Source organism: Ammospiza caudacuta, chromosome 26, assembly GCF_027887145.1.
Source record: "Ammospiza caudacuta isolate bAmmCau1 chromosome 26, bAmmCau1.pri, whole genome shotgun sequence".
Lineage (NCBI taxonomy): Eukaryota > Metazoa > Chordata > Aves > Passeriformes > Passerellidae > Ammospiza > Ammospiza caudacuta.
The window spans coordinates 2635032-2705665 of NC_080618.1; the positions used below are offsets into that span (position 1 = coordinate 2635032).

The window sequence follows — 70634 nt, forward strand, 5'->3', positions numbered from 1 at the left end:
CTCCTTGCCTCTCTAAATGTTTGCCTGGAGTCTGTCTTCACTGCATTCCTTGCCTGTAAAAGCAAAGGTGCTGGTGGCAGGATTTGAAACAAAGAGCAAAGAAAGAAGAGAGAGACTCGTTTCTCTCAGTGCTCAGCTAAAAAGGATAGGAGTGCAGCCAGAATGCTCTTTGCTTCTGAGCACATGCGCTGCAGCAGGAGTCATCCTGGCTGGTTGGCAGGGGACAGCCTACAACAGCAGGTGCTGTTGCTCTTTCAAAAGCTGACGTGCCTTTCCTCAGAAAGGTCCTGCTCTGCAAGTGTTGGAGCAGCAAGCTCTTCCTCTCAGTGGCCATGACTGTTGTGCCATTACTCCCCATTCCCCTGGAGAGGGAATCTTTTAGATTCTTTGTTTCCCTTCTTATGTGATGAAATCACACCACTCATTTTTGCCCTTCTGTTTCTGTTTTCTCGCTCAGTGCCTGCAAGGACTGGATTTTCTTCATGCAAACGATGTGATCCATCGAGACGTGAAGAGTGACAACATCCTTCTCAGAACGGACGGTTCTGTCAAACTGGGTCAGTATATTCTTGGTCAGGTGCAGCGTTCCAGGGATGTGGGTGTGGGGCTGCTTGGCGTGACTGCCAGCTCCCCAAAAATGGTGCTGGTGGGCGTGCAGGGACCCCTGCTGCGAGCTGAGGGCACAGTTGCAACGTGCACAGAGGTAGAAGGAGCCACAAGCAGTCAAGAGTGGCCTTGCTCTGTGTGGGTCCCTTCCAGAGGGAGGGAGTTACGAGTCTAAAGTTTCCAAAGAACAAAAGCCACTGCTAGAGACAGTGTAAAACATGGGGGGATTTTTAAAGTCGCCAATGCCAGGAGATTCAACAGAGCAATTTCAAACTTCTACCGGGGAATTCTTTTGCTTGCTTTCCTAATTGCACAGAATTCAGATAAAACCAGTATTTTGTTTTCTCCTCAGCTGATTTTGGCCTCGCTACTCAGCTCAGCCCTGAGCAGAGCAGACGGTGCTCGGTAACCGGGACTCCTTGGTGGATGGCGCCTGAAGTGGTGACAGGTCAACCATATGGCCCCAAAGTGGACATATGGTCTTTTGGAATTGTGGGAATTGAAATGATAGAACAAGAACCTCCTTACTTGGGCGAAAGTTCTGGCACGGTAAGGAGCAAATACTCACTGATCCCACTGTCTTTCTCACCTGTCCCATGTCCTGTGTGCCACTGGACAAAATCCCATTGCCATCTGCTGCAACTACTTCCACCAAGGTCCCCTCCTACAAATGTCCCTGCAACACATCAGCATCTGCTGTACTTTTGCTTGCATCAGTGGGGGAACTCAAGCCTTACCACCTGCAAACAAACTCCAAACAAACTCCATTCTCACTCAACACTTTCCTTCTGATTAGTGGTTCCAGTTCTTTTGTCTGTGTAGATGGCCTTAATAACAGGGGAAAAGCATCTTAAAAGTGTTGTTATCTTTCCAGAAATGAAGGAAGGAAACCCAAACCCAACAAAGTTTCTAAAACCGTGGTCTTTAGAGATGAACCTAACCCTGTGTGCAGTTTCTTCTCACTGGAAAACATGGGCATGAGGGTGTAATGCACAGAGTCTCTTCTGCTTCTTGTGCAGTGCTGCTGAAACACTCAGTGACCGTGTTTCTCTCCTAGCCCAAGCAACATTCTGCACGTCACCAAGCCAGAGCCTGGTGATGTGGAGAGCCTGCCAAAACCTCCTGTTTGTTTCCTGGCACTTTCTGGCATGGGCCTACCATTAATGCATTGACTTGAGCAGCCAAATGACTAGAGGGTGTCCATAGGGATGGAACCTCTCCTTCTTCTGACCTAGACAATTTTTCTTTGGCTGCAAAAATGGGAAGCTGAAATTTTCAGACTGCTGAGAGACAGAGCTGCAAGTGGCTCCTGTGTGCCCAAGCAGGCATTTTCATCCCAATACATTTGTGCAGGCATCTTAATGTGTCTGTGTTGAAGAGGAGATTGTAAATGTTTGTTTCCCTACCTGGGTATTAACTGATGGATTTCCTTTCTTTTCTTCCAATTCCCATTGTTTTCAAGAACAGCACAAAAAGCTTGATGAGTTTTGTTCTAGGGCACGTGCGCTTAAAGGACCAACAAGCACTGCAGAGATGCCTTTCATGTACTAACCCTTGAAATTAGTTAGTATAGCAAAGTCCCTCTTCCAAAAACCATCTCAAGCTGGCATGAATCCTCAGAGAAGCAAATGTCCTTTTGCTGATGTAGTTCCCACTAACTAGGTCAGGCAATGAAATCAGCTGCCAAGGCAAGATCTGCAGGATGGTGGAAAAGCTGTGGCTGCATCGGGGTTTGGGTTTTTGGTTGGTAAAGGAAAGTCATCTCTGGGTCTGTGCCAGGGCAGAAACTGCCACTGAAGAACAGAGGTTAAACAAAGGGATCTGGGAGAGCCTTAGAGATGTGAAAGCAGGAGGTGGAGCCTGGTGTCTCCTTTCTCTCCAGGCTACATACCTGATAGCCACGGTAGGGACTCCACAGCTGCGGCAGCCCAAGCTCCTCTCGGCTTTGCTGCGTGACTTCCTGAGCTGCTGCCTGCAGACAGACGAGGAGCAGCGCTGGTCTGCCAAGGAGCTCCTGCAGGTAAAATGTGAAGGGGCTGCAGGTGAAACAGGCTCTGAGGGATGGGCTCCTCCTCCACTCAAGCCCAAGGCAGCAGATGAGCCCCCTTCCTCCTCACCTCCACTCTTGCTGCTCTTCAAATGAAAATGGTGAGGTATCCTAGACTGGGCTGGGCTGGCAGGGCCCTGTAAATGTCCTCTGGTGCAAGTGTCCTGCAATGAGCAGGGACATCTTTAAAGAGATCGGGTTGCTCAGAGCCCGTTGCCACCGGAGCCGGAATGGTTGCAGGGATGGGGCACCTACAAGCTCTTGGGGCAAGCTGTGTCAGGGTGGCACCATGCTCTGAGTACACAAGTTCTTCCTTAGACCTACTCTCATTAGATGCCCTTAGTGTTTAAAAATAGTTGTCCATATCCTATTGTAACTGGCCCTGTTAAAAAAGATGTCCCGCACTTTCTTCAAAGCCACTGTGAAGTTTTGGAAAATGGCAATAAAGTCTCCCCGGGGCCTGTTCTTCACAAAACTGAATAACTCCAGCTCCCTCTGCATTTCCTGTGAGGAGAGGTGCTCTGTCCTCTGACTGTGTCTGTTGCCCTCTTTTGTGATTTTGTGGAGTGTTCAGCTTTATCTAAGGGCAAAATAATTGAAGTAGAGCAATGCAGGTTACAGAGACATGAAATGGTGGTGGAGGAACCCAAGGAAGCCAGTCCCAGCCTAGGGGTCAGAGATTTGGCTGTGGGCAGGAGGGGCTGTGGGGGACTCACTGTGAGCCTCTGAGGGGCCCTGGTTGGTGGCCCCCAGCCCACCCTCAGAGGTTTCTGCCATGCAAACAGGGACAGCTGGGAGGGACTTGTCCCAGCCCCATCTGCTGCCTGGCGCGCTCAAGCAGACGGGAACTGTGCCAGGGTTACTGGCAGGTTGTGTGGCAGAGAGGGAACTGCAGGGCCCAGTGCCACTGGGCTGGCCCTGCTGGGAAGGAAGGTGCCATCCAGCACACGAGGGGCAGGGCATGGAAAGGCAGACACTGCTTTCTGTCCCTGTGGGAATCAGCACAGTGCCTGTCTTTCAAAGACAGGGACCTATGTGAGTCATTGGAGTTTCCTGAAAGGAAGAAAACCCAGGGACAGAAAGCGCCATTTCTAGAGCGCTGGCAGGGCAAAAATCCCAGCATGATGAAGACATCACAATAAACAGATGAGTGGGATTCTGGGCCAGGTTTGCCTGTGATGGCAAGGTCTTGCACATTGGGGATGGCTGGGGAGCAGATGGTCCCATTGCTCCTCTTTCTGGGTCTTTCCAGGAACTTGATGTATCCTGATTGAGTCCCTGAAGCAATGAGCTTGGAAAGTAATGGTTCACTGTTCTTTGTTTTGGTTTTTTTTTTTTTTTTTTCCGGTGGACAGCATCCATTTGTAACTTCAGCCAAGCCACCATTCATCCTGGCACAAGTCATCAACTCAGTGAAGAAGACGAATAACCCTAACCCTAAACTCTAAACCTAAAACCTAACCCTAACCTTAAATGCTAACCCAAACCCTAACCCTATCCCTATCTCTATCCCTTACCCTTTCCCTTACCCTTTCCCTATCCCCAAACCTAAGCCTAAGCCAAAGCCTAAACCTAAACCCAAACCTGATCCTAAGTCTAAGCCTAAGCCTAAGACTAAGCCTAAGCCTAAGCCTAAACCTAACCCTAACCCTAGGAGACGAGAACATAGCAATTATGTCAAGATGTTATCTCTGTTACCAATTTAGAGTAGGATTGTAGAGTAGGGTTGCTAAAGAGATTTGTAGCATAGAATTATAGATTAGAGTTGTAATTAATAAAGTTTCTGAAACATCAACTCACTTGGAAGATTCTCCTCCTTCTGACCCCTTCAGAAAATTCAACATTTCCTTCTGAATTACCAATTGTTTTTTATTGGTACTAAGTCACACATATGGCTTTTTTTGTATGGTTTCATAAGTGAGGAGGGCTCTTCTTCATTCATCCTCTCCAGACCGCACTGCCTTTGGAATATGACCCACTGGCTGGTTATGGCACAGCTGTGGTATTTCTAGTTGAGGCAGAAAGGGCAATGGCATTTGAAGGCAAAACCAAAGGAAGAATGAGGCAGCCCAAACATCTTGTGCAGATGCAGGCCTTCAGCTGTGACTGGAGAGCAATGGGGTTCCTGCCACTTGGATTTGTATCCCTAAATGCAATAATCTCTTTGGCTGGAGGAGAGCCTTGCTCAAGTGAGAAAGCAGAAAGATCAGAGAGGGTGCTCGGGAAGGTCTCCTGTGGCGCAGAGCTGTCAGCGCCTGTGAGGTGAGAGCGGGCCCGGCCTTGCCCGGGCTGGAGCCCCAGCAGAGCCCCGGCAGAGGCCGGAGCAGCCTGAGCCCCGGCAGAGGCAGGCTGGAAGGAGGCCCTTGGAGCTGCAAGAGGCAGCAGCCGGGCCCTGGGTGCCTCTTGCTGGGAGCGGGCGAATCCTCCGCTCTCAGAGCCCAGGTGGCAGCTGGCTGCTGCCGAGGGGAAGCGCAGCCGTGCTGGGCACAGCCCGGCCTGGGGGCCATGGCCGTCTGGAGCGTGCCCAGGAGCAGAGAAAGGCCAAGGGCAGCCGCGGGCCGCTGGGCTGCCTGAGGATTCCTCCTCTTCTGCCGGCTGCCCTGCGACTCCTGGCAAAGGCCAGCAGTGTGTGCAGCACTCTGGGCACCGGGGCAGGGAGCCGGGCTGCTCGGCAGGCTGGAGCACAGGGCAGCTCCTTCAGGCCCGGCACTTGTGCCAGGCAAGCGAGGCCAGCGTGAGGCAGGGACAGCTTGGCAGGGCCCATCTGCAGGAGCCAGCGCCTCACGCAGCTCTGGGAGGAAGCGCCTGCAACCCTGCAGTTCTGCACTGAGCCAGAGCAAAGGTGTGAGATGCAGAGTGTTTGGCAGAAATATTCAGGCCCAGCAGGCCAGCCTGCTTTGTGCTCTGTGGTGCACAGCAAGCGCTGTGCAATGCAGCTCTGAGCTGCTGGGAGAGAGGCAGTCGGGGATGTGCCTGAGGTGAGTCAAGGGCTTAGCTGAAAATGTAATGAGGAAAATTGAAAAGTGCAGATGGGTCGAGGGCCCAGCTGGGAAGAGAATTGGGATAGTAGAAGACTGCATATTTTAGTTAAGATTTTAAAATGAGGTAAGAAGCTAAGTTAGTAATACAGGTAGCAGAAATCATGTGCCTTAGTTAAAGAGTACCAAATATATTAGGAACATAAAGCTAGGAGTGACAGGGATAGAGGAAGCAATTGTGAAGAAGCTGAGACCATAGAAAGACCTTGCCTTAATAATTGAACAGTTAGGAGAGGCTTGGACCATGAGCAGCAGGTCAAAAGGTCTTGCCAACTGGCCATGGGAGGAGAGTTCACCATGAGGAAGACTGCTTTCTTCCTCCCATACAACCACTCCCTCATTTCAAAATCCCACCAATCCACTTAAGGGAATACAATTGCGCAGCTGTAATAGATATTCAGCTGATAAAAATGCGAAGCAGGCAGGTAATAATTATGTATTATGGGTCCTTAGAAACCTAATGCAAAACCTTTTCTGTAGAAATAGAGAGCAGGAGTCTGCAACTCCTTGCACGTGTCTTTGGAAACTAGTTCACATGTGACCAGGGCTGCAATAAATACCCTTCTTTTCTACTATAATTAGTTGAAGAGTCATCTGTCCGTGCTTCAAGGGTTATGCTGGAGTAGTGAACTGATTAGGATGGGAGCAGAAGAGTTTCAGCAGGCAATTTTTGGAAGAGATGGAAGCCTCCTGTGACTGAAGGGAAAGTCATTTGGAATGGAGAAATGACCCCAAAGTCCATCCAATTGTATCTTTGTGTCTGAATTGAAATCAGAATGATTATAGATAGCTTCATGCAATTTGTCTACAAATTTATCAAAGTCTTCATTCTTTCTTTGACAAATCTGTGTAAAAGACATAGTGTGTAACTTATCTGGAAGTGCAAGAAATGCATTACATGCTAGTTGTTGGCTCATCTGTAAGACTTGATCAATGCTCCTAGCCTGGGCAGTGGCAGTAGCCCCGGGCCCTTTGCCAAGTAACTGTTGTGCTGTTAAACCATACAGAGGATCACCCTGCACTCTAGCTCTTGCAGCTTCTTGAGCACACTTTTCCTCCCAGCTTTTATGAAACATCACCTGCTGATGGGGTGGCATTCTAAGTCTTATTAGGGTATGCACATCAGCTGGAATTAATGCGTTAGATGGAAAAATATACTGCAGAAGTGACTGTGCAAGTTGGCATTTTCAACCAAATTGTGAAAATGCAGCTCTCATATTTTCTAAAATCTTCCAATTGAAAGATTTTCAAACTCTACTTGCAGCATTAGTTACTACAGGAAAAGCTTCTACATCATTGGAGAGAAAAGTCCCTTCTACAATAGCTTCTGGACTAACTTTTTTCTACTTTAGTTGCTTAGCTGCTTCTATTTCAGGGTCACATTCCAGCTCTAATTCCACATTCTTTACAGCGTGAGAGGGAGGATTTTGTTTAACCGGCTCAAATGCTGGCTCAGAGACAGAATGGAGGAGTTTTTGCAAGAGAGTGGCCATATTCAGACGATGCACAATCCAGCCTGCTTGTAATAATGGACAATGAACACGTTCACAAAGAATGAATTATGGACATATTCAGAATTGGGCTCGGTATGTCCTCGAAAAAGACACAAGAAGAAGAGTCATCGGGACTCAGCACGTTTGTCAGCAAGCTTGGGAAAGTGAGCCATGGATAGGCCAGACAACCTCAGCAAGATGTGTAAAAAATTAGATGATCCAATGAGCATTCTATTTTAGATGCATGAACACCTAGGATTAACCAATCATGTATTAGGTAGAGACGCGTGGACAGCAGAGATTTATTTTAAACATACTCTTTTAAAGGATAATAAATTTGGCTTCACTAGATCATATTGGTTATGGTGTGAGGTACCAGAACCTCCGCACCCCACAGCCTGTTCCCGCAGGAGGCTCTGGTGAGCCCCTTGCAGGACGCTCTGCCATGCACGCAGCCCTCCTCCTGCCTGCCCAGAACGCTCCTGGGACAGCAGGACACAAGCTGGCCGGCTCTGGGCTCAACACAGCCCAAACAGAGGGGCAGGAAGACGCAGCGGCTGTTTTGCAGCCCTGCCCAAGAGAGGTGGGAAGGGTCTCCTCCCTCTGGTCTCACTTGGTTGCGTTTCTGACTGAGCCTGAGACAGGGGCTGCCATTCCTCATTGTGGGGAGACCAGAGTTGCCAGAACCACACCGAGCCTGCAGGCACTGACTGACAGCGCTGCAGCCACTGCGACGGTCGCGCCTCCCAGTCTCAGCCCCTCCCTGCTGCTGCTGCTGCTCCATTTGCTTTTAGGCACACCCAGAGCTCCCTGTTAGGCCATGACGGTCTCTGCTTCTGCCCTCTTCCTGTCCCTGTGTAGGGATGGAGCACTGCTGTTCTTTCAGGAATCTCTTTGTGAAACCTTCCGGCATTGCAAGCTCCTTTGCCCTCAGTGGATGCTTGCCATGGAATCCTGCACAGCTGGGTTCACAGCATACTTGAGCTGGCTCTTCTAAAACCCAGGGTCCTTGCTCCCTTCAGCATGCTCAGCACGACCTTTAACTCCACGGTGCTGTGCAGCTGGAGCAGCAGGACAGGCACCTTTGCAGCCTGAGCTGTCCTTGTTCCTCTCTGTCCGTGCACGGAGGAGAACGGCAGCAGGGCGCTGCGCGTCCCCGGGCTCAGGTTTTGCGCTGCTTCAGCTCCACAGAGACGTGAGTAAAGTGAAAAACCCAAACAGTTTATTAAGGGAAAACAAAGCAAAGGGATGAGCTGGGAGGCAGAAAAGGGGAGGGCTGCAGGGAGGGAGCTGCCAACAGGGAGAGAGATGGCAGGAGCTCCTGGAGCTTCGCACAGGCTCAGCTGTGAGCAGCCAGAGCTGTGCCTGGAGCTCCAGCTGGTCCATCCTGCTTTGCAGGCGGTCCCATCTTCAATGGGCACTGTAAATCGCCGATGGACGCTGGTACATCTGATCCGTCAGACAAAGTCCTGAAGATCTTCTTTCAAAGGTCATCTGAAGCAGTTTGCTCATGCACGATGGACTCTCCTCTTCTTTCAGGGCTTGAAGAGCTGGAAGAGAGAGGAACAGAGCCAAGGTAGAGGCCAGATTGAGGGAATCCAAGGAAAGCCTCCTGCCGGGGCCATCCCAGCCGGCTGCAGTGGCCCGGGCGCGGCTCTCACTGTAGCCGGGGCAGCAGCCAGGCTGGGGGCGGGGAGGGGCGCCGGGCTGCTGGCTCACCGATGAACCTGACGGCCGCCTCTCGCAGGGGCCTCTGTGGGCTCTGCAGGTGCGGCAGGGCCCAGCGCAGGTGCTCAGCCGCTCGGCTCTCATCCTGCAGCAGCTGCGGGGAGCACCGACACAGAAGGCTCGGTGTGGGCTCTGCCCCTCGGCCGGGCGCTCCCTGCGCCCAGCACTGGCCGGGCCGGCCCGCACGGCCCAGGGCAGGGAGCAACGTGGGGGGAGCAGGCTGGCGGGCCTGGCTGCGGCACTGGGCAGGGCCACAGCTGCCAGGCCCCCACACCGAGCTCCGGGGGCAGGGCTCGGGCTCCCGGGCTGTCCTTACCAGGCTCTCAGCGAACTTAATCCGCCGCGCCTTCGTCAACAGCTCTTCAAGGTCTCTCCTCCTCAGGAAGCGTGCCGCACAAAGCAGGGCTTGGAAAGAGGCCTGGAGAGCGGCAGAGAGCTGCAGGTGGTACCAGAGCCCAGGGCACAGGACCTGTGTCCTTGCGCCACGGCTAGGGGAGGCTGGAGCCTGCCAGACACCAGGGCAGGAGGCGGCTGAGCCGCCTGCCAGGGATGCGGCAGCATCGCACAAAACCTCACCTCGGCCACGTGCAGGTTCTCATCGTGCCAGTGCAAGAATAGGGGGAGCAGGCTCTGGTTCACAATTGTTGTGAGAAACTCTTCCCCCTCTTCCACTACCAGCTCCATCACCTTGCAGAAGAGCTGAATGGAGAGCAGCTGCACGTGGCTGTTGTCCTGGAAGGAAAGGAAAAGTCCTAAGCACCAACTGCTCTGGGCCCATTGGGGCAACGGCTCGGAACTGCACAGAGCACAAAGTTTCCAGGCAATGTCCAGTGCCCTTGGTTGGGGGCACAGAGCCTTACAGAGCACAGTTCTCAAAGTGTGGCAGGAGGGACTCAGCCAGCTTCAGGGCGGTGACGCTGGGTAGCAGGAGGTCTTTGTCCTGGAGCATAAATGTGAGCACACAGAGGCTCATCTGGACAACCTCTGCATCTGGATCAGCCAGGTGCTGCACCAGGTGTTGATACAGGCCGCGTATTCCTTCTCCCTGTGTGTAAGACCAGGCTGTGCTGTGAAGCTGTGAACGGCCACAGCACCAACAGCTGCTTGGGGCACTGGGGCAGCTGAAGCAGGAGGCAGGAGAGCTGGGAGCAGCTGCCTCTGCTGCCAAAGCCCAGCCAAGACCAGAGGTCTGCGTTGCCCAGCCCCACACTGCCTGAAGCGTGGCTTCAGCCACTGCCCCGTTCTCACCAGCGAGAGCTCCTTGCTGAGCACCACGAGGCCTCTGAGTGCCAGGCGCAGCCTGTCCCTGCACTGGCTGGGCAGGTGCCAGGATACCACCAGCAGGGCACTGGGACCGTGTTTGCTCAGGTCCAGACACTCCAGGAGGTGGGTGTCAGGCACAGGAGGGCAGTGCCAGAGGAGTCAGCTGGCAGGAGCCCGGAGCCGCACCAGGGTCAAGCACAGGCAGCAGCACAGGGCGCGGGCACCGTCCCAGGCGGCTGCAGCTACGAGAGGCCAGAGAGCTGGGAGGCGGCTCAGCCAAGCAGCGCTGGCCATCAGGCTCACCTCCACAAAGAAGGCCAGGGCAGGCAGATGCCAGCAGGGCTGCTTCCCGACGAGCAGGCTGAGCAGGTCTGAGGCCACGTGGTCACACAAGGGGCTCAAGCCACAGCGCATCTCCCTGCCAGGGGAAAAAGGCACCAAGGCCCTGAGCCGGGCGGGCAGACCTCTCCCAGGCAGGGTCTCACAGAGGTCTGATCTTTCCCCAGCACTCTGCAAGGGCATATGGCCCCTTGGGAGGCAGCTGCTTCTGGGCATCCTCCTCTCCCAGCCTTTCCCAGTCTGCTCGGCCCTCCCTCGCTGACAAGGCCCTCTCGCTTACAGCCCCGCGGACTGTGTGGGGCACTCTGGGCAGGGGGCACAAATGCTGGCGGTGGTGGCATGAGTAGGGGATCCCCCCTTGGCCAGCAGACCCGCTGCATAGTGCTGGGTGTCAGCACAGAGCAGGGTGCCCCAGAGCTGCTTGTGCTCCAGAGCCAGCAGATTCTTGCCAAAGCCCAGTCGGGAGAGCAGAGTCCTCATGGTCTGCACTGCAAACCAGCGTGCCGAGCAAAGGCCAGGTCACTCTGGGAGCGCTGGCCCTGGCCGCAAGGGCGTGGGAAGGACAGGGCGACTGGCACCTGTGGGGTAGGCAGGGAAGGCTGTGCTCCTCCCGGCACGCTCTCCAGAATCTCCAGGTTTCAACGTCCCCTGGCATCTGCTCTGTGGCAGTGACAATTTGCAAGAACAGAGCCACAAACAGTTGGGGAGAATGAAATAGAATGGCGGAGTGCCGCTCTTACATGGGGGCAATCCTCCACAGCACCAGAGTTGCCTGCAAGAGTCAAAGCAGCCCTTTGGCAAGACAAGCAGCACTTGCCTACCCCAAGGTAGTGATCAGTGCCAAGGTGTCCATGAGGCAGAGCCCGAGGGGAGACGCAGGGGGAGCACGCAGCCTGCTGCCCTTGAGCCTGCCCCTAGGCCAGCTCTCAGCCCAGGCTGGGGAGAGCAGGGAGAGCTGCTAGAGAGGTGACCGAGAGGGCGAGCAAAGGAAAGCTCCAGAAACTCACAGCCAGGGCAAGGACGGCCTCGTTGTCCCCGCAAGGGAAGCTGCCCTAGGGCGGCTGCTCCTCCATGGCAGAGAGCAGCGCTGGAAGCACCTCCTGGGCGGACACTCCGGACGTGCCCATGGCTCTCCACATCAGCGCGGCCGCTCTGTGGGACCAGAGCTGTGCATCAGCACCGTGCCCTGTTCAGCTGTGTGGGGCCGGGGGACAGAGCCCCGGTGCGCTGAGGGGCAGGGAGGGAGCATGTCAGAGGCTCAGGAAACAGAGGGGCCCAAGGCTCCTGCAGCCCTCTGCCTGTCTGGCAGAGCCCACTGGACAGGGCAAGGGGCCCTAGGAGCCGGTGAGCTCTTGAGGCACTTATGCTCCGTACCTGACACACGTTGGGGCACAGCATAGGAGGCTCAAAACCACTTGAGCAGGGTGTTCCTCCGTCAGGCTCAGAATCTCCATTTGCAGCCCGGCGTCCACGGTGACACAGGACACCAGTCTCTGGAGAATGTCCCTGACCGTGGCTTGCACCTGGAGGAGGCAGCGTGGGGAAGACTTGGAGTGCTGTCCAAGGGAGCAACTTGCCCAGCTTCCCCCAAGAAGTGCTGGCCTTCCCACCCCACTGTGATGGCCTCAAAAGCTGATGGGGTCCAGCGGATGTAGCTTGAGGGGCCACATGACCCTGGGAGGCCTTCAGCCCTGGCCCCAGGCTGCTTACCTGCTGTGGAGGAGCAGCACCCTTCTGGAAAACCTCCAGAGTGGGTGCAGGAGTCCCGGTCAGTGTGGACATGGCCTGAGTGTCTAGCCGGCCCTGAGCCTGGGTGTGGATGGTGGCCATGCCTTCAGTGAGGGCCACGCCAGCCTTCTCCCTGCCCTGGGCCCTGTCCTGCTCAGAGGCTGCTGTGAGCTCCGAGGATGCTGAGCTGGCAGCAGGCTCTGCCCGCAGCTGGCCGGGCCTGGAGTCGGGCTGGGCCATGCCCTCGGTGCCGGTGCCGCCGGTCTTTGTGCGGCCAAGGCGCAGGAGCCTCCACAGTGTCTGCAGCAGAAGGAAGGTCTGGAAGAGAGGGACGTTCCATGGCCTGCTCCAAGCGCAGGCCCGGCCGAGCAGTGCCTGCAGGCCCGGCCCAGGTGGGGATGGCTGCAGGTACCTGCGCTGCTCTGCAGAAGAGGCCACGGCTGGATTCCTGCTCTTGAGTCCGGTCCTTGGCTGCATCTGGCAAAGAGCGAGCGCAGCCAGAGCTGAGGGGCTGTGGGAGAGGCTGGAGAACACAGGCCAGCCCTGCGCTGCCCAGGAAGAGAGAGCCCCGGGATGCCCCAGGGGATGGAGCACGGCCATTGTGGGGTATCTGCCCAGCCTCTTTTCTGTCCTGTCCATGGGCATTTCCCCAGGGAGTGGCATGGTTTGGCATGGCATGGCATGGCATGGCATGGCATGGCATGGCATGGCATGGCATGGCGTGGCGTGGGGCCAAGTTGGCTGCAGGCTCCAGCCCTGCAGCCCAGCACTGCCACTCACCCTCCTGCGGTGGATTGAACAGCACCACCTCCTCAGTCTCCTGTGCTGGGGCAGCTCCAGGGCCTTCTTCCTCCTCCTCCTCCTCCAGCCAGAGCAGCTTGGGCACTCTCGGGGCTCTCTGCTCCATGGCTATGCCTGGACTTTTCTGTGCCAGCAAATCACTGGACTTGGGCTGTGCCAGCACCAGGAAGTTTTCAGATCTGGGCACTGGCGCTGCCAGCAAACACCAGATCTGGGTGGTGTCGTTGCCAGCGACAGAAATCTGCCGGATTTGGGCTCTGCTGGCACCAGGAAATTTCCAAATCTGGGCACTGGCGTAGCAAACACAAGATGTGGGCGGTGCCAGAGCCAGTAGCAGAAAGTTGCCGGGTTTTGGATTTCTGTGCCAGGAAATTGCTGCACTTGGGCTGTGCCAGAACAGGGACGTTTCCAGATCTGGGCACTGGCAGTGCCAGCAAACACCAGTGAAATCTTCTAGTCCTAGTCCGGACTGGTGACCAGTGGTTTCCCTGAGAACCGGCTCTGGCCACTTTACAGACAGAGACTGCTTTCATCTGGTGCTCTGGAAACAGAACTTTAATGAAGGCAAACACAACAAACAGGACGGCGTGCACGGTACGGAGAGTGAAGCAGAAAAAAGCATGGGTCCAGCGTCTAGCAGGGATATTTATACATTTATATATGGGGAGGGGTGGGATTGGTGAAGTCCATCCAAAAATCCTTCATTTTTGCCTCACAATTGTCATGAGAAAAAGACCACCGAAAGGTTAAAAAACTGTTGAGCCAGTTGGGAAAGAAAGTCTCATGCTTATTCAGTGTGTTCACAGGTGGTGTTTGCAGAACATGCCATGCTGAACTCAAAGGGGCATGCTGCCCTTTTCTGAACAATGGCTCTCTACCTCCTGACTTGGCTGGACTGATCTCTGGGGTGGCTCCCCCCTCCAAGAGAAGACCCCTCTTGTCTGCCTTCAACCACTGTGACAGACAAACAGAGATGCAAATCCCCTCATCAAGGAACCAAGACAAGACAAGGAACCCCCCTGGCACCCTATTGGCACCCCCATGGTACCCCCTTGGCACCCTCCTTCCAGAGACTGGGACTTTACCCCTTCCCAACTTGGGGAGGGGAGGAAACCTGCCCAGAGTAAACATATCTGCGAGCATTCGGCCATGAAAACAATGGAATAACCTCTCCCCCTCCTCCTGTTCCTATTCTTTTCCCCTCCATGCAAACCTAATTTCAGCCACCCTTCCCCCAACCAAGAACAGTATATTTGGGGTTCACTTTGACTGTTCGTTGAGATCTCCCCAATGCATGCACCAGCGAGTTTTGGCGGCGGGACCCCGAAGACATCACGTTTTGGTAGCTATACCCCTTCCCTAACCTTCTTTCCTCCCTTTTTCCCTTGTCCTACCCTTCTCTTCCCCAGATTCCCTAACCAAACGCATATTCAGCTGTGGTTATCATCAATAAAATTGCAATTTGTTGACTTGTTACTGCAAAACCCCTGTGCCTTTGTTGGTTATTTTTTGCACCAAAAAATCATCCGTCACCCGTTCATTTCGGGCGGACCTTCACAAGGGGTTAAGTTGGGATCTGAGGGAAGGATCCAACAGGAAGGAAGGATTAAGAATATTACAATTTTTGCAGTAAAAAGTAACCAATGGTAGCAAAGAGAACTCAGAACTTGCCAGTGACAATCTGCATAACTGAACGAGGAGATCATGGGCGGGAGCTCCTGCTCACCCCAACTAAAGAGGGTTTTCCCATGGCCTTAAGCTGAGGTCTCCCTCTTCTTTTAAAGCAACCCCAGCACAGCAGATCTGGGTGGTGCCGGCTTTTGGCTTTCTTTGCAGAAATCTGCTGCATTTGGGTTTTGCTGGCACGAGGAAATTGCCAGATCTGGGCACTGGCAGTGCCAGCGCACACGAGATCTGGGTGGGGAATATACAGGCACCAAAAAATTGCCAAATGTGAACTTTCCATGCCAGCAAACTGCTGGAATTATGCTGTGCAGGCATCTGAAAAATTCCGGATGTGGGCACTGGCGGTGTCAGCAAACACAAGATCAGAGTAGTGTAGGCACCAGGTATTTGCCTGGTTTGGGCTTTCTTTGCCAGCAAATTACTGCACTTGGGCTGTGGTGGCACAGGGAAATATCCAGATCTGGGCATGGGCGGTGCCATCAAACACCAGGTCTGGGTGGTGACAGTCTTGGCACCAGGAAATTGCTGCCTTTTGTCTACTTTTTCCAAAAAATTGCTGCACTTGGGCTGTGTTGGAACCGAGAAATGTCCAGATTGGGGTAGGGGCAGTGGCAGCAAACACTAGATCTTGCCGGTGCCGGCAGTGGGAAATTGCCAGATTTTGGCTTTCTTTACCAGAAAATTGCTGGACTTGGCTCTGCCAGAACAAGGGAATTTCCAGATCTGGGCACTGGTGGTGGCAGCAAGCACCAGATCTTGGCAGTGCCAGACCCAGTAATGTTGGAAATGAATTTGTAGAGAATTTTTAAGGCTTGATAGAAGGTTTATATGTTATGTATGCAACTGTCACGATCCATCCTTATGAACGGGTTTCGTGATGGTTCGTGGGTTTATCTCAGAGTGCAAAAAACACCGACACGGTACAGGGGGTTGCAATGATAATCAAATCAAACGTACCATTATTGAATAACCACAACAAAATGCACTGGGGAGGAATTGGGGCAATAAGAAAAAGAGGGAGGAAGAGAAAGGAAGGTACAAAGCTACCAAACGTAGAACGGCGAAGTCCTTCAATGTCCAGCCAATGGAGTTCACCAGGTCACATCTGGGGAGATCTCAGGGTTGCAGTTCATCCAAACTCTTATTATACCCTTTTTTTTTGATGGGGGAAGGGGAAAAACTTGAAACTGAATCAAAGGTAGTCTATTGTATTTTGGGGGAAAAAAGTGGTATTTAGAGAAGGGTACACACAGTCCATGTTCTCAGCAGTGGGCGAGAGCCATTATCTTCTTGGTCCACTGCTCGCACCTGCAACATCCATCTTGCTTTGGTCAGCTTGCCTCCCCCACACACCTCCCCCAGGTTGGGGGCCTCAGTCCCAGTCCTTGGAAAGAGTGTGGGGGGCCTTTTCACTTAGGGATTTCATGTCTCGGTCTTTGATGGAGAGGCTTCTTACATCTCAGTCTGTCTGTCACGGCAGTTGTAAGACAAGTGAGGGGTTTTCTGTGGGGACCACCCAAAACTCAGAAGTCCAGCCAGGCCGAGAGGTGGGACAACTTCCAAGGCTATTGTTGCACAAAGGCAAGGTGCCCCCTTCTTCCTTTCATTGGGTTCAGTGTAGCATACAGCAAACATACCTGTGAACAATAGCTTAGCAATACTGGGAGCTGTGCTCAGGTCTCGGGGCCCTTGGCATGTAACTTTCTCCAACAGGGCCAGAAACCTCAGACACGGGTCTTTTCTTCAGTGGTCCCCAATAACGACCGTGAGGCGGATGAGAGAAACTTCGGACAGAGTCTCACACCTACATTATATGGACGATGTACGAATCTGTGCTTCCACCAAGTCTCACTCAGACGCAGCACTTTCCAAGAGTGTCGCAGCTGTCGAAAGCACGGGGTTTCAGATAGCTCAGGAAAAAATCCAGCTATTGAGCCCATGGAAGCACCTCGGGTTTTTATTCACAGGAAGGACCATTGTGCCTCAATCTCTATCCATCAACGAGCACGCCCACACATTAAGAGACATGCAACAGCTGTGCGGCGTCATCACGTGGATCTGACCTCTCCTGGGCCTCACCACAGAAGAACTGACACCGCTCTTCAACCTTCTACGAGGAGACGGCGACCTGGCTTCCCCACGCTCGTTAACACCAGAAGCCTGTGAGGCTTTGGAGAGAGTCACCAACGCCATCAAACACCGCCAGGCACATCGGACAGACCGGTCCCTTCCCCTCAGCCTCGGTATTTTTGGTAAGTGCCCAAACTCCCATGCATTGCTCTTTCAGTGGGATGATACTGCAAAAAACCCACTCATCATCATCGAGTGGCTTTTTCTGCCGCACCAACCACATAAAACAGTTACCACCACACCAGAACTTGGAGCCCAACTTATTATTAAAGGCCAACATCACCTCTGGACCCTCGCAGCTTGCGATCTGGTGTGCATTTACCTCTTTTATACTTTGGAACAATTGGATTCTCTATTACAAACAAATGAACACCCGCAAATTTCATTAGACAGCTATCCCAGAAAAATTTCCATTCATTATCCTAAACACAGACTTTGTAAAGATTCACTGCATTTGTCCCCAAAATCATATAAAAGTAAAACTCCACTCAAAAATGCTATCACAGAGTTCATTCACGGTTCAGGCAATTCTCACAAGTCAGTGTTCACTGGAGGGACCCGCACACTCAGAAGGAGGAGTCTGATATCTGGGTTGTTGAAGGTTCCCCCCAGACTGCAGAACTTGCTGCAGCAGTGAGGGCATTTTGAACATTCCAACAACCCTTCAATTTAATCACAGATTCTGCATTTGTCACCGGGATAGCAGAGCAGGCAGAGCGTGCCCTGCTCAAGAAAGTCCAAAATAAAAAATTATACAGCTTGCTCTCTGAATTAATTTGGTTCATCTCCCACAGAGAGCAACCTTATCACATCCTGCACGTCCGGTCGCACACAGAGCTGCCAAGATACATCACTGAGGGCAACCGGACAGCAGACTTGTTAGCAATGGCAACAAGTGCCACCCACATTTCCCCTGCTGCACCACATGTCTTTCAACAGGCTTGTCTAAGCCATGCATTCTTCCATAAGAATGCTCCAGCTTTAGTACGTCAATTTAAGATTTCCAGAGACCAAGCCAAGGCAATTGTCTCCACCTGCCCCAATTGCCAATCCCTCGCCCTCCCTTCCATAGGGACAAAATGAAGAAAATTACAATGACAACTAACTTGACCATTCATGTTTCTATCAGTGCTCGAACAGTCGATAACTGATTCACTTGAGGACCAGATGACCACTCCCAGGACACCCCAAAATACCTTAACAGCTGCTGCCACCATCATTGTTTCCGTCTTTCTACCATGGGTTGCAGCTGCCAAGGCCCTCGGTGGGCTTTCTCACCTGGAGTGCTGGCTTAGTAAGCAGACCAACGCTACGTCCGCTGCCTTATCAGACCTTCTAGCGGACGAGGAAACCACCAGACATGCCACCCTTCAGAACAGAGCAGCCATCGCCTTCCTGCTGCTCTCCCATGGCCATGGCTGTGAAGATTTCAAAGGGCTTTGTTGTTTTAACTTGCCATCGAAAAGCACATTGATCCAGGCCAACATCAAACCAATGCAAGAGCAAATGAAGACTCTTCTTACTGAAAAAAAAGTTGTGGACATGATGGACAAAAAGCTCATGCAGTGGAGTGTTCCTGTGTGGTTGGGCCCCATTCTTAAAAGTTTATTGTGGGTTCTTCTTATAGCTGTTATCGTTTCAGCAGCACTGATGTGTTTTAAGAAAACAATTGACAAAACACTGGGAAATGTTTATTTAATAAATAAAAAAGAGGGAGATGTTGGAGACAGCCATGGAGAAGAGGAACCTGGAATGCCATGGGAGGACACCACTGTTTAAGTTAAGGCGAGAGACTGCCACAATTCCCCATGGTTCTTTGCTTGTTAATGCTAATGTGCTGTTGTCAATCGACTGCTGTTCGTCCCCCAGTTCCAGAAAGTTCTGTACTCCCCGTTCCTCCATTGGCTTTCCCTTAGAGACCCCTCCCACTCTGCCCCCCCCATTGGTGCATCCCGTGTCACCCCACCTTAACTCCACCCCTGGCTCCCTTCCCCATTGGATAATTTGTACCCTGACCCCTCCTGCCTTCCTCCAGTTCTATACCCTGGTCCCAACCCTGCTCCTGGCTCTTCACCTCTGGTTCCCTTTGACACATGTTGTGTTCCTGCTTGTTCCTGTTTCCCTCTTCACCCTCACTTCACTGGACCCTTGGATTTTCCCTTAATAAACCCGGCTGGATCTGCTATGTGAGGAGTCCTCTCGTCCCTCTGGTGAGGCTTTGATTGCACCATCCGGGCTCAGGGTCTGCTGGGCTGGGGGAGTTGTCAAAGCAGCCCCAAGTGGAGAGGCTTTCGGTGCTGCAGGCACCTGACAGCACCTGCCTGGGGAGGCTGCTCTGGCCACCCGCAGCAACCAATTCCTTTTCCCAAGCAGCAGCTCCCAGCGTCCTGCTCCGAAGCCCAGAGAGAGGGAGCAGCTGCCCTCAGCCTTGTCCTTTACCGCATCCCAATTCTCATGGAATGTCCCCCCTCGGAGAGAAACTCCCAGAGAAGAGAAGTGCGACCAGATCCCCTCCTCCCCTGAGCTTGATCACTTCTTTTGTTTCTTAAGGATCCATTCCACCAGAGCAGTGGTATTGCACTGACAGCTGGGACACCAGCAGGGGATCACCCCACACTGCCCAGTGTGTGCCGGGCTCAACAAGGTCTGCTTCGCCCCTGATTCCACCAGGCCTCTTCCCTTGGCTGTGGTTTTGCTGGATAGTGGGTCAGGACAGTGAGAATCTCCTTCATCCATTCATTCACTATTTAGGGTCCTGCAGACACTTCCTCAATTTCTCTCCAAGGTGACCTTAGCCTCAATTTCTCTCCAAGGTGTCACAGCTCTTGTCCATCTGGTCAAGAATCCCCTAGGAGGACACTCTGATCTCTCCTCCAAGGGCACAAAGCAGCAAAACCCGCAAGGAAAATCTTCCCCCTTGGGCCCTGCGCCTCCTTGGGTGAGTTCCAGAGCAAACAGTCAGGGCAGTGGCCTGAAATGTTTTTCCACCTGAGTCATAACACTTCTCTGATGGATCCACATTGTGCCTGAGGAAAGAGATGTGCAGAATCCTTCACTAATGCCCTGGAATGTCAAACAGGAATCACGGCTTTGGACAGCTCTCAGGAACCACTTCAATGTGGATTTTACTTCTGGAAAGCCCAAGATGTCAGAACGTCCTCCTGGTGCCTCAGGGCTTGGGTAAACAGGGCTTGTCAGAGATGCTGGCAGGGCACCAACACCCCTCCTCCTCACAGGGCACCTCTGTTACCCCAATTAGCTCCGAGTGGCTGCCTGGGGACAGGTGCCCACTTTCCCATGTCCCTGGGATGGGCACATCCTGCTCAGGGCCAGTGCTGGCCTGGGCCCAGAGCCAGGGCCATGACCCAGGTGCTCTGGGAGGGCTCCGTGGCTGCAGGTGTGACAGGATGAGGGGCAGGGCAGGGCATATTCCCCTCTGGACAGTGCTCTGGGCATGGAGCTTGGTCGGGTTTGGCATCTGCGGAGAAAGGGATATCAGGTGGTGTGGATGTGGGAATTGTCACTGCTGAGCCGTTCCCCAGCCCTCAGCCTTGTCTGTAGGTGATCAGCGTTGCTCAGTGCTCCCCAGTGTCTGCAGTGACTGAGATGCCAATCAGCTACCTGATCACGTGTCCCTTGTTCCCCTTGTTCTCCCACATCTTGGGTTTGGGGCCGGGCTCCGCTCTGGGGTGTCCCCCAGGGAAAGCTCTGGGAGGGGAGAGGCAGCAGGAGATGGGGGATCTGGCACTGGGGGCTGTTGGAGGATGGATTGTGTTGGACTGGGGGTTGTCCCCACAGGGTCCCCAGGTGCCTTTGGCTCCCTGGCTGCCCCCCTTAGCCCCACAGGTGCCTGGGCCCTTCCAGGGGCAGCTGCCCTGTGCAGGAAGCTGGAGGGATGCCGGGCAAGGGGGCTGGATCCGTGCCACAGGTGGGGTGGGATGGGCTCTGTGCCAGGGCTGGGCTTGTGGCCAGGGCTGGGGGCTGTGCCAAGCCGGGCTTTGGCCTGGGGGCTGGCAGGGAGGGTGCAGGGAGGAGTCCCGGCAGGGATAAAGGTGCTCCTCACCTGCTGCAGCCTCAGGCAGCGCTGCCCAGAGCCAGAGGAAGATGAAGGTGGCTGTGCTCAGCGTGGCCCTGCTCTTCTCCATCCTGCTGTGCCCCCCGGCACAGGCCAAGGTGAGGCACCGGCCAAATGCTGTCCCCACATCCTGCCCTTTCTGGCCTCCCTTCGCACCCTTTTGGTCCCTCCTCTGTGTCCCATTCAGGGTCCCCAGGTGCCCTCCCACTGACCATTCCTGAGGCCTTTCCTTCCATGCCCCCCTCAATCCTTTGTCTTTCTTCCTGGCCACTGAAAAGGGGTCCCCCTGTACAATTCCCTGACTCACCCCCCACTCCCACACCATCTCCCAGTACTGTTGGTTTTGTCCCCACCTGTCCTCATTCTTCTGTCCCCACCAAGCCCCTCCCTTGCACTCCCATGTCCCTACACCTCAATTCCTTTCTCCTCCCCTGTACCTCACACCCTGCTCCTTCCACACCCCCAGCCCTGCCCCCCGGGCCCTCAATTGACCCCAGATCAGTGTCTCTGGGTCTCCCCCCACCTCAAACAGATCTCCTTGGAGGCCCTGAATTCCCATCCCTCTGCCTGCACCCTGCTCCCTGCACCTGTGTGTCACTCTAGCCCCACAAGGTCCAGTCCGGACCCAGCCTTTGTTCTCCTTTCCAGGCACTCCTGGAAGGAACCCAAGATGATCTGCGGGAGGTGAGTGGGCTGCTGGCATTGCAGGGCATCCCCTCAGGGAATTGGGGGGCAGTGGTGTCCCTCCATCCTTTGCTGGCACTGGGGACATCCCAGTGACCAGTGAGGTCTCCTGGTCTCTCTGCAGTTGGATTTAGACAATGTCGCGGTCCTGGAGACGCCTCTGGTAGGTACCACAAGTTCTGCCGGTGCCAGACCCTCCCATTGCATGGCCACCACAGCCCAGGCCATCCCAGTCTATCCCAGCACAGCCCAGTGCACCCCTCCTGACAGCCCAGACAATGCCCTGCCCCAGGGCTGCACCCCAGGGAAGCCTTTGCCCAGGGCCCTGCTGCATTCCCATCCCTGTCACCCCAGGACCCCCTGGATGAGCCAGGACGCAGCCCCTGCCCCAGCTGTGGCTCTTGGCCAGGAGCCCAGTGCTTCTGGGCAGCAGCACAGCAGCTCCTGCACCCCATTGCTGCCACAGCCCCTTCCCCAAGGCCCCCCTGCTCTCCCCTGCCTCCCAGTGCAGCCTGGTGCCCCCAGTGTGTCTCTAACGCTGCCCTTGTCCCCAGCCCCCTGTGGCTGAAGAGCTGCGGGCTCTCCTGCGGCAGAAGCGCCTGGCTGCCTCTCTGGATGCCTAGGTGAGCTGTGCCTGCAGGGACAGGGCTGGAGACAAAGCCCAGCCATGGCCCAGTGGGTTCCAGAGGTCACCTTCTGGGGTTGGTCTTTTAGGGTTGGAAGGACCAGTGTCCATTTTCCTCTCCAGTGGCAGGAGGAGATGGTCATCACTGGAGGAAACCCCTGAACTCTTTGAGCCCTGGGCCATTTCCCCTGAAGAATCAATAAACCCTTTGAGCAAAGCTTTGCTCTGTGTCCATGTGTGTTCATGGATCTGGATTTCCTCCTTTCCAGTGGTCCAGGGAAGTCAGGCCAGGTCTGGGCTTTGCTGCTTTTACACAGTCTGTGCCTTCCCCCAGACAAATGGTGTGTTGGGAGTTGTGCAGAGTCCAGAGGGAGTGGGTTGACTGGGGGGGTGGGTGTCCAAGTGGTGAGAAAGGCGGTGGTTCACTGTCAGCATGGTAGGAATGGCCTGGGTTTAAAAGAAAAAGAAATAATTTCAAAGAAACTTTCTTTTACAACTTTTTCTCCCTGTGAAAAATCACCATTTACTTCTCAATATTTTGAAAGGTCTATTAAAAACTTAATAAAACTTACAACAAAAGGACTAAATAAGGAAAAAATTATGGTGCTGGGAGCCTCCCCCACTTCGCGGCTGGTAACCACATGGCTGGCTCATCCACACAATGGCTGCTCTCCCTTTTATATCCTTGCTGTTTCAACAGGCAGCCCTAGCTCCTCCCAAAGGCTGTCTGTTGACTCTTGGTCACTGTCCATTGGTGTAGACTGCTTTCTTGGAACTGGATTGGAGGACAGGTGGTGCTAAGCCCCTTAGGAACAATTTGCCCCTCCCCAGATGCCCGGACTACCAAGATCATCCCGGGATAACAATGCTGGGCGGGGGCGATACATTGCAGTAACATAACTATACATCTGTACAACTTCTCTTAACATACTTATCATGTTCACCCTTTAATTGGGAGAGCCAAACATCTCATTACTCATCTCTAACACTGTGGCGTTCACATTCTCTGAAAAAATCCCTTTGCCCAGGATTTTTCTCCTGGGAAGCTGAGACACCTCAGAGAAAAAGAAAAACAAATCTTATCTCATTTGCTTCTTCTTGTGTTGTGCTGATGTGCAGAATGTGTTTGGAGATTGTTTACCCACAGGTGATTTGTTTGATTGGATTCTGGTGGGAGTTATTTTGACTGATTGGCCAATTATGGCCCAGCTCTGTCGAGACTCTGAAAAGAGTCAGGAGTTTTCATTATTATCTTTTGAACAGTCATTAAGTATCATTTCTGCATTCTTTAGTATAGTATAGTATAGTATTGTAAAATAATAAATTAGCTTTATGAGAACATGGAGTCAAATGCAACATTGCTGCCTTCGTTAGGCATCCCTGCAAATACAATATAACACCCCCAAAATTCTTGATTTACTAAAAAGAATTTAAATGCCAAAAAAAAAAATCTTCATATGTCAAAAGTATGTTGAAATTATTTATTGGTCTTGAAATTTGGTACCCTGGCAGGACGGGGCTGCTGGGTCTACCTGTCTGCAGGGCCCTGCGGGGCTGTGGGGTTTCCTGGGTGAGGGGCCCTACACGGTCGCCTGTAATGCCTGGCCATGGTGGGGTAGAGCCACCACAGTGTCCTGGGAAAGGGCGAGTGGTTCTACCTGGCTCTGGGGTCGTTCTTGGCCGCTGAGTCCATCGGCTCCAGCAGGACTTGGGTGAATTTTGGGGTGGGCCAGGTGGACCAGTTGTCCCCGGCCATCCTGAGAGCTCACCAGGGCTCAGTCATGTTCGCTGACTCCAGTTCCAATACTGAAGGAACCACTGGTGCCGGCAGCGCCCCAAGGAAGCCTCACAGCAGAGCTGGCACAGGGCATTGCCATGGCAGAATGGCAGGGAAATTGTCTTGGCCATGAGCAGCAGAATGGCAAGAAAGCCACTGGTGCAGGAGTTGCCCACCCCAGCAGGTTAAAGGCAGGTTTGCGTGGCATTCCTGCTGTCCTGACAGTGAAATTCTGAGCAGACGGCACAGAGGTGTCTTCTCCACGGGGCTCACAGGTGACACCAAGATGCTGTGCGGGAGCTGAGCCCTGCCTGAGCGCAGACTCTGCCCAGCAGGAGCCCCAGGCTGACACCGCGCTGGAGTCCACAGCTGGCTAAGGGGCACTGCGTGCCATGAGTGAGGAACAGCTTCCCCTGAAACAGGGAGAGCTGAACCTTGGAGCCACCTGCTCCACAGCTGGAATGGTGTCAGCGTCAGGGAGCAGACTAAAGAGGAGAGGGAGGCCTTCGGTGTGAGATTCTGAGGAAGACTCATTCGTCAAAGGGAACAGGCACCAAAGAGCTCCAATCACCCGTGTGCTCAGGGTTTTATACAGCACTAGAACTGTGGGTGGGCACGATCGCTGAGCCAATAGGGAATCAGGGAGGGAGGAGCAAAAGGAGGGGAATATATCTCAGGGACCAATGGGGATAAGGGGGGCGGAGAGGCCAGGTCACATGGGCCAATGGGGCATCATCCATGAGGGGAATTCCTGAGGGGCGGAACCTGCAGGGGAGGGGTTTACAGGAGACTGACAGGGAAGGGTCCAGAACAGGGGCAGAGTTTACAGGGATGGATAGGGAAGGCACTGGAATACAGGGTGGAGATTATAATGATTGAAGGGTAAAAGGGGAGGGATATAACCTGGGAATAATCCAGCTTGGGGAAAGACAGCATACAGGGGGTGAACTGGAACAGGCCATCCAAAAAGCTATGAAATAAAAGGGCACTGCAACAACCAATAAAGAGGGATGCAGGACACATTCTATGGTGCAAAAAGAAAGGATCAATCCTGTGCTATTTTTATACGGTCTTTTTATAGGCCTTATTGTAGGGTTTTTTAAGAACATCCCCTGTCTATCCCCAGTTGGTCAGCAACAAGTTGTTACCCTGTATTGATTGGTCACTCAAACCCCTGGTGTGTATGTGCAGGAAAAGTTGTTTGTGAGAGATAGTCTTCATTTTTCTATCTAAGAGGGAAAAAACAGTTTATACAGGTGGCTGGTGTTTATCACAGTCTTACAGCTCTTTTTCAGGAAAAGTAGGTTGTTTTCCACAGTCCTAGAGCTCTGTCTCAGGAAAAACAAGTTGTTTTTCACTGCTCCACAACTCTGTTCTCACAGAGTTGTCAGCTTTCTCATGGCTTCTGCCTCTTGCTGGGATTTATTAAAAGGCCTTCAAAGGATTCACCTTGAGCAGGTCAAGAGCCCAGCCGAGGCTACACTCAAAATGGATGACTGGTCAGGAGTTTTCACACTTTCATAAGGTTTTGTCCATTTAAATATTGGGCTTAGATGTCCAATTGCAGCCTCAGGTTATGCAGTCCCATCCTCCCGGTTTGCTCTCCTCAATTCGCTGTTGTTTGCACTTTTTGTGCCTGAAGCTGCAACCGTGTCTGGGGCTGGAAAAGGATTGTTTTGTCTGACTACACTGTGAAGAGAACTTGCTAACACTGTGTATGAAGTCCAGAGTTACAGACTAATGCAGTAGAGAATCAGGAAATATGAGAGCTAAAACTCAAGGCATCAGCCTGTTCCATGTTCCCTATATTCCATGGGGATCCACAGCATCAAAATGGCCACTTGTTTCCACGAGGTTCCCTGATGTCACCGTGGTGTCCTTGGACCCACCTGGTCACAACTGACCCATGGTTCCATGAGGTTCCCCAGTGTCACCATAGTCAGTATCAGAGGATGGATGAGATCAATGTCCTGAGACACTGTGGGATGAGCTGTCAATCAGTCACACAGTGGGGACAGTGCTAACCCAGCCCTGATTGCCTGAGTGATCAGAAATCCCACCTGGGGGGAGGCCCAGGATTGATCCTTTCTTTTTGCACCATAGAATGTGTCCTGCATCCCTCTTTATTGGTTGTTGCAGTGCCCTTTTATTTCATAGCTTTTTGGATGGCCTGTTCCAGTTCACCCCCTGTATGCTGTCTTTCCCCAAGCTGGATTATTCCCAGGTTATATCCCTCCCCTTTTACCCTTCAATCATTATAATCTCCACCCTGTATTCCAGTGCCTTCCCTATCCATCCCTGTAAACTCTGCCCCTGTTCTGGACCCTTCCCTGTCAGTCTCCTGTAAACCCCTCCCCTGCAGGTTCCGCCCCTCAGGAATTCCCCTCATGGATGATGCCCCATTGGCCCATGTGACCTGGCCTCTCCGCCCCCCTTATCCCCATTGGTCCCTGAGATATATTCCCCTCCTTTTGCTCCTCCCTCCCTGATTCCCTATTGGCTCAGCGATCGTGCCCACCCACAGTTCTAGTGCTGTATAAAACCCTGAGCACACGGGTGATTGGAGCTCTTTGGTGCCTGTTCCCTTTGACGAATGAGTCTTCCTCAGAATCTCACACCGAAGGCCTCCCTCTCCTCTTTAGTCTGCTCCCTGACGCTGACACCATTCCAGCTGTGGAGCAGGTGGCTCCAAGGTTCAGCTCTCCCTGTTTCAGGGGAAGCTGTTCCTCACTCATGGCACGCAGTGCCCCTTAGCCAGCTGTGGACTCCAGCGCGGTGTCAGCCTGGGGCTCCTGCTGGGCAGAGTCTGCGCTCAGGCAGGGCTCAGCTCCCGCACAGCATCTTGGTGTCACCTGTGAGCCCCGTGGAGAAGACACCTCTGTGCCGTCTGCTCAGAATTTCACTGTCAGGACAGCAGGAATGCCACGCAAACCTGCCTTTAACCTGCTGGGGTGGGCAACTCCTGCACCAGTGGCTTTCTTGCCATTCTGCTGCTCATGGCCAAGACAATTTCCCTGCCATTCTGCCATGGCAATGCCCTGTGCCAGCTCTGCTGTGAGGCTTCCTTGGGGCGCTGCCGGCACCAGTGGTTCCTTCAGTATTGGAACTGGAGTCAGCGAACATGACTGAGCCCTGGTGAGCTCTCAGGATGGCCGGGGACAACTGGTCCACCTGGCCCACCCCAAAATTCACCCAAGTCCTGCTGGAGCCGATGGACTCAGCGGCCAAGAACGACCCCAGAGCCAGGTAGAACCACTCGCCCTTTCCCAGGACACTGTGGTGGCTCTACCCCACCATGGCCAGGCATTACAGGCGACCGTGTAGGGCCCCTCACCCAGGAAACCCCACAGCCCCGCAGGGCCCTGCAGACAGGTAGACCCAGCAGCCCCGTCCTGCCAGGGTACCAAATTTCAAGACCAATAAATAATTTCAACATACTTTTGACATATGAAGATTTTTTTTTTTGGCATTTAAATTCTTTTTAGTAAATCAAGAATTTTGGGGGTGTTATATTGTATTTGCAGGGATGCCTAACGAAGGCAGCAATGTTGCATTTGACTCCATGTTCTCATAAAGCTAATTTATTATTTTACAATACTATACTATACTATACTAAAGAATGCAGAAATGATACTTAATGACTGTTCAAAAGATAATAATGAAAACTCCTGACTCTTTTCAGAGTCTCGACAGAGCTGGGCCATAATTGGCCAATCAGTCAAAATAACTCCCACCAGAATCCAATCAAACAAATCACCTGTGGGTAAACAATCTCCAAACACATTCTGCACATCAGCACAACACAAGAAGAAGCAAATGAGATAAGATTTGTTTTTCTTTTTCTCTGAGGTGTCTCAGCTTCCCAGGAGAAAAATCCTGGGCAAAGGGATTTTTTCAGAGAATGTGAACGCCACAGTGTTAGAGATGAGTAATGAGATGTTTGGCTCTCCCAATTAAAGGGTGAACATGATAAGTATGTTAAGAGAAGTTGTACAGATGTATAGTTATGTTACTGCAATGTATCGCCCCCGCCCAGCATTGTTATCCCGGGATGATCTTGGTAGTCCGGGCATCTGGGGAGGGGCAAATTGTTCCTAAGGGGCTTAGCACCACCTGTCCTCCAATCCAGTTCCAAGAAAGCAGTCTACACCAATGGACAGTGACCAAGAGTCAACAGACAGCCTTTGGGAGGAGCTAGGGCTGCCTGTTGAAACAGCAAGGATATAAAAGGGAGAGCAGCCATTGTGTGGATGAGCCAGCCATGTGGTTACCAGCTGCGAAGTGGGGGAGGCTCCCAGCACCATAATTTTTTCCTTATTTAGTCCTTTTGTTGTAAGTTTTATTAAGTTTTTAATAGACCTTTCAAAATATTGAGAAGTAAATGGTGATTTTTCACAGGGAGAAAAAGTTGTAAAAGAAAGTTTCTTTGAAATTATTTCTTTTTCTTTTAAACCCAGGCCATTCCTACCATGCTGACAGTGAACCACCGCCTTTCTCACCACTTGGACACCCACCCCCCCAGTCAACCCACTCCCTCTGGACTCTGCACAACTCCCAACACACCATTTGTCTGGGGGAAGGCACAGACTGTGTAAAAGCAGCAAAGCCCAGACCTGGCCTGACTTCCCTGGACCACTGGAAAGGAGGAAATCCAGATCCATGAACACACATGGACACAGAGCAAAGCTTTGCTCAAAGGGTTTATTGATTCTTCAGGGGAAATGGCCCAGGGCTCAAAGAGTTCAGGGGTTTCCTCCAGTGATGATCATCTCCTCCTGCCACTGGAGAGGAAAATGGACACTGGTCCTTCCAACCCTAAAAGACCAACCCCAGAAGGTGACCTCTGGAGCCCACTGGGCCATGGCTGGGCTTTGTCCCCAGCCCTGTCCCTGCAGGCACAGCTCACCTAGGCATCCAGAGAGGCAGCCAGGCGCTTCTGCCGCAGGAGAGCCCGCAGCTCTTCAGCCACAGGGGGCTGGGGACAAGGGCAGCGTTAGAGACACACTGGGGGCACCGGGCTGCACTGGGAGGCAGGGGAGAGCAGGGGGGCCTTGGGGAAGGGGCTGTGGCAGCAATGGGGTGCAGGAGCTGCTGTGCTGCTGCCCAGAAGCACTGGGCTCCTGGCCAAGAGCCACAGCTGGGGCAGGGGCTGCGTCCTGGCTCATCCAGGGGGTCCTGGGGTGACAGGGATGGGAATGCAGCAGGGCCCTGGGCAAAGGCTTCCCTGGGGTGCAGCCCTGGGGCAGGGCATTGTCTGGGCTGTCAGGAGGGGTGCTCTGGGCTGTGCTGGGATAGACTGGGATGGCCTGGGCTGTGGTGGCCATGCAATGGGAGGGTCTGGCACCGGCAGAACTTGTGGTACCTACCAGAGGCGTCTCCAGGACCGCGACATTGTCTAAATCCAACTGCAGAGAGACCAGGAGACCTCACTGGTCACTGGGATGTCCCCAGTGCCAGCAAAGGATGGAGGGACACCACTGCCCCCCAGTTCCCTGAGGGGATGCCCTGCAATGCCAGCAGCCCACTCACCTCCCGCAGATCATCTTGGGTTCCTTCCAGGAGTGCCTGGAAAGGAGAACAAAGGCTGGGTCCGGACTGGACCTTGTGGGGCTAGAGTGACACACAGGTGCAGGGAGCAGGGTGCAGGCAGAGGGATGGGAATTCAGGGCCTCCAAGGAGATCTGTTTGAGGTGGGGGGAGACCCAGAGACACTGATCTGGGGTCAATTGAGGGCCCGGGGGACAGGGCTGGGGGTGTGGAAGGAGCAGGGTGTGAGGTACAGGGGAGGAGAAAGGAATTGAGGTGTAGGGACATGGGAGTGCAAGGGAGGGGCTTGGTGGGGACAGAAGAATGAGGACAGGTGGGGACAAAACCAACAGTACTGGGAGATGGTGTGGGAGTGGGGGGTGAGTCAGGGAATTGTACAGGGGGACCCCTTTTCAGTGGCCAGGAAGAAAGACAAAGGATTGAGGGGGGCATGGAAGGAAAGGCCTCAGGAATGGTCAGTGGGAGGGCACCTGGGGACCCTGAATGGGACACAGAGGAGGGACCAAAAGGGTGCGAAGGGAGGCCAGAAAGGGCAGGATGTGGGGACAGCATTTGGCCGGTGCCTCACCTTGGCCTGTGCCGGGGGGCACAGCAGGATGGAGAAGAGCAGGGCCACGCTGAGCACAGCCACCTTCATCTTCCTCTGGCTCTGGGCAGCGCTGCCTGAGGCTGCAGCAGGTGAGGAGCACCTTTATCCCTGCCGGGACTCCTCCCTGCACCCTCCCTGCCAGCCCCCAGGCCAAAGCCCGGCTTGGCACAGCCCCCAGCCCTGGCCACAAGCCCAGCCCTGGCACAGAGCCCATCCCACCCCACCTGTGGCACGGATCCAGCCCCCTTGCCCGGCATCCCTCCAGCTTCCTGCACAGGGCAGCTGCCCCTGGAAGGGCCCAGGCACCTGTGGGGCTAAGGGGGGCAGCCAGGGAGCCAAAGGCACCTGGGGACCCTGTGGGGACAACCCCCAGTCCAACACAATCCATCCTCCAACAGCCCCCAGTGCCAGATCCCCCATCTCCTGCTGCCTCTCCCCTCCCAGAGCTTTCCCTGGGGGACACCCCAGAGCGGAGCCCGGCCCCAAACCCAAGATGTGGGAGAACAAGGGGAACAAGGGACACGTGATCAGGTAGCTGATTGGCATCTCAGTCACTGCAGACACTGGGGAGCACTGAGCAACGCTGATCACCTACAGACAAGGCTGAGGGCTGGGGAATGGCTCAGCAGTGACAATTCCCACATCCACACCACCTGATATCCCTTTCTCCGCAGATGCCAAACCCGACCAAGCTCCATGCCCAGAGCACTGTCCAGAGGGGAATATGCCCTGCCCTGCCCCTCATCCTGTCACACCTGCAGCCACGGAGCCCTCCCAGAGCACCTGGGTCATGGCCCTGGCTCTGGGCCCAGGCCAGCACTGGCCCTGAGCAGGATGTGCCCATCCCAGGGACATGGGAAAGTGGGCACCTGTCCCCAGGCAGCCACTCGGAGCTAATTGGGGTAACAGAGGTGCCCTGTGAGGAGGAGGGGTGTTGGTGCCCTGCCAGCATCTCTGACAAGCCCTGTTTACCCAAGCCCTGAGGCACCAGGAGGACGTTCTGACATCTTGGGCTTTCCAGAAGTAAAATCCACATTGAAGTGGTTCCTGAGAGCTGTCCAAAGCCGTGATTCCTGTTTGACATTCCAGGGCATTAGTGAAGGATTCTGCACATCTCTTTCCCCAGGCACAATGTGGATCCATCAGAGAAGTGTTATGACTCAGGTGGAAAAACATTTCAGGCCACTGCCCTGACTGTTTGCTCTGGAACTCACCCAAGGAGGCGCAGGGCCCAAGGGGGAAGATTTTCCTTGCGGGTTTTGCTGCTTTGTGCCCTTGGAGGAGAGATCAGAGTGTCCTCCTAGGGGATTCTTGACCAGATGGACAAGAGCTGTGACACCTTGGAGAGAAATTGAGGCTAAGGTCACCTTGGAGAGAAATTGAGGAAGTGTCTGCAGGACCCTAAATAGTGAATGAATGGATGAAGGAGATTCTCACTGTCCTGACCCACTATCCAGCAAAACCACAGCCAAGGGAAGAGGCCTGGTGGAATCAGGGGCGAAGCAGACCTTGTTGAGCCCGGCACACACTGGGCAGTGTGGGGTGATCCCCTGCTGGTGTCCCAGCTGTCAGTGCAATACCACTGCTCTGGTGGAATGGATCCTTAAGAAACAAAAGAAGTGATCAAGCTCAGGGGAGGAGGGGATCTGGTCGCACTTCTCTTCTCTGGGAGTTTCTCTCCGAGGGGGGACATTCCATGAGAATTGGGATGCGGTAAAGGACAGGGCTGAGGGCAGCTGCTCCCTCTCTCTGGGCTTCGGAGCAGGACGCTGGGAGCTGCTGCTTGGGAAAAGGAATTGGTTGCTGCGGGTGGCCAGAGCAGCCTCCCCAGGCAGGTGCTGTCAGGTGCCTGCAGCACCGAAAGCCTCTCCACTTGGGGCTGCTTTGACAACTCCCCCAGCCCAGCAGACCCTGAGCCCGGATGGTGCAATCAAAGCCTCACCAGAGGGACGAGAGGACTCCTCACATAGCAGATCCAGCCGGGTTTATTAAGGGAAAATCCAAGGGTCCAGTGAAGTGAGGGTGAAGAGGGAAACGGGAACAAGCAGGAACACAACATGTGTCAAAGGGAACCAGAGGTGAAGAGCCAGGAGCAGGGTTGGGACCAGGGTATAGAACTGGAGGAAGGCAGGAGGGGTCAGGGTACAAATTATCCAATGGGGAAGGGAGCCAGGGGTGGAGTTAAGGTGGGGTGACACGGGATGCACCAATGGGGGGGGCAGAGTGGGAGGGGTCTCTAAGGGAAAGCCAATGGAGGAACGGGGAGTACAGAACTTTCTGGAACTGGGGGACGAACAGCAGTCGATTGACAACAGCACATTAGCATTAACAAGCAAAGAACCATGGGGAATTGTGGCAGTCTCTCGCCTTAACTTAAACAGTGGTGTCCTCCCATGGCATTCCAGGTTCCTCTTCTCCATGGCTGTCTCCAACATCTCCCTCTTTTTTATTTATTAAATAAACATTTCCCAGTGTTTTGTCAATTGTTTTCTTAAAACACATCAGTGCTGCTGAAACGATAACAGCTATAAGAAGAACCCACAATAAACTTTTAAGAATGGGGCCCAACCACACAGGAACACTCCACTGCATGAGCTTTTTGTCCATCATGTCCACAACTTTTTTTTCAGTAAGAAGAGTCTTCATTTGCTCTTGCATTGGTTTGATGTTGGCCTGGATCAATGTGCTTTTCGATGGCAAGTTAAAACAACAAAGCCCTTTGAAATCTTCACAGCCATGGCCATGGGAGAGCAGCAGGAAGGCGATGGCTGCTCTGTTCTGAAGGGTGGCATGTCTGGTGGTTTCCTCGTCCGCTAGAAGGTCTGATAAGGCAGCGGACGTAGCGTTGGTCTGCTTACTAAGCCAGCACTCCAGGTGAGAAAGCTCACCGAGGGCCTTGGCAGCTGCAACCCATGGTAGAAAGACGGAAACAATGATGGTGGCAGCAGCTGTTAAGGTATTTTGGGGTGTCCTGGGAGTGGTCATCTGGTCCTCAAGTGAATCAGTTATCGACTGTTCGAGCACTGATAGAAACATGAATGGTCAAGTTAGTTGTCATTGTAATTTTCTTCATTTTGTCCCTATGGAAGGGAGGGCGAGGGATTGGCAATTGGGGCAGGTGGAGACAATTGCCTTGGCTTGGTCTCTGGAAATCTTAAATTGACGTACTAAAGCTGGAGCATTCTTATGGAAGAATGCATGGCTTAGACAAGCCTGTTGAAAGACATGTGGTGCAGCAGGGGAAATGTGGGTGGCACTTGTTGCCATTGCTAACAAGTCTGCTGTCCGGTTGCCCTCAGTGATGTATCTTGGCAGCTCTGTGTGCGACCGGACGTGCAGGATGTGATAAGGTTGCTCTCTGTGGGAGATGAACCAAATTAATTCAGAGAGCAAGCTGTATAATTTTTTATTTTGGACTTTCTTGAGCAGGGCACGCTCTGCCAGCTTTGCTATCCCGGTGACAAATGCAGAATCTGTGATTAAATTGAAGGGTTGTTGGAATGTTCAAAATGCCCTCACTGCTGCAGCAAGTTCTGCAGTCTGGGGGGAACCTTCAACAACCCAGATATCAGACTCCTCCTTCTGAGTGTGCGGGTCCCTCCAGTGAACACTGACTTGTGAGAATTGCCTGAACCGTGAATGAACTCTGTGATAGCATTTTTGAGTGGAGTTTTACTTTTATATGATTTTGGGGACAAATGCAGTGAATCTTTACAAAGTCTGTGTTTAGGATAATGAATGGAAATTTTTCTGGGATAGCTGTCTAATGAAATTTGCGGGTGTTCATGTGTTTGTAATAGAGAATCCAATTGTTCCAAAGTATAAAAGAGGTAAATGCACACCAGATCGCAAGCTGCGAGGGTCCGGAGGTGATGTTGGCCTTTAATAATAAGTTGGGCTCCAAGTTCTGGTGTGGTGGTAACTGTTTTATGTGGTTGGTGCGGCAGAAAAAGCCACTCGATGATGATGAGTGGGTTTTTTGCAGTATCATCCCACTGAAAGAGCAATGCATGGGAGTTTGGGCACTTACCAAAAATACCGAGGCTGAGGGGAAGGGACCGGTCTGTCCGATGTGCCTGGCGGTGTTTGATGGCATTGGTGACTCTCTCCAAAGCCTCACAGGCTTCTGGTGTTAACGAGCGTGGGGAAGCCAGGTCGCCGTCTCCTCGTAGAAGGTTGAAGAGCGGTGTCAGTTCTTCTGTGGTGAGGCCCAGGAGAGGTCAGATCCACGTGATGACGCCGCACAGCTGTTGCATGTCTCTTAATGTGTGGGCGTGCTCGTTGATGGATAGAGATTGAGGCACAATGGTCCTTCCTGTGAATAAAAACCCGAGGTGCTTCCATGGGCTCAATAGCTGGATTTTTTCCTGAGCTATCTGAAACCCCGTGCTTTCGACAGCTGCGACACTCTTGGAAAGTGCTGCGTCTGAGTGAGACTTGGTGGAAGCACAGATTCGTACATCGTCCATATAATGTAGGTGTGAGACTCTGTCCGAAGTTTCTCTCATCCGCCTCACGGTCGTTATTGGGGACCACTGAAGAAAAGACCCGTGTCTGAGGTTTCTGGCCCTGTTGGAGAAAGTTACATGCCAAGGGCCCCGAGACCTGAGCACAGCTCCCAGTATTGCTAAGCTATTGTTCACAGGTATGTTTGCTGTATGCTACACTGAACCCAATGAAAGGAAGAAGGGGGCACCTTGCCTTTGTGCAACAATAGCCTTGGAAGTTGTCCCACCTCTCGGCCTGGCTGGACTTCTGAGTTTTGGGTGGTCCCCACAGAAAACCCCTCACTTGTCTTACAACTGCCGTGACAGACAGACTGAGATGTAAGAAGCCTCTCCATCAAAGACCGAGACATGAAATCCCTAAGTGAAAAGGCCCCCCACACTCTTTCCAAGGACTGGGACTGAGGCCCCCAACCTGGGGGAGGTGTGTGGGGGAGGCAAGCTGACCAAAGCAAGATGGATGTTGCAGGTGCGAGCAGTGGACCAAGAAGATAATGGCTCTCGCCCACTGCTGAGAACATGGACTGTGTGTACCCTTCTCTAAATACCACTTTTTTCCCCCAAAATACAATAGACTACCTTTGATTCAGTTTCAAGTTTTTCCCCTTCCCCCATCAAAAAAAAAGGGTATAATAAGAGTTTGGATGAACTGCAACCCTGAGATCTCCCCAGATGTGACCTGGTGAACTCCATTGGCTGGACATTGAAGGACTTCGCCGTTCTACGTTTGGTAGCTTTGTACCTTCCTTTCTCTTCCTCCCTCTTTTTCTTATTGCCCCAATTCCTCCCCAGTGCATTTTGTTGTGGTTATTCAATAATGGTACGTTTGATTTGATTATCATTGCAACCCCCTGTACCGTGTCGGTGTTTTTTGCACTCTGAGATAAACCCACGAACCATCACGAAACCCGTTCATAAGGATGGATCGTGACAGTTGCATACATAACATATAAACCTTCTATCAAGCCTTAAAAATTCTCTACAAATTCATTTCCAACATTACTGGGTCTGGCACTGCCAAGATCTGGTGCTTGCTGCCACCACCAGTGCCCAGATCTGGAAATTCCCTTGTTCTGGCAGAGCCAAGTCCAGCAATTTTCTGGTAAAGAAAGCCAAAATCTGGCAATTTCCCACTGCCGGCACCGGCAAGATCTAGTGTTTGCTGCCACTGCCCCTACCCCAATCTGGACATTTCTCGGTTCCAACACAGCCCAAGTGCAGCAATTTTTTGGAAAAAGTAGACAAAAGGCAGCAATTTCCTGGTGCCAAGACTGTCACCACCCAGACCTGGTGTTTGATGGCACCGCCCATGCCCAGATCTGGATATTTCCCTGTGCCACCACAGCCCAAGTGCAGTAATTTGCTGGCAAAGAAAGCCCAAACCAGGCAAATACCTGGTGCCTACACTACTCTGATCTTGTGTTTGCTGACACCGCCAGTGCCCACATCCGGAATTTTTCAGATGCCTGCACAGCATAATTCCAGCAGTTTGCTGGCATGGAAAGTTCACATTTGGCAATTTTTTGGTGCCTGTATATTCCCCACCCAGATCTCGTGTGCGCTGGCACTGCCAGTGCCCAGATCTGGCAATTTCCTCGTGCCAGCAAAACCCAAATGCAGCAGATTTCTGCAAAGAAAGCCAAAAGCCGGCACCACCCAGATCTGCTGTGCTGGGGTTGCTTTAAAAGAAGAGGGAGACCTCAGCTTAAGGCCATGGGAAAACCCTCTTTAGTTGGGGTGAGCAGGAGCTCCCGCCCATGATCTCCTCGTTCAGTTATGCAGATTGTCACTGGCAAGTTCTGAGTTCTCTTTGCTACCATTGGTTACTTTTTACTGCAAAAATTGTAATATTCTTAATCCTTCCTTCCTGTTGGATCCTTCCCTCAGATCCCAACTTAACCCCTTGTGAAGGTCCGCCCGAAATGAACGGGTGACGGATGATTTTTTGGTGCAAAAAATAACCAACAAAGGCACAGGGGTTTTGCAGTAACAAGTCAACAAATTGCAATTTTATTGATGATAACCACAGCTGAATATGCGTTTGGTTAGGGAATCTGGGGAAGAGAAGGGTAGGACAAGGGAAAAAGGGAGGAAAGAAGGTTAGGGAAGGGGTATAGCTACCAAAACGTGATGTCTTCGGGGTCCCGCCGCCAAAACTCGCTGGTGCATGCATTGGGGAGATCTCAACGAACAGTCAAAGTGAACCCCAAATATACTGTTCTTGGTTGGGGGAAGGGTGGCTGAAATTAGGTTTGCATGGAGGGGAAAAGAATAGGAACAGGAGGAGGGGGAGAGGTTATTCCATTGTTTTCATGGCCGAATGCTCGCAGATATGTTTACTCTGGGCAGGTTTCCTCCCCTCCCCAAGTTGGGAAGGGGTAAAGTCCCAGTCTCTGGAAGGAGGGTGCCAAGGGGGTACCATGGGGGTGCCAATAGGGTGCCAGGGGGGTTCCTTGTCTTGTCTTGGTTCCTTGATGAGGGGATTTGCATCTCTGTTTGTCTGTCACAGTGGTTGAAGGCAGACAAGAGGGGTCTTCTCTTGGAGGGGGGAGCCACCCCAGAGATCAGTCCAGCCAAGTCAGGAGGTAGAGAGCCATTGTTCAGAAAAGGGCAGCATGCCCCTTTGAGTTCAGCATGGCATGTTCTGCAAACACCACCTGTGAACACACTGAATAAGCATGAGACTTTCTTTCCCAACTGGCTCAACAGTTTTTTAACCTTTCGGTGGTCTTTTTCTCATGACAATTGTGAGGCAAAAATGAAGGATTTTTGGATGGACTTCACCAATCCCACCCCTCCCCATATATAAATGTATAAATATCCCTGCTAGACGCTGGACCCATGCTTTTTTCTGCTTCACTCTCCGTACCGTGCACGCCGTCCTGTTTGTTGTGTTTGCCTTCATTAAAGTTCTGTTTCCAGAGCACCAGATGAAAGCAGTCTCTGTCTGTAAAGTGGCCAGAGCCGGTTCTCAGGGAAACCACTGGTCACCAGTCCGGACTAGGACTAGAAGATTTCACTGGTGTTTGCTGGCACTGCCAGTGCCCAGATCTGGAAACGTCCCTGTTCTGGCACAGCCCAAGTGCAGCAATTTCCTGGCACAGAAATCCAAAACCCGGCAACTTTCTGCTACTGGCTCTGGCACCGCCCACATCTTGTGTTTGCTACGCCAGTGCCCAGATTTGGAAATTTCCTGGTGCCAGCAGAGCCCAAATCCGGCAGATTTCTGTCACTGGCAACGACACCACCCAGATCTGGTGTTTGCTGGCAGCGCCAGTGCCCAGATCTGAAAACTTCCTGGTGCTGGCACAGCCCAAGTCCAGTGATTTGCTGGCACAGAAAAGTCCAGGCATAGCCATGGAGCAGAGAGCCCCGAGAGTGCCCAAGCTGCTCTGGCTGGAGGAGGAGGAGGAGGAAGAAGGCCCTGGAGCTGCCCCAGCACAGGAGACTGAGGAGGTGGTGCTGTTCAATCCACCGCAGGAGGGTGAGTGGCAGTGCTGGGCTGCAGGGCTGGAGCCTGCAGCCAACTTGGCCCCACGCCACGCCATGCCATGCCATGCCATGCCATGCCATGCCATGCCATGCCATGCCAAACCATGCCACTCCCTGGGGAAATGCCCATGGACAGGACAGAAAAGAGGCTGGGCAGATACCCCACAATGGCCGTGCTCCATCCCCTGGGGCATCCCGGGGCTCTCTCTTCCTGGGCAGCGCAGGGCTGGCCTGTGTTCTCCAGCCTCTCCCACAGCCCCTCAGCTCTGGCTGCGCTCGCTCTTTGCCAGATGCAGCCAAGGACCGGACTCAAGAGCAGGAATCCAGCCGTGGCCTCTTCTGCAGAGCAGCGCAGGTACCTGCAGCCATCCCCACCTGGGCCGGGCCTGCAGGCACTGCTCGGCCGGGCCTGCGCTTGGAGCAGGCCATGGAACGTCCCTCTCTTCCAGACCTTCCTTCTGCTGCAGACACTGTGGAGGCTCCTGCGCCTTGGCCGCACAAAGACCGGCGGCACCGGCACCGAGGGCACGGCCCAGCCCGACTCCAGGCCCGGCCAGCTGCGGGCAGAGCCTGCTGCCAGCTCAGCATCCTCGGAGCTCGCAGCAGCCTCTGAGCAGGACAGGGCCCAGGGCAGGGAGAAGGCTGGCGTGGCCCTCACTGAAGGCATGGCCACCATCCACACCCAGGCTCAGGGCCGGCTAGACACTCAGGCCATGTCCACACTGACCGGGACTCCTGCACCCACTCTGGAGGTTTTCCAGAAGGGTGCTGCTCCTCCACAGCAGGTAAGCAGCCTGGGGCCAGGGCTGAAGGCCTCCCAGGGTCATGTGGCCCCTCAAGCTACATCCGCTGGACCCCATCAGCTTTTGAGGCCATCACAGTGGGGTGGGAAGGCCAGCACTTCTTGGGGGAAGCTGGGCAAGTTGCTCCCTTGGACAGCACTCCAAGTCTTCCCCACGCTGCCTCCTCCAGGTGCAAGCCACGGTCAGGGACATTCTCCAGAGACTGGTGTCCTGTGTCACCGTGGACGCCGGGCTGCAAATGGAGATTCTGAGCCTGACGGAGGAACACCCTGCTCAAGTGGTTTTGAGCCTCCTATGCTGTGCCCCAACGTGTGTCAGGTACGGAGCATAAGTGCCTCAAGAGCTCACCGGCTCCTAGGGCCCCTTGCCCTGTCCAGTGGGCTCTGCCAGACAGGTAGAGGGCTGCAGGAGCCTTGGGCCCCTCTGTTTCCTGAGCCTCTGACATGCTCCCTCCCTGCCCCTCAGCGCACCGGGGCTCTGTCCCCCGGCCCCACACAGCTGAACAGGGCACGGTGCTGATGCACAGCTCTGGTCCCACAGAGCGGCCGCGCTGATGTGGAGAGCCATGGGCACGTCCGGAGTGTCCGCCCAGGAGGTGCTTCCAGCGCTGCTCTCTGCCATGGAGGAGCAGCCGCCCTAGGGCAGCTTCCCTTGCGGGGACAACGAGGCCGTCCTTGCCCTGGCTGTGAGTTTCTGGAGCTTTCCTTTGCTCGCCCTCTCGGTCACCTCTCTAGCAGCTCTCCCTGCTCTCCCCAGCCTGGGCTGAGAGCTGGCCTAGGGGCAGGCTCAAGGGCAGCAGGCTGCGTGCTCCCCCTGCGTCTCCCCTCGGGCCCTGCCTCATGGACACCTTGGCACTGATCACTACCTTGGGGTAGGCAAGTGCTGCTTGTCTTGCCAAAGGGCTGCTTTGACTCTTGCAGGCAACTCTGGTGCTGTGGAGGATTGCCCCCATGTAAGAGCGGCACTCCGCCATTCTATTTCATTCTCCCCAACTGTTTGTGGCTCTGTTCTTGCAAATTGTCACTGCCACAGAGCAGATGCCAGGGGACGTTGAAACCTGGAGATTCTGGAGAGCGTGCCGGGAGGAGCACAGCCTTCCCTGCCTACCCCACAGGTGCCAGTCGCCCTGTCCTTCCCACGCCCTTGCGGCCAGGGCCAGCGCTCCCAGAGTGACCTGGCCTTTGCTCGGCACGCTGGTTTGCAGTGCAGACCATGAGGACTCTGCTCTCCCGACTGGGCTTTGGCAAGAATCTGCTGGCTCTGGAGCACAAGCAGCTCTGGGGCACCCTGCTCTGTGCTGACACCCAGCACTATGCAGCGGGTCTGCTGGCCAAGGGGGGATCCCCTACTCATGCCACCACCGCCAGCATTTGTGCCCCCTGCCCAGAGTGCCCCACACAGTCCGCGGGGCTGTAAGCGAGAGGGCCTTGTCAGCGAGGGAGGGCCGAGCAGACTGGGAAAGGCTGGGAGAGGAGGATGCCCAGAAGCAGCTGCCTCCCAAGGGGCCATATGCCCTTGCAGAGTGCTGGGGAAAGATCAGACCTCTGTGAGACCCTGCCTGGGAGAGGTCTGCCCGCCCGGCTCAGGGCCTTGGTGCCTTTTTCCCCTGGCAGGGAGATGCGCTGTGGCTTGAGCCCCTTGTGTGACCACGTGGCCTCAGACCTGCTCAGCCTGCTCGTCGGGAAGCAGCCCTGCTGGCATCTGCCTGCCCTGGCCTTCTTTGTGGAGGTGAGCCTGATGGCCAGCGCTGCTTGGCTGAGCCGCCTCCCAGCTCTCTGGCCTCTCGTAGCTGCAGCCGCCTGGGACGGTGCCCGCGCCCTGTGCTGCTGCCTGTGCTTGACCCTGGTGCGGCTCCGGGCTCCTGCCAGCTGACTCCTCTGGCACTGCCCTCCTGTGCCTGACACCCACCTCCTGGAGTGTCTGGACCTGAGCAAACACGGTCCCAGTGCCCTGCTGGTGGTATCCTGGCACCTGCCCAGCCAGTGCAGGGACAGGCTGCGCCTGGCACTCAGAGGCCTCGTGGTGCTCAGCAAGGAGCTCTCGCTGGTGAGAACGGGGCAGTGGCTGAAGCCACGCTTCAGGCAGTGTGGGGCTGGGCAACGCAGACCTCTGGTCTTGGCTGGGCTTTGGCAGCAGAGGCAGCTGCTCCCAGCTCTCCTGCCTCCTGCTTCAGCTGCCCCAGTGCCCCAAGCAGCTGTTGGTGCTGTGGCCGTTCACAGCTTCACAGCACAGCCTGGTCTTACACACAGGGAGAAGGAATACGCGGCCTGTATCAACACCTGGTGCAGCACCTGGCTGATCCAGATGCAGAGGTTGTCCAGATGAGCCTCTGTGTGCTCACATTTATGCTCCAGGACAAAGACCTCCTGCTACCCAGCGTCACCGCCCTGAAGCTGGCTGAGTCCCTCCTGCCACACTTTGAGAACTGTGCTCTGTAAGGCTCTGTGCCCCCAACCAAGGGCACTGGACATTGCCTGGAAACTTTGTGCTCTGTGCAGTTCCGAGCCGTTGCCCCAATGGGCCCAGAGCAGTTGGTGCTTAGGACTTTTCCTTTCCTTCCAGGACAACAGCCACGTGCAGCTGCTCTCCATTCAGCTCTTCTGCAAGGTGATGGAGCTGGTAGTGGAAGAGGGGGAAGAGCTTCTCACAACAATCGTGAACCAGAGTCTGCTCCCCCTATTCTTGCACTGGCACGATGAGAACCTGCACGTGGCCGAGGTGAGGTTTTGTGCGATGCTGCCGCATCCCTGGCAGGGGGCTCAGCCGCCTCCTGCCCTGGTGTCTGGCAGGCTCCAGCCTCCCCTAGCCGTGGCGCAAGGACACAGGTCCTGTGCCCTGGGCTCTGGTACCACCTGCAGCTCTCTGCCGCTCTCCAGGCCTCTTTCCAAGCCCTGCTTTGTGCGGCACGCTTCCTGAGGAGGAGGGACCTTGAGGAGCTGGTGACGAAGGCGCTGCGGATAAAGTTTGCTGAGAGCCTGGTAAGGACAGCCCGGGAGCCCGAGCCCTGCCCCCGGAGCTCGGTGTGGGGGCCTGGCAGCTGTGGCCCTGCCCAGTGCCGCAGCCAGGCCCGCCAGCCTGCTCCCCCCACGCTGCTCCCTGCCCTGGGCCATGCGGGCCGGCCCGGCCAGTGCTGGGCGCAGGGAGCGCCCGGCCGAGGGGCAGAGCCCACACCGAGCCTTCTGTGTCGGTGCTCCCCGCAGCTGCTGCAGGATGAGAGCCGAGCGGCTGAGCACCTGCGCTGGGCCCTGCCGCACCTGCAGAGCCCACAGAGGCCCCTGCGAGAGGCGGCCGTCAGGTTCATCGGTGAGCCAGCAGCCCGGCGCCCCTCCCCGCCCCCAGCCTGGCTGCTGCCCCGGCTACAGTGAGAGCCGCGCCCGGGCCACTGCAGCCGGCTGGGATGGCCCCGGCAGGAGGCTTTCCTTGGATTCCCTCAATCTGGCCTCTACCTTGGCTCTGTTCCTCTCTCTTCCAGCTCTTCAAGCCCTGAAAGAAGAGGAGAGTCCATCGTGCATGAGCAAACTGCTTCAGATGACCTTTGAAAGAAGATCTTCAGGACTTTGTCTGACGGATCAGATGTACCAGCGTCCATCGGCGATTTACAGTGCCCATTGAAGATGGGACCGCCTGCAAAGCAGGATGGACCAGCTGGAGCTCCAGGCACAGCTCTGGCTGCTCACAGCTGAGCCTGTGCGAAGCTCCAGGAGCTCCTGCCATCTCTCTCCCTGTTGGCAGCTCCCTCCCTGCAGCCCTCAGGCCCTGCCCATCCCCTTTTCTGCCTCCCAGCTCATCCCTTTGCTTTGTTTTCCCTTAATAAACTGTTTGGGTTTTTCACTTTACTCACGTCTCTGTGGAGCTGAAGCAGCGCAAAACCTGAGCCCGGGGACGCGCAGCGCCCTGCTGCCGTTCTCCTCCGTGCACGGACAGAGAGGAACAAGGGCAGCTCAGGCTGCAAAGGTGCCTGTCCTGCTGCTCCAGCTGCACAGCACCGTGGAGTTAAAGGTCGTGCTGAGCATGCTGAAGGGAGCAAGGACCCTGGGTTTTAGAAGAGCCAGCTCAAGTATGCTGTGAACCCAGCTGTGCAGGATTCCATGGCAAGCATCCACTGAGGGCAAAGGAGCTTGCAATGCCGGAAGGTTTCACAAAGAGATTCCTGAAAGAACAGCAGTGCTCCATCCCTACACAGGGACAGGAAGAGGGCAGAAGCAGAGACCGTCATGGCCTAACAGGGAGCTCTGGGTGTGCCTAAAAGCAAATGGAGCAGCAGCAGCAGCAGGGAGGGGCTGAGACTGGGAGGCGCGACCGTCGCAGTGGCTGCAGCGCTGTCAGTCAGTGCCTGCAGGCTCGGTGTGGTTCTGGCAACTCTGGTCTCCCCACAATGAGGAATGGCAGCCCCTGTCTCAGGCTCAGTCAGAAACGCAACCAAGTGAGACCAGAGGGAGGAGACCCTTCCCACCTCTCTTGGGCAGGGCTGCAAAACAGCCGCTGCGTCTTCCTGCCCCTCTGTTTGGGCTGTGTTGAGCCCAGAGCCGGCCAGCTTGTGTCCTGCTGTCCCAGGAGCGTTCTGGGCAGGCAGGAGGAGGGCTGCGTGCATGGCAGAGCGTCCTGCAAGGGGCTCACCAGAGCCTCCTGCGGGAACAGGCTGTGGGGTGCGGAGGTTCTGGTACCTCACACCATAACCAATATGATCTAGTGAAGCCAAATTTATTATCCTTTAAAAGAGTATGTTTAAAATAAATCTCTGCTGTCCACGCGTCTCTACCTAATACATGATTGGTTAATCCTAGGTGTTCACGCATCTAAAATAGAATGCTGATTGGATCATCTTATTTTTTACGCATCTTGCTGAGGTTGTCTGGCCTATCCATGGCTCACTTTCCCAAGCTTGCTGACAAACGTGCTGAGTCCCGATGACTCTTCTTCTTGTGTCTTTTTCGAGGACATACCAAGCCCAATTCTGAATATGTCCATAATTCATTCTTTGTGAACGTGTTCATTGTCCATTATTACAAGCAGGCTGGATTGTGCATCGTCTGAATATGGCCACTCTCTTGCAAAAACTCCTCCATTCTGTCTCTGAGCCAGCATTTGAGCCGGTTAAACAAAATCCTCCCTCTCACGCTGTAAAGAATGTGGAATTAGAGCTGGAATGTGACCCTGAAATAGAAGCAGCTAAGCAACTAAAGTAGAAAAAAGTTAGTCCAGAAGCTATTGTAGAAGGGACTTTTCTCTCCAATGATGTAGAAGCTTTTCCTGTAGTAACTAATGCTGCAAGTAGAGTTTGAAAATCTTTCAATTGGAAGATTTTAGAAAATATGAGAGCTGCAATTTCACAATTTGGTTGAAAATGTCAACTTGCACAGTCACTTCTGCAGTATATTTTTCCATCTAACACATTAATTCCAGCTGATGTGCATACCCTAATAAGACTTAGAATGCCACCCCATCAGCAGGTGATGTTTCATAAAAGCTGGGAGGAAAAGTGTGCTCAAGAAGCTGCAAGAGCTAGAGTGCAGGGTGATCCTCTGTGTGGTTTAACAGCACAACAGTTACTTGGCAAAGGGCCCGGGGCTACTGCCACTGCCCAGGCTAGGAGCATTGATCAAGTCTTACAGATGAGCCAACAACTAACACATAATTCTATTCTTGAATTTCCAGATAAGATACACACTATGTCTTTTACACAGATTTGTCAAAGAAAGAATGAAGACTTTGATAAATTTGTAGACAAATTGCATGAAGCTATCTATAATCATTCTGATTTCAATTCAGACACAAAGATACAATTGGATGGACTTTGGGATCATTTCTCCATTCCAAATGACTTTCCCTTCAGTCACAAGAGGCTTCCATCTCTTCCAAAAATTGCCTGCTGAAACTCTTCTGCTCCCATCCTAATCAGTTCACTACTCCAGCATAACCCTTGAAGCATGGACAGATGACTCTTCAACTAATTATAGTAGAAAAGAAGGGTATTTATTGCAGCCCTGGTCACATGTGAACTAGTTTCCAAAGACACGTGCAAGGAGTTGCAGACTCCTGCTCTCTATTTCTACAGAAAAGGTTTTGCATTAGGTTTCTAAGGACCCATAATACATAATTATTACCTGCCCGCTTCGCATTTTTATCAGCTGAATATCTATTACAGCTGCGCAATTGTATTCTCTTAACTGGATTGGTGGGATTTTGAAATGAGGGAGTGGTTGTATGGGAGGAAGAAAGCTGTCTTCCTCATGGTGAACTCTCCTCCCATGGCCAGTTGGCAAGACCTTTTGACCTGCTGCTCATGGTCCAAGCCTCTCCTAACTGTTCAATTATTCTTAAGGCAAGGTCTTTCTATGGTCTCAGCTTCTTCACAATTGCTTCCTCTATCCCTGTCACTCCTAGCTTTATGTTCCTAATATATTTGGTACTCTTTAACTAAGGCACATGATTTCTGCTACCTGTATTACTAACTTAGCTTCTTACCTCATTTTAAAATCTTAACTAAAATATGCAGTCTTCTACTATCCCAATTCTATTCCCAGCTGGGCCCTCGACCCATCTGCACTTTTCAATTTTCCTCATTAAATTTTCAGCTAAGCCCTTGACTCACCTCAGGCACATCCCCGACTGCCTCTCTCCCAACAGCTCAGAGCTGCATTGCACAGCGCTTGCTGTGCACCACAGAGCACAAAGCAGGCTGGCCTGGTGGGCCTGAATATTTCTGCAAACACTCTGCATCTCACACCTTTGCTCTGGCTCAGTGCAGAACTGCAGGGTTGCAGGCGCTTCCTCCCAGAGCTGCGTGAGGCGCTGGCTCCTGCAGATGGGCCCTGCCAAGCTGTCCCTGCCTCACGCTGGCCTCGCTTGCCTGGCACAAGTGCCGGGCCTGAAGGAGCTGCCCTGTGCTCCAGCCTGCCGAGCAGCCCGGCTCCCTGCCCCGGTGCCCAGAGTGCTGCACACACTGCTGGCCTTTGCCAGGAGTCGCAGGGCAGCCGGCAGAAGAGGAGGAATCCTCAGGCAGCCCAGCGGCCCACGGCTGCCCTTGGCCTTTCTCTGCTCCTGGGCACGCTCCAGACGGCCATGGCCCCCAGGCCGGGCTGTGCCCAGCACGGCTGCGCTTCCCCTCGGCAGCAGCCAGCTGCCACCTGGGCTCTGAGAGCGGAGGATTCGCCGGCTCCCAGCAAGAGGCACCCAGGGCCCGGCTGCTGCCTCTTGCAGCTCCAAGGGCCTCCTTCCAGCCTGCCTCTGCCGGGGCTCAGGCTGCTCCGGCCTCTGCCGGGGCTCTGCTGGGGCTCCATCCTGGGCACAAACCAGGGCCCCTCAGAGGCTCACAGTGAGCCCCCCACAGCCCTTGGCTGGATGGCACCTTCCTTCCCAGCAGGGCCAGCCCAGTGGCACTGGGCCCTGCAGTTCCCTCTCTGCCACACAACCTGCCAGTAACCCTGGCACAGTTCCCGTCTGCTTGAGCGCGCCAGGCAGCAGATGGGGCTGGGACAAGTCCCTCCCAGCTGTCCCTGTTTGCATGGCAGAAACCTCTGAGGGTGGGCTGGGGGGCACCAACCAGGGCCCCTCAGAGGCTCACAGTGAGCCCCTCACAGCCCCTCCTGCCCACAGCCAAATCTCTGACCCCTAGGCTGGGACTGGCTTCCTTGGGTTCCTCCACCACCATTTCATGTCTCTGTACCCTGCATTGCTCTACTTCAATTCTTTTGCCATTAGATAAAGCTGAACACTCCACAAAATAACAAAAGAGGGCAACAGACACAGTCAGAGGACAGAGCACCTCTCCTCACAGGAAATGCAGAGGGAGCTGGAGTTATTCAGTTTTGTGAAGAACAGGCCCCGGGGAGACTTTATTGCCACTTTCCAAGACTTCACAGTGGCTTTGAAGAAAGTGCGGGACATCTTTTTTAACAGGGCCAGTTACAATAGGATATGGACAAATCTTTTTAAACACTAAGGGCATCTAATCAGAGTAGGTCTAAGGAAGAACTTGTGTACTCAGAGCATGGTGCCACACTGGCACAGCTTGCCCCAAGAGCTTGTAGGTGCCCCATCCCTGCAACCATTCCGGCTCCGGTGGCAACGGGCTCTGAGCAACCCGATCTCTTTAAAGATGTCCCTGCTCATTGCAGGACACTTGCACCAGAGGACATTTACAGGGCCCTGCCAGCCCAGCCCAGTCTAGGATACCTCACCATTTTCATTTGAAGAGCAGCAAGAGTGGAGGTGAGGAGGAAGGGGGCTCATCTGCTGCCTTGGGCTTGAGTGGAGGAGGAGCCCATCCCTCAGAGCCTGTTTCACCTGCAGCCCCTTCACATTTTACCTGCAGGAGCTCCTTGGCAGACCAGCGCTGCTCCTCGTCTGTCTGCAGGCAGCAGCTCAGGAAGTCACGCAGCAAAGCCGAGAGGAGCTTGGGCTGCCGCAGCTGTGGAGTCCCTACTGTGGCTATCAGGTATGTAGCCTGGAGAGAAAGGAGACACCAGGCTCCACCTCCTGCTTTCACATCTCTAAGGCTCTCCCAGATCCCTTTGTTTAACCTCTGTTCTTCAGTGGCAGTTTGTGCCCTGGCACAGATCCAGAGATGACTTTCCTTTACCAACCAAAAACCCAAACCCCGATGCAGCCACAGCTTTTCCACCATCCTGCAGATCTTGCCTTGGCAGCTGATTTCATTGCCTGACCTAGTTAGTGGGAACTACATCAGCAAAAGGACATTTGCTTCTCTGAGGATTCATGCCAGCTTGAGATGGTTTTTGGAAGAGGGACTTTGCTATACTAACTGATTTCAAGGGTTTGTACATGAAAGGCATCTCTGCAGTGCTTGTTGGTCCTTTAAGCGCACGTGCCCTAGAACAAAACTCATCCAGCTTTTTGTGCTGTTCTTGAAAACAATGGGAATTGGAAGAAAAGAAAGAAATCCATCAGTTAATACCCAGGTAGGGAAACAAACATTTACAATCTCCTCTTCAACACAGACACATTAAGATGCCTGCACAAATGTATTGGGATGAAAATGCCTGCTTGGGCACACAGGAGCCACTTGCAGCTCCGTCTCTCAGCAGTCTGAAAATTTCAGCTTCCCATTTTTGCAGCAAAAGAAAAATTGTCTAGGTCAGAAGAAGGAGAGGTTCCATCCCTATGGACACCCTCTAGTCATTTGGCTGCTCAAGTCAATGCATTAATGGTAGGCCCATGCCAGAAAGTGCCAGAGAACAAACAGGAGGTTTTGGCAGGCTCTCCGCATCACCAGGCTCTGGCTTGGTGACGTGCAGAATGTTGCTAGGGCTGGGAGAGAAACACGGTCACTGAGTGTTTCAGCAGCACTGCACAAGAAGCAAAAGAGACTCTGTGCATTACACCCTCATGCCCATGTTTTCCAGTGAGAAGAAACTGCACACAGGGTTAGGTTCCTCTCTAAAGACCACGGTTTTAGAAAGTTTGTTGGGTTTGGATTTCCTTCCTTCATTTCTTGAAAGATAACAACACTTTTAAGATGCTTTTCCCCTGTTATTAAGGCCATCTACACAGACAAGAGAACTGGAACCACTAACCCAAAGGAAAGTGTTGAGTGAGAATGGAGTTTGTTTGGAGTTTGTTTGCATGTGGTAAGGCTTGAGTTCCCCCACTGATGCAAGCAAAAGTACAGCAGATGCTGATGTGTTGCAGGGACATTTGTAGGAGGGGACCTTGGTGGAAGTAGTTGCAGCAGATGGCAATGGGATTTTGTCCAGTGGCACACAGGACATGGGACAGGTGAGAAAGACAGTGGGATCAGTGAGTATTTGCTCCTTACCGTGCCAGAACTTTCGCCCAAGTAAGGAGGTTCTTGTTCTATCATTTCAATTCCCACAATTCCAAAAGACCATATGTCCACTTGGGGCCATATGGTTGACCTGTCACCACTTCAGGCGCCATCCACCAAGGAGTCCCGGTTACCGAGCACCGTCTGCTCTGCTCAGGGCTGAGCTGAGTAGCGAGGCCAAAATCAGCTGAGGAGAAAACAAAATACTGGTTTTATCTGAATTCTGTGCAATTAGGAAAGCAAGCAAAAGAATTCCCCAGTAGAAGTTTGAATTTGCTCTGTTGAATCTCCTGGCATTGGCGACTTTAAAACTCCCCCCATGTTTTACACTGCCTCTAGCAGTGGCTTTTGTTCTTTGGAAACTTTAGACTCATAACTCCCTCCCTCCGGAAGGGAGCTACACAGAGCAAGGCCACTCTTGACTGCTTGTGGCTCCTTCTACCACTGTGCACGTTGCAACTGTGCCCTCAGCTCGCAGCAGGGGTCCCTGCACTGCCACCAGCACCATTTTTGGGGAGCTGGCAGTCACGCCAAGCAGCCCCACACCCACATCCCTGGAACGCTGCACCTGACCAAGAATATACTGACCCAGTTTGACAGAACCGTCCGTTCTGAGAAGGATGTTGTCACTCTTCATGTCTTGATGGATCACATCCTTTGAATGAAGAAAATCCAGTCCTTGCAGGCACTGAGCGAGAAAACAGAAACAGAAGGGCAAAAATGAGTGATGTGATTTCATCACACAAGAAGGGAAACAAAGAATCTAAAAGATTCCCTCTCCAGGGGAATGGGGAGTAATGGCACAACAGTCATGGCCACTGAGAGGAAGAGCTTGCTGCTCCAACACTTGCAGAGCAGGACCTTTCTGAGGAAAGGCACGTCAGCTTTTGAAAGAGCAACAGCACCTGCTGTTGTAGGCTGTCCCCTGCCAACCAGCCAGGATGACTCCTGCTGCAGCGCATGTGCTCAGAAGCAAAGAGCATTCTGGCTGCACTCCTATCCTTTTTAGCTGAGCACTGAGAGAAACGAGTCTCTCTCTTCTTTCTTTGCTCTTTGTTTCAAATCCTGCCACCAGCACCTTTGCTTTTACAGGCAAGGAATGCAGTGAAGACAGACTCCAGGCAAACATTTAGAGAGGCAAGGAGGAGAACAGCAACTACAAATACAAGAGACAGAGCGAGAATACAACAGCAGGAGATAAGAGTACTGGCACTGAGTACAGGGAGTGCAGGGGCACTGGCAGGCCTTTCACTTGAGATGCTTTTACTTGCCCATAGCATAGCAGCAACACAGAAACAAAGCTCGGCACAGGAAACCTCTCCTGTTCTGAGCCCCTGTTTCCCAGACAATCCTGCCCAAGCCCTTGGAAACACAGATGGCATTGCTGACCTCCCGACTGATGGCTGCCATCTCATCTTCAGACAGGCAGGTCTGGCTGACGATGTCGCTCAGGACACCTCCATCCATGTACTCTATAACCAGCAAGAGTTCCTCGCCCAGAAGGTAGCTGAAAGAAGGAAACAATGGGGTAGAGATGAACATGCATGGCTACGTTGATTTTTTGCTTCCAGGTTTCTTATTTCCAGATGCCTTTGTGACAAGGACAGAATCAAAGGAATAGACATTCCCTCTTGGCTGTGCATTATTTGCAATCTGTGCAGTCTCATAGAGAAAGACACATCTGTGAAAAAGGAGATGTCCTAGATGGGCAGCAAATGAAAAGTGCAGTTTAGAAACAGCCCAGATATAAAACATGCCAGGCATGGTGTTTCTGGAAATAAGCACCTAGTCTTCCTGTCATGCATAGCAATGGCAAAGAGGGGCAACAATCCAAGGGAAATCCACTTTAGGATGGTTCATCTGCACTTAAGAAACTTTAAAAAATCAATCCCAAATAAATGTGGAGGCAGTGAACTTTGAGGCTATTGAGTTAGGAAGATACAGCTGATCCAGGTTTTGAATAATTTTGGAGTAATTATCAAACTAGGTGTGCCAGGGAAGACTCATGCAGACAAGATGCACTCTCTTCTCATCCATTGGAGATGAGTAGAGAAATATGAATAAATAAAAATTAACAGCTTTACTTGCTGCCACTGACCAAAGTGGGTTTTTAACCTCTCATGTTTGCTTTATGTAAACACACATCCATGGGATAAGACCATGACCTCTCACCTATCTAAATAATTCACAACATTGGGACTCCTATACCTCTTCATGATCATTATTTCATTAAAGGTTAGCTCCTTCCTCCTCACTCCTTGAAGATTTATTTTTTTTATTGCCACCTAAAATGACATTGAAAATCAGGAACTTGAGGGGTTGGTGGCACGAGACCACAAGGCACGTGGAGCGAGTGATTTTGCAATGACACAGCTGAGCTGTGCCAAACTGCCTTGTGATTAGGCACTGCAGTAATCAGGAACTGACATTCCAACAGCCCATTTCTCTGCTCCCTTGGGAGCCAGTTACAGGACACGTGGGACCACTGACATTTTGGCTTGACCACTTGGTAACAGCGGTGTCTCAGTTATCACCCACAAACCTCTGACCGCACTCTCTGCTGCTTTGTTTGGGACTCAGAAGAAGGAATCCATGCCTTAATACTCTGTGGATACATCTTGTGATATGGGCAGGGCTTAGGGCTTTCAAGGACGCCTTGCAGATCTCTCCCTACGTGCAGTTCCAAGTGCAGCATTGCAGGTGGCTAAGGAACTACCAGTAACTTTCAGATGGATTTGCTGGCAGCCAGAAATGAGAATTCAGGACTCTGAAGCTGTAGCCCCAAAGAGCAGTGAGGTGCTCGCAGGCACCACCTTTGTTTTAGCAATGGAGAGCGAGTGAGCGCGTCCTTCTCTGAAAGGAACCGCTGCCCTCCGTGCCTTCCTTCCGGCAGCTGAGGAGGACAAAGTCCCAAATGTGTTCTGTGGGCTGGCACCAGTCTGTGCTTCTTGTGCCTTTTCAGCACAGCTCTGCCCAAAGCTCCAGCCACAGCTCACACCAAGGGGAAAGCCCTCAAGTGCAGCAGAGCCTGCAGGGGCTGTTGACATTTACCTCTCCTCCTGTGGCACTGTCGAGTGCTCTGTAAACATCTCCAAACCCCCTAGAAACAAAACAGAAGCAGAGAAAGGAGAAGCTGTTTAGATCTTGCAGTGAAAGCCAGCCCACACAGGAGATCTCTGCTGCAAGTGTCAAAACCTGCAGGATGCAGGAGGGCTCTGCCAGAAGGGAGATGATGCATTTTCCTCTCAAGTGCATGGGCACTGGGCCTGTTCCTGAAGCACTGGGGTCCAATTTCTAAAGGGAGTTTAGTCTTTCCTCTTGGGTTTCACTGTCTAAACAGTGTGGTTCCTATCCTGACCACAGAGTGTTTCCCTCTTCAAACCAGGGGAAAGAATTGTTCCTGGGAACTGTTATCTCACAGCTTTGATAGGGCATAGGTTGCTCTTTCAAGCAAGGAAGTTTCTTCTCTTTTCATTAGTGTGCCAGTATGATTTTGAGACATACACAAAATGCTAAAGAAATTAACACAGAGCTGTCCCACACTTGAGAGACAAGGAGACCTTCCAGGTCCTGTTGCTTGATGCAGGCAAGACCTCGGTAGCAAGGCATCTCTGACAATGCCTTCTGAGCGCACTCACAAATTCTGAGCAGCATTGAGAGATGGGACTGGGGATAGATTATCCCCAGTGTGTGATCATCTTTGCAGCTGTCCTGACTTCACGCTGGATAGACATTCCACCCCAAACACACCTGGCCCACGGTTGTGCAGGAGTAACTGCTGTTGGACTCACCCGCTGCCAATATAATTCAGATGTGTGTATTTCATCAGGGGATTTTCAGTGGTGTTCACCATTCTCCCTGAGGGAAACAAAATGCAAGATGCTGACTTTAAAGCAGAGATCCCAGCTTCCAGGAGATACAAAAGGCAGCCCCAGCGCCTGGAGCTCTGAGCCCTTTGTGGTCGGCTGGGTAACAACAACCACAACCAGGCAGACAGCCCTGCAGCACAGGTGGCCAGCACAGAGACTGATTTGTACAGTCTTTTGAAGAGTTCTCTTGACAGGAAACAAAGCACAGGGACATACAATCCCAGGAGAGGAGGACATCTTCCCCACCTTTCAGCAGTTTGCCAAAGGAATGCCTTCCCATTTGTAAACCAGAGCAGCTCCAGCTGTAAACAATCCTGACGGGGCTTTCAGCATCAGGACCCTGACCTGTTTGTGAGCAGGCTGAGCTCAAAGATGCCCCTCTCCCAGCTAAGGAAGGCTCCAGCCTCTGCAGTCCCTCCAGCCCTCAGGGACAGGGCAGCAACCACAACAAGGCTGGCAAAGCCCCAGCATGAGCACTGACAGGCACTGATGGGAAGAAGCCAGAGTGAGCCTGAGCCCCAGACAAGCTGTTGCCCCCATTCAGGACACAACAGGATGGGCTTTGAGATCAGCCACACTGAGGCACAGATCAGTGCCCTTTTTGTCCCAACAGGTGATGGCAGACACAGAATCCACTGGGCTCTGGTCTCAGCCCCACCAGGTCTCTTATCTGAGAGCACAGCACTGGCAGCTGTTACGGGCAAGAAGCAGATTCATTGGGTTGTGCTGCAGAATCACAAAGGGCTTGATGTGTTTTCCTAGAGACTGATCTGAGCAGGGCCTGGGCCAATGGGTAGGATTCTAACAGTCATGGGAAAGAGTGGGAATCAGGTATGGAAAAGTGCCATGCATCTGAGGGATATACCATGGCTGGGCTGGAGGCCCTCTCCTGAGAAATGCCTGAAGTACAGCTTTATCTGATCACGCCACTTGGATGTGTCTGCTGGACACATCTTGATAAGCATAACACTAGAAGATTAAATAAAGTTTGTTATCAAAGTCTCTTTTTTTTCTTTGGCGGCACATGGAAAATACCTTGTGCTCACTATTTGTCCTGTAACCTGATGTTCTTTCAAAGTAGTTCCTATTGACAAAAAGATAGCATTCTCTTATTGACAAAAAGATAGCATTCTCATGAAAATAAACTGCAGATGTAGTAGTGGTAACAGTAACAGTCATAAAAATGACATCAGTAAAATGTGGGGTAGAAGGCCTCCTTCGGGATGGAGAAAAACACAACAAAAAAACCCCACCAAAAATGAACAACACAAAAACAATCCCACCCCATCCCCCTCCCCCAAAAAAAATCCCCAACCAAAAAGACAAAACTCCAACATCAGTCCATTTCTGTGAAATTTTTTTGCTTTGATGACTGGTTGCAAGTCAGGAGTCTAAGGAGAATTTAGGAAGCTAAAAATTCTGTTCAGTTTGGCCACTAGCATACAGGACTTGCCTAGATCATTTGCTAGGTCACAGCCTTCTGCTGATCCAAGAACAATCCCTGCTTCAGCCTTTAGCAGAGAGGGAAGCTCAGGCAAACCCAAGCCAGTCCCAGGTGCCCTCAGAGGCAGCAGGAACACCCAGAGCTCTCTCGCTGCCTCGGAGCACAGCACTGCCTCTGGGGAGTCCTAAATGGCCCTGTGACACCGAGCTCAGGAGGAGCATTTGGTACAGCTCTGCTGACACCTGCACACAACACACTGTCCCTCAGATAAGAAACACCCCAGACGTACCCAGCAGCTCCAGGTACTCCTCCTCAATCTCCTGTTCCCGGGATGTGCCCGAGCCTGAGTTCCCAGGTTTCACAGAAGGGCTTCCTCGAGGTGATGCTGCTGCAGCAGCAGGTTCAGAGCCCATGATGTGCTGGACCTGGAGCATTTCTGGTGGGCAGTGTTCCTGTGCCTCACTCCTAACTTGGGGTTCTTCATTGCCACACATTCCCTGCAAGTCTTCGCAGGCTGCCCGGTGAGATGTCAACACTTGCACCTCAAGTCAAACAGAACAAAGCAGTCAGACACTACAGCTTGTCCCTGTCAGCCAGGAGTCATCGACTGTGAGGAAAGGCAAAGAACAGACTGACAGGGGATACAACAGCTTGTTTCAATCCTCCATCTGGGTCACCAAGTTCCACTGTAAAAACACCTCAAGAAAAAAGGAGAGCAGGAACAGGCCAGCAGGAATCAATTTGGATGACTGCTGGCCAAAAGGCCAAAGGACAAGTTTCACTGTCCAGGGCTAATGTTGAGATTCAGCACACCAGGAAATGTCCTTCAGAGTGACTGTGATACACACACTACAGCAGCATGGCACTCAGAGGCATGGCCCCACTCCCTGCTGCTCTGCACTGGAAAGGCAAGAAGGGCAGAAACCACCAGACTGGTGACTGCAGTGGCTGCATCCCTCTTTCACTCACTTGGTTTTGCAGAGACTGATGGAAGTGATTAAGTTTCTCTCTGATGATTTTCATTTCTTCCTCCAGCTGCTTATGTCTTGCCTTGATCATACTGTGAGCTGTCTGAAGCTCTGCATCCAGCTGTTCCTTCATGCTCTCTAACAAAAAAACGAGAGGACATTTCATGAGTGGAGTGGCTGCCACTCTTTCATTCACCTGGTTTTGATGATCGCCCCTCTGCTGATGGAGATTCTCCTCTTGAATTCTTCCCATGTCTTCCTTGTTCTTTCTCTTCACTGCCATGATGTCACTCTGAGCTTCGGGCAGCTCTGCTTGTGGCTCTGCCTTGATGTTCTGTACACACAAAAGCAGAGCAAGGGACTGAGAGCTGCCATCAGGCTCAGCTTTTTTCCTCTTGCAGCCTCAAAATCACATTTATTCAGCCATTTCCTTGTGCTTCCCTCCCCACATCTGCCTCCATTACAAACCTCCTGTCCCAGGGCTGATCTCTGCAGATTGCAAGGCTCTGTGCTTCCATTGCCTGTGGGACTCCTGGCCTCCTCAGTCCCAAGAGCTCTGGTTTATTCCCCTCTCCCTGCCCTTCCCTCTGTGGCCTGGCCAGTCAGGCTTACCTGGCCATTCTCCTGTGGCTCTTCCACCTGCTGCCTGAGCTGCTCTTCCTGCCCTCGGGCTGGGAACAGCTCTCCCTGAGTCTGGCATGGCAGCTCAGATGAGGCAGTGTGCTCCTGCTCTTTCTCTAGAAGCACCTGCACAGAAAGCAAGAGAAGATGGGTTTCAACTTCCCATACGCCCTTTGTGGGCCAAGACTCACAGACTGCTGGGCTCACACGTTCCCAAAGCACTGTGCTGCTGTTCTCCTGGGTCATTCTCTGCCCAAGGGGAGGCACAGATTCCAAAGTGACCCTGGCCCCTAAAGACCCTGATAGGAATTCTGGCCTGCTGGTGGTGGATGAATGCCAAAAATCCTGAGGCCCCTGAGCAGAATTCTGGCCTGCCAAGTGATTTTTCACAGCCGAGTCTACAGTGACTGCTTCTAGCAGGGCCTGCCAAAGGGAAACACCCTATATGCTTGCACCTGCTTTGCAACAATAGGCCAGAATTTTCCGAGCTCTTGGCCAGATGAACTTGTTGAGGCAACTTTGGTTGCCCCCTCGTGGAAAATCCTTCATCGGCTCCACTACCACCGTGAGGGATGGAGATTGAAGCCTCCCTACCAAGAACTGAGACTGAGACACCCGAAATTCTGATCCAGGGGTGCTGGCCTAACTGAAGCAGGATGCCTACAGATGTGTTCACTGGACCTAGACTGGTTTCCCATATAAAGCAGTCCTGAAACAGTGGGTCACACTCACTGCTGATATTGACTTATTCTGCTGAGAACATGGACTGTCTGTACCTGTCTTCAATACCTTTTTCCCCCTCAGCGATTTCAATAGACTTCTTCTTGATTGTACCTGTTTCCCCCCTCAGCAATGGACTATAGTAGAACCTTAAATTAACCAAGACTTTGAGATCTTCCTGACATGACTAGGCAAACTCTATTGGCTGGACTACGAGGACTTGGTCTCTCCACGTTTGTTAGCTATACTCCTGTCCTGGTTCAGGGCAAATTTTGGAGAGAATCCCCAAAGGGTCTCCTCTAGGAAAGCAGATTCATTTGGCCCCTCCCCACAACTGGTCCAGGAGAAAATACCTCCTTGGAAAAAAGTGGAAAACCAGTTTATTAAACAATGAAACCTAAACAATAGTAAACAATAAACCATGTTGTTGTTCCAAAAGAGATGACAAACTGAGAAAGTCCCCTCTCCGGTGCTGGAAATGTCATGGGCCAGGCCTGGCCCAGTGGGCCACAGGTGCTAGCTGACGGTGCTCTTCTGGGTGTTCAGTCCAGAGCAGGTTTCAAGAGATCCAAAGAAAAGGGAAAAAAGAAAAAAAAACACAGTCCAGGGAACTTCTTTGCCTCAGCTAGCTAAATCTAACTAAAAGAAATGGAGAGCTCTGTCCCGTTGTCTGTTCATCCACAGACAACACAGTCCAGGAGCAGGAATGTGGAGGAGTGAGTGCAGTGTCTGAAAACAAATTGCACACTTCTTCTCTCCCCCCTTCACTCTCTGCAACAAGTCTTTAAGGTGCAAAACTTATTATTCAGCATAAACAGAACAAGATAACTGGGGATAAAAGCATCATATAGTCAACCTAGGACAACTCCCTCTCTCTTTCTCCCTCTCTTTTCTATTCTTTTCCTCTCCCTCATTCCTTTCACGCATTTGCTGTGGTCATTCTATAAAGGTGCATTTGTTTTGATTGATACTGCAATCCCCTTTCCATGTTGTCTGTTGTACTCTGAGATCAGTTAACAAACCATCACCACCCCTGTTCGTATGAGCAGATCTTGACATTAAATTGGCGTCACGGACAGGATTCTGATAGACAGAGGGGTCTGCAGGGCTGTTTGTAGTCTGTATCAGGGGAAGGAGATTTGCTTCAGCCACACCTAGCTCCTCATCCCAAAAGGGTTGAACCAAGCTGGAAAGCAAGGAAAGCTCTTCGAATTTCCTGCAAACTGCGCGCGCCCAGGTGAAATACATCCCCATACTCTATTGAGGGTTCTGTCTTTAGAATTTCCCAAAAGATCTCTTAGTGCCAAAGGGGAAACTGTTTTTGTTTATGTGTGAATTTGGAGTGTCTGGGAAGGAAGGGACAAATTGAAGAAACTAAGCAGGGCCTCCCAGGCAGATTTTGTCTCTTCATCCAGCCAGGGAAGAAAAGGGGAATACAGCAAAGGCTGTGAGATTGTCTAACTTAAGTTTGCACCTCCCTGTCGTGGTTTTGGTCCCTCCATAAAATGACTGAAAACTCTAGTGCAAAAGTTAAAGCAGAATTTTCTGTTCTGCTTGCTAAATACAATGCCAAGCCTTCTCCAAGGGGGGAGGTTTGGGCAGAGAACAACTGGTTTAATTTAGAAAATGTCATAGATAGAATTTGTTCTTTACAACATAAAACAGAATTTAAACTGGGCAAAAATAAAACCATCCTCTGCTCAGTTTTGGGAGCTTGTCTCACAGCAGCCATAGAAACCCATTTTAAGCAAAGAAATGAGGAAATAGCAAGAATAGATTCCCTTTAAAACCTAGTTGGAATTTTGCAAAAAGAATTAAAGGAAGATAGAAATGAGATCTTTATGTTGCGAGCTGCCCTTAGAGAGGGACTTGCTAAGAATTCACATCAAACTGATTCCTCTACAGAGGCAGAGGAAAAGGAAACTCCTCAGATTAAACAAATCAATCCCCATAAGGAACTTGAGGCAGTAAAAAATTGGGGAGAATACTGCTGTCCTCACTTGAGACCCTTGGTTCAAAAAGAATAGAACTATATTAATGATGAGGAATGTTGGGGGACTGTCCTAGGCTGATGTTATGAGGTTTGTGTCCCCATTCATGTGTTCTGTTTATGTTGGATATTATGTTCTCTGCCTTTAAGACTGGCTCTAAAGAATGAAAGTTTTGTTTGGGTTTTTTTATTAGCGTGGCAGGACACAGAGACAGGGCAGTACATAGTGCTGCTTTTGCTTTTTTGCTTTTGCTTTTCGCTTTGCTCTCTCGCTCTTGCTTCTGCTTTGCTCCTGCTTGCTCTTACCTCTGCTCATTAGCTAGTTTAGCTAAACAGTCCAAATTTCTTCCTGGACCATTCCTACTTTCCTTTTTTGAACCAACTTGAACCTGCTCCGGACTGGGACCTGGGAAATACCGAGAGTTTGCACTGTGTGGCTGCAGCAGCTGCCCCAGCGCTGGAGAAACTGAGAACAGCGCGATCACCCCCAAGAGAGAGACTATCTGAATTTGTCATCTTTTTTCAGAGTGGTGAAAGAGTGGTGTAATCCGGCATTGATCATTTTGTGTGCTGAGGGGTGCTGTGCCTGTTAAATAAACAGGTTCTTTCAACTTCTCTCCGAGGAATTCTTCCTGAACCGGCTGGGGGGAGGGGCCGTGTGGGTTTGCTTTCTGGAGGGGCCTACCTTTAGAGACAGGACAAAACCAGGACAAAATTTGGCGCCCAATGCGTGGGGCTCAAGAGAGAGTGGCAAAACCCCTGTTTTGAGTGCATTTTGGTTGCCATTACTCTGTGTTTGTATAAAGCAGATAATAGCCATGCTTTTTGAATTCATAATGTCTCTTGGGGTGAAGACTTGCATGCCTTTCTGGTCCCTAGGGTTTTTTAAGATCTTAATACCTCTGTGGTCCCTAGGTTTATTTTCTTATCCAGAAATAGCTCTAGTATTGTCCCTAATAGGTAGTTTTTACAGCAGAGGGGCAGTGACCAGAATAGCTCTCCTGCTGGGCTCGGTGGTAATGATTTGTAAGAAGTTTATAAACATGCTGAGGTCTTCTTCAGGTATAAATGATTTGTAGCTATGGTTAGGTATCCAGTTTGTTAGAGAAGGAGTAGGGGATGAGGCTTTTCAGCCTTTGCTTTCCTTCTTCTCCTCTGAATCTGTTGCATCACTATTGAAGACTGTCCAGTTTCCCCTGAATATTAAAGAGACCATCTTTCTGGTATTCAATCTGGTAACCTTCCTCTATACAGTCTGCTGCTTCTCTAGAATGAGGGCAGAGTTTTCTAGACAGGCTGATGAGACCCTAGACCCAGATGTGTGTTGTGCTGTGCTGTAATGTCTCATTTTAGACTTCCAGGTAACTTCCCCAGGTGTGCCTATACCTCTCTCCCTTCCCCCTTGCCCCCATGCTGAGTGAGTCCTGTCAATCAGGCTTAACATTCCAGCAAGGCGTTGTGTGGTTGGTCAAGTTCAAAGGATGCCCCTCCGGCCCAGAGGTCATTGGCCTGTCTGGGTGTCATCTTCCCCTGAGACCCTGCCCCTCTCACCTGGTTGGTGGCTCACCTGTACCTCCCCTCCCCCTGTCCCTGAGCTTAAAAGGTGAATCAGACCATGCAGCCGGGATTTCTGTTGGAGCAGTTGCTCATGTTCAGACCTCTGTAACCATGGAATAAACCTCTGGACATTAACCCCTCCAGCAGAATCCATCCTTTTTCTCTTCACCATCGCCTGAAGCCATTCCTCCTGAGGTAAACGGGGTTCCTAACAAGCCTGGACCTGTTCAGTGCCCAGCTGCAATCTCCAGCAAGCCAAGGTATCTCTGGGGTGATACACCGCAGTTGCTGCCTTTGGCCCAGCAGCAAGGGTCAGACTGGCCCAGGCACAATATAACTGGTAATATTGGGAGCCATATTCCAATATTTGGCGTCCCTGAGGCAGGCAAAGTGACTCTGCAGCCCGAGACGGACTCACAGTACTTCGGAGAAGCTTCTAGCAGCCGTGCATCCAGCTGAAAAGGGCTTTGGTTGCATCGCCCTCAGCTAGAGACTTTGGGAATATTCCCAGAAGAAGTTTTGTGGACTGTTCGGTGCCTCTGGAAAGCCCAGCTCCTTTCTGGTGAGCAGATTTTTCAGAGGAAGAACAGGGTAGCCTCTCTCGCCCATAGAGAGGTCCTGTTCCGGTGAGGAGACCTGCCTGTACCCAGCCAGCTACAGCTTCCATTTCGGGTGAGTATCTCTGCTCTCGGTAGAGCAGAAGCTCAAAAACAGACTCTGCCGTGAGTTCTGTTCCTTTTTTTGCCTTTGCATTTTTGGCTGCACAGCCCCACAGACGGGAATTCATTGCGTTCTAACTTTTAGCTTTCTGCTGCGTGTGTCACTCTCTTTTGGAATTTGCGCCGGAGCGGGAGCACTCTGCCCTTTACCCCGGCTCTGCAGTGCAGAGTGCTCAGCTCTCTCCGCCGTGGTCAGGGGTTCTATCTCTCTTCCTCTCTCTGTGCGGGGGAGGGGGGGCTCTCCACATGGTCAAGGGATATCTCTTTCTCTCTCTCTCTCTGTGCGGGGGAGGGGGGTTTTCTGCACACGCGGCGCGGGGGGGCCCCGGTTTTGGCTTGCCACGTGGCATGGCTGCTCTCCCTGCTCCGTGGGGGGGCTGCATTTCACGGCGGGGGAGGCTTTGTTTCTGCCTCAGCTTGGCAGGGCGTGCCCTGCTGCTGCTGCCCGGGAATTTTAAAAGCAATATATACAGCTGCATTGTGAAGCTTTTGTCTGTTTGCTATCGCTTTCCTATCTGTGTTTTTTTTTAGAAATCGGTAGCTGATTTTAGCTTTGTTTTTGGTCAGGCGGGATTTAGTACTTTGCATTTTTACATCTAACACGGGTTCGAAACTCAGCATTGTACAAAAAGGGATGTATTATAATATTGTTAGCATTTTAGACAGTGGTAATGTGAAGTTCTCAAAGGGAAAATTGAAACAGTTTATAAGATGGCTTTTCCTCCACTTCCCACAAATCTCCCCTGAAGAAATCCACAATATTCAATTCTGGGATAAAGTTGGGAATGAATTGATAACCATAGGACAATCTGGCAATGCACCCTCAGCTAAATTTGTGTATTGGAGTTTACAAATTCGAACAGCATTGCTCAAACAAAAGGAAATGGAGAAAAAGCCAAATGTAAAGCCATGTACCTCTGCTCTCCCTGTTTCTCCCTCTCCTAGCTCTAAAACCCCTAAACCTCTTTCCCTAAAACTTGGTATTTTAAACAGAGCACACTCATTGGGAAATCCACTCCCAGAGTCTGTTGAAATGCCTGAGTTGCCCTGTCCACAAGGCCCTGGCCAGGCTGCGTGGAACCTTCCCCAATCCCTTGTGTCCCATCCTCTGAAACCCACAGCACGTGTTAGCTTTCCAGAGAGCAGTGATGCCCAAAATGGCCCCCAGTCCCTAGGGGGTCCACAAGATGGTGGATGCCACGTGGCATCTTCCCAAACCTGGTCTTCTTCTTCCCAAAATCCTCTTAAGCATCCTGAAACTCCAGCCCCATCCCCCTCTCCTCCTATTCCCTGTGATACCTTCCCCCCTCCCCCTCCCTTTCCTGCAGTACCCTCAGCTCCACCCCTCTACTCCTCCCAGGGGGCGTCTGCTGACGTGATGTCACCAGGTGTCCCCGTCCCCTGCTTGCCCCCTGACCCCGCCCCCTGTTCCCACAGTTTCCCCGCCCCTTGCCGGCCCCCTGTCCCCGCCCCCTCCCCGGGTTCCCACGGTGGGGACACACCCACTGCCATTTCCCAAACCTGTATCTGTAATCCCAATGCTTCCAATTCAAGGGATACAGAGCAGGGAAGAGCAGATTCAATGCATAGTCCCATGTTGTCACTGGCTCCTGTTACCTTTCAGCCTGCAGCTCAGGGGGGAGCAGCTCCAACTGCTAATTGGAGTTCTTTTGGACGACAATTGATTAAAGAGATCTGTAAGTCTCATAAAGAATATGGTCCATATTTCTGTGGCCTTTTAAATTCTGAATTGAGTAGGACTGTAGTGATTCCACATGATTTAAAACAGCTTTTTTCCTGTCTCATGACCTCCACGGAATTCAAATTATGGGAAATAGCATGGAAACAAATGCTGAATGATACTCTCCCAGGCTTGCATGCTGATCCAAACACAGCCAAAGACAGCAGTGGTAACCCTATCACCATTGAGCACCTCTGTGGTGAGGGCCAATGGTCTTCACCCCCAATCCAAGCTACTGAAATTCCTGCAGAAACACTCGAGAAAGTAAAAGAAGCAGCTGAAAAAGCGTTCTTTTCCCTACAACCTGAGTAAAATTAAACAGCTACCATCAGAGCCTTTTTTGAAATTTGTAGAAAGGTTAACTAGAGCCATTGAAATACAAGTTAAAAAAGAGAATGCTAGGGAAGCAATTTTAGAGGAAATGGCATTTACAAATGCAAATGAACAGTGTCAAGCAGCAATCCTGAGCCTTCCTATCGAACCTCCTCATACTCTAAAAGATATGCTTCTAGTCTGTAACAGGAAAGTGCCTCTGATGAGTGTGGCTGAAGACACCAGACCAAGGCTGCTGCCAAAACCACCTCAGCGTGTCGCCGTTGCCAGCCCTGCGCCTTTTCCCTCAGCACAGCAGTACCCTGGGCAGCAGCGGAGACCAGCAATGGCTGAGCCCACAAAACCATGCCTGCTTTGTAACAACTTAGGGCACTGGAGTAACCAGTGCCCCCTGAAAAGGGAATTTGAAGAATTTAGAAATGGCAGGGGAGGAGAACTACAAGCCCTCCCTGGGGGTCAACAACAACAAAAAAACTGAAAAGGGAGCGCCTGCCTGCCAGGCGTGCAGACACAAAAAGAGCAGGCCAGGCCAAGGGAATAAGGGTAGCAAAACAAATCAAGCGCTCGATAATATTAATGTTTGTGTAAGTGGGCCAGGTGCTTCAAAGACTGTGTATGATTTAGGTGATCCTGTGTTAACCACGCCTTTTGTCAATGAGCCTTACAGGTTGCAGCTGACAGAGTCACTCCACCTGGAGGACACTGGCTGGCATTTTGTCTCTGTCAATCCTGAGCAGAAGGGTGCTTGGCACCAAATTCATTGTAAGTACATCGTCACTGGGGACACCAAACACACACCACAAGAGATTGAAATTGCTCCAGGAATGACAACATCAGATCCTGAGCAATTCGTTCTCGGCCTGCATTGTTTCCACCCACCCCTGTTTCTTCCCAAGGGACAAATTGTTGCACAAGCTATCCCTGTGCCATCTTTACCTGAAAATATGGAAAAACAAGGGCCCACAGTCACCCGAGTACAAGTTATTGGGAAAGACAAACCCAAATTATGGTGTAATGTCAGTGGGGGTGGGGAGTCTAAACGCATTGAGATGCTTGTAGACACAGGTGCAGACTGCACAGTGATTCCAGTACAAGACTGGCCAGCACATTGGCCTTTGCAAAATGTTGCAGGTCATCTTCGAGGTGTAGGAGGTCTGCAATTGGCAAGACAATCCAAAAGCATTATTTAATTTGAGGGACCAAACGGACAATTGGCAAACATCCGTCCATTTGTGTTAGATTTTTCGGAACCTTTGTTAGGGAGAGATTTAATGGCCCAGTGTGGTGTCACAATTGATATTCCAGACTCTCCACAGCATATTTGTGCAGCAGTCATTGAACAACAGCGCCCCACCCAAAAACTGAAGTGGAAAACAGACAAACCAGTTGATGTAAAACAGTGGCCGCTCAGTAAACAAAAAATAAAAGTGCTTGAAGAACTAGTGGAAGAGCAACTAAAAAAGGGCCACATTGTGGAGACCATGTCCCCATGGAACTCTCCAGTGTTTGTCATCCAAAAAGCTGACAAAAAGAGATGGCGACTCCTCTGCGACCTCCGACAAATTAATAATGTAATTGAAGATATGGGTTCTCCCCAACCTGGTATGCCATCCCCAACAATGCTTCCCCAAGATTGGAAATTAGCTGTTATTGATATTAAAGATTGTTTTTTCCAAATCCCCTTGCACCCTGACAATGCACCATGTTTTGCATTCTCTGTCCCTTCCATTAATTTAGAAGCCCCTATGAAAAGGTACCATTGGACCGTTCTTCCTCAGGGATTAAAGGTATCTCCAGCTATCTGCCAGTGGTATGTCTCTTCCCTGCTTTCCCCAGTACATGCAGCCGCAGAGAAGGCCATTATCTATCATTATATGGATGATATCCTTGTGTGTGCCCCCAATGATGATTTACTCACACATGCGCTTGACCTAACGATCGATGCATTGATTGTTGCAGGGTTCGAGCTCCAGGAAAAGAAAATTCAAAAGATGCCACCTTGGAAGTATTTGGGCTTAGAAATTGGAAATAGGACCATTGTTCCTCAAAAACTAGAAATCAATCCAAGGATCAAGACCCTTGCGGATGTCCACAAGTTGTGTGGGTCTTTGAATTGGGTAAGGCCGTGGCTCGGTCTGACTAACGAAGACCTTGCCCCTCTTTACAATTTATTGAAAGGGGGAGAGGACCCAGGTGCTCCTAGGTCCATTACCCCAGAGGCACGGAAAGCTCTAGAAAAGGTTCAGATTGCAATGTCCACAAGACAGGCCAACTGATGCCGGCCTGACCTGCCATTCAAATTTATCATCCTAGATAAGTTGCCACACCTCCATGGAATTATTTTCCAGTGGGAGGAAAAACGAACACCTAAGGCAAAGGACACACCAAAAAAGGACCGGGACCAGAGGGACCCTCTCTTGATCATAGAATGGGTTTTCCTCAGTCACAAAAGGTCCAAGAGACTGACAAAGCCTCAGGAGCTGGTAGCAGAACTGATCCGGAAAGCAAGGACCTGGATCAGGGAGTTAGCAGGATGTGATTTTAAGTGCATTCACATTCCAGTTGAGTTAAAATCAGGTCAAAATACTATGAAAATACTGGAACAATTGTTTCAAGAAAATGAAGTGTTGCAGTTTGCTCTGGATTCCTACTCAGGACAAATTTCGTAGCGCGGCCTGCTCACAAATTGTTCGAACAAGATGTTCAATTTACCTTAAAATTGAGAAGTGCTCTAAGTAGGAGACCTTTAAAAAGGGCTCTAACTGTCTTCACAGATGCATCCGGGAGGTCCCACAAGTCCGTTATGACTTGGAAGGATCCTCAAACCCAGCAGTGGGAGACAGACATTGCTGAGGTGGAAGGTTCACCTCAGGTTGCTGAATTGGCTGCAGTTGTTAGGGCTTTTGAAAGGTTCTCAGAACCATTTAATCTGATTACAGACTCTGCATATGTGGCAGGAGTAGTATCCAGGGCAGATCAAGCAGTACTGCAAGATGTGTCTAACATCACACTTTTTGAATTGCTCTCAAAACTGGTAAAATTAGTCACTCACCGAGAGCAACCATTTTATGTGATGCATGTCAGATCACACACTGACTTGCCAGAGTTTATCACTGAAGGCAACAGAAGGGCAGATGCTCTTGCTGCACCTGCAGTGATGGCCACTCTCCCAAATGTTTTTGAACAGGCAAAAATCAGCCACCAGCTTTTCCACCTGGCCTGGTTCATCAGTTTAACATCACTCGAGAACAGGCCAAAGTGATTGTGGCCACATGCCCAAATTGCCAACAACATGCACTCCCTACAGTGAGTACAGGAGCAAACCCAAGGGGACTGAACAGTTGTGAACTGTGGCAAACAGACGTAACACACATACAGTCTTTTGGGCGGCAGAAATATGTTCATGTTAGTGTAGATACCTTTTCTGGAGCGGTCTATGCTTCTGCCCACACAGGAGAATCATCTATCGATGCTATTAAGCACCTCTTACAGGCTTTTTCTTTCATGGGCATCCCCAAGGAGCTGAAAACTGATAATGGGCCTGCTTATAAATCCAAGGAATTCAGGAGTTTCCTGCAGCAATGGGGAGTAGAGCACAAAACTGACATCCCCTACTCCCCTACAGGTCAAGCCATTGTAGAAAGAGCTCACCGTGATATTAAAAGGGTCCTGGACCAGCAACAACAAGTTCTGAAAGCAGAACCTCCCCACATCCGGTTATCCAGGGCACTATTCACAATCAATTTTCTGAATTGTTCTTTTGACAGCCTGAACCTGCCCATCTTATGCCACTTTGGGGGGAACAGTCATAGGCTGATGAAAGAAAAACCTCCAGTTTTAGTAAAGGACCCTGAGACTTGGAAAATGGTGCCACCCTACAAATTGGTTACTTGGGGATGTGGATACGCCTGTGTGTCCACCCCCTCTGGTTTAAGGTGGGTTCCTTCCAAATTGGTAAAGCCTTATGTTCCCAAGGTCTCAGAGAAATCTACAGAAGCACCCCAGGTTGCTCATGCTGCCTGGAGAAGAAAACGCCGCACGTGTTCTCTGGAGGAAATTCCATTTAAGCCTCCTATCTGGAATAGTTTTTAATATATGTTTGTTTCAAGTTTTTGTACCAGTTTAGATCCCACTGTTCGTATGTAGCCTCGAGACGCCATGAGACCGAGCCTGCTTCTCGTCCTACTCGTGATCATCCCACCTGCGATCTCCTGCATAGTCCCTCAGCCCAAACTACATATGGACTACCTTGACAAAGGCTCCCGGACGTCAACAGAGAAACTGACAACTGGCTGAATGGACTGTTCAAAGGCTGGGGACTCTCGGGCTGGTTGGGATCTATTCTGAAAACTGTGTTTTTAGTGCTGTTTATTTTAGTTATTGTAGTTGTTAGCATTGTTTTTGGACTAATCAAACGTATGGTCCTGAAGTTAATTTCAAGCTCATCTCCCCCTCCTGAGGTCTACCATTTGGAAGCCCTCAGTGCTCCAATAGATGACCTAGAAGCCTCAGTGGAAAACAATGACCCTCCTGTAGAGGAAGAACTGATTTACCAACCATGGTTTGGCAATCATTCTGCACGACAAACACAGTCCTCTTCTTTTTAAACAAAACTAGGGGGAGATGATGTGGTGTGCTGTAATGTCTCATTTTAGACTTCCAGGTAACTTCCCCAGGTGTGCCTATACCTCTCTCCCTTCCCCCTTGCCCTCATGCTGAGTGAGTCCTGTCAATCAGGATTAACATTCCAGCAAGGCGTCGTGTGGTTGGTCAAGTTCAAAGGATGCCCCTCCGGCCCAGAGGTCATTGGCCTGTCTGGGTGTCATCTTCCCCTGAGACCCTGCCCCTCTCACCTGGTTGGTGGCTCACCTGTACCTCCCCTCCCCCTGTCCCTGAGCTTAAAAGGTGAATCAGACCATGCAGCCGGGATTTCTGTTGGAGCAGTTGCTCATGTTCAGACCTCTGTAACCATGGAATAAACCTCTGGACATTAACCCCTCCAGCAGAATCCATCCTTTTTCTCTTCACCATCGCCTGAAGCCATTCCTCCTGAGGTAAACGGGGTTCCTAACAAGCCTGGACCTGTTCAGTGCCCAGCTGCAATCTCCAGCAAGCCAAGGTATCTCTGGGGTGATACACCGCAGTTGCTGCCTTTGGCCCAGCAGCAAGGGTCAGACTGGCCCAGGCACAATATAACTGGTAATATTGGGAGCCTTATTCCAATAGATGTGGAAAATCATGAGTGGTGTGGGAAATGGGAGGATATGGGCCAAATCCTGAAGGAATTCTCTGACCCTATAGTCTGGGACTTTCCCCATGAACAAATTCAGAACCCAGCTGAGGTGGAGAAATACCTGAAAGAGAAGTACCAGGATGACCCTAAGGAGGAGAAGATCATTGCAGTGATCTGGGCCCTGGCTTGTGCTAATCACACATTGCTAGATACTGTCGGGCAGCAGACAGAGGCAGGGGGGCAGGAAGATAAATCAGCAGCTATCCCAGTCACTCAGGCTACAGCCAATACCCCAGGCTTGATGCCAGCAGCCAAACTAGATAGTGAGCCTAAGCCAGCAGCTAAACCAATGGCTCTTGCTACTAGCACTAGAAGTGGGAAATGCATGGAGAAGACTAATTGACCAGTGGATGATGATGATGATGATGATGCAGGAGAAGGCACTTCAATGCCTCCTGACATAAAATCAGGAGTCAAAGCAGCAGGTGTAAGATCAGAAGCCAATATTGAGTCCTTTTCCCTGAAGGACCTTCATGGCCTATGGAAGGATTACACTCAACAACCTGATGAATCCGTAATTAGCTGGTTAGCCCGTCTCTGGGATGCTGCAGGCAAGGCTACAGTTCTGGATGGCACTGAAGTGAGGCATTTGTGATCCCTGTCACAGGATCCTGTCATCGACCAAGTAATTATGAGGAGGGATAATCCACACAGCCTCTGGACACGGGTCTTGGAAAGTGTTGCACAAAGATACCTGTGTGCAAATGATCTTTATATTCCATAAACCCAGTGGAAGACCATAGAGCAAGGGATTCACCGCCTGAGAGATATAGCAGTGGCAGAGATTATCTTCTCAGATGACGTAACAACTGGGAATCCAGACTTGGTACCATGCACGTCTGTGATGGTGGTGAAAACTTGTGTGACTTGGGCCACACTCTGGCTGCTGCCTTTCCCAGCCCTGGCACGTCAGCCCCTGAGCCTGCTGCCATGCTCCCTTGCTGCCCCTCAGGGGCCTGTCTCCACAGGGCTGGGCTGCCTGGCTGCTGCTGGCCAGGGCCAGTGGGCAGAGGCAGAGCCAGCAGTCAGCCCGGGCTGCTAGGGATGCCCAGGCCACAGTGCTGTGTCTGAGACCCCCCTGAGACAGAGCTCTGACCCCGCAGAGCTGCTATGGCCATGTGGAAGACCATCATGTGCTTGCCCAGGATTGTGGAGCCAGTGCAGCTGATACTCCTGGATGTGCTGGGGAGCTGGCCAGAGCACAGCATGTGCACCTCTGATGGGGACAAAACAGGTGTCTTTGCCCTGGCTGTGAGTTTCTGCAACTGGCCTTTGCTGGCCCCAAGGCCACCTCTCCAGCAGCTCTCCATCCTCCTTCCTCCACTGCATCAGCCTGCCTCAGGTGCTGGCCTGAAACCTGGCCCAGGGGCAGCTTCAGGCCCACCAGGCCCCGTGCTCCCTCTGCCATGGTCTCTCCTGGCCTCTCCCTGCCAAGCTCAGGCCCTGCCACATGGATACCTTGAAAATGGACAAACCTTCTTGGATTTCTCCAAAACTAAAGCTGCCAGCAACTAGGACCTTTGTTGGAGAATTTTGCTCAGACATGGCTTAAAGAAAGAGGCCATGAAAATATACAGCTGATGGAAAAGTAAAAGGCAGCTGTAAAGCAGCAGTTCTTAAGCCCATTTCTGTAAATAACTAGGTTCTCAGGCACATTTTATAAACAGCAGGATTCTCAGGCAGTCTTTGCAGTGTGGTCCGTGGCCTGAGACCTGTGGCCGGGCTAGCGAGAGGGCAGCCAACAGCCCTCTGCAGCGGGGGGTGTCAGTCCCAGTGGCAGGGCCCCAGGGCTGACAGCTTCAGGCACCCCTTGGCGGCAGAGGCCTCGGGCTGTGCCTGCGGGGACGAGGTCTCGGAGGAGAGCTGCGAGGACTGGATGAAGAAAGGAGAGTCAGACACTTCCTGGGGTCCAAACAGGTTTAATGCCTGGGGCGACCAGCAGGGAGTGATGAGGAACAGTGGTAGAGCATGGCATTATAAAGGGAGGTGGAAACCAAGGGAGGGGTTTACAGAAAACCAATCAGGAGAGGTCGGGGGATGAGTTTAACTTAACAGACTGGAAGGGAGAACCAATGGATACATTTTATGGTGGGGCCCCAGAAGCACAGCCAATCACGTCTCCCACTATGGGGAACATTCTGGAAAATGTAGGAGGGGTGGGGAGTGATTGACTGGGCCCAGGGAGGAGGAACAATTATACATATTAGGGAATAGAGGGAGGGGAAATTATATGACATAAGGAAAACCATGGCAACTGGGAGGACAGAACCATCATGACAAAATGGGGGTGAAACAGATCAAACCAACAAAACACACTACAACATCTCCCCATTTTTTGTTAAATAAAATTGAAAAGAACAGAAAAGATTTTATTAAAGAGTTCAAAACGCTAGATCTCGGGGCTGGTCAGGCCAAGCAACTTCTTCATCGAAGCACAGTTTATGGTGGTATAAGGGAGGTACAGTGGGCTCCTCTTCATCAGCGGCTCCATCCGCCTCCGAAGGGTAGTCGTCCACCTCCATGGGCTCTCCAGCTACCACTTGATTCACGCTTGGCGCAGCGATCTTGTTGATGAGCCTTTTGACCAGCCCACGGATCAGCAAAAAGCAAATCAAAAGCAAAAACAAAACTAAAAC

The 70634-nt window shown here is 52.0% G+C and overlaps 2 long non-coding RNA genes across 2 annotated transcripts; one reads left to right on the forward strand and one right to left on the reverse strand.

Annotated features, from left to right (window-relative positions):
- The first annotated feature begins 20940 nt into the window (after positions 1-20940).
- LOC131568318 (uncharacterized) lies at positions 20941-22460 on the forward strand. The gene is made up of 5 exons (XR_009275719.1): positions 20941-21032; positions 21583-21618; positions 21743-21781; positions 22173-22241; positions 22333-22460. It is a non-coding gene; the product is annotated as an uncharacterized LOC131568318 (long non-coding RNA).
- A 6247-nt stretch (positions 22461-28707) lies between these two features.
- Positions 28708-30227, reverse strand: LOC131568320 (uncharacterized). The gene is made up of 5 exons (XR_009275720.1): positions 30136-30227; positions 29550-29585; positions 29387-29425; positions 28927-28995; positions 28708-28835 (listed from the first exon to the last, which is right to left on the reverse strand). It is a non-coding gene; the product is annotated as an uncharacterized LOC131568320 (long non-coding RNA).
- Positions 30228-70634: the final 40407 nt, after the last annotated feature.